At 38.0% G+C, this 61,691-nt stretch overlaps 6 protein-coding genes across 6 annotated transcripts; 2 read left to right on the top strand and 4 right to left on the bottom strand.

Moving 5' to 3' along the window:
- Positions 1-14,248: 14,248 nt before the first annotated feature.
- On the bottom strand, positions 14,249-16,408 carry LOC125587016 (NAC domain-containing protein 12-like). Its single transcript, XM_048757085.1, has 3 exons — positions 16,041-16,408; positions 15,682-15,947; positions 14,249-15,058 (listed from the first exon to the last, which is right to left on the bottom strand). Exons 1-3 carry the CDS (start codon positions 16,246-16,248, stop codon positions 14,417-14,419), a joined length of 1,116 nt encoding a protein of 371 aa, XP_048613042.1. The 5' UTR covers positions 16,249-16,408; the 3' UTR covers positions 14,249-14,416.
- Positions 16,409-16,636: 228 nt separating this feature from the next.
- On the bottom strand, positions 16,637-17,704 carry LOC125587165. The gene is made up of 2 exons (XM_048757342.1): positions 16,912-17,704; positions 16,637-16,800 (listed from the first exon to the last, which is right to left on the bottom strand). Exons 1-2 carry the CDS (start codon positions 17,702-17,704, stop codon positions 16,637-16,639), a joined length of 957 nt encoding a protein of 318 aa, XP_048613299.1.
- A 13,678-nt stretch (positions 17,705-31,382) lies between these two features.
- LOC111203683 lies at positions 31,383-32,396 on the top strand. Its single transcript, XM_022697649.1, has one exon. It carries the CDS (start codon positions 31,383-31,385, stop codon positions 32,394-32,396), a length of 1,014 nt encoding a protein of 337 aa, XP_022553370.1.
- A 221-nt stretch (positions 32,397-32,617) lies between these two features.
- On the top strand, positions 32,618-43,662 carry LOC106426419. Its single transcript, XM_048757343.1, has 6 exons — positions 32,618-32,999; positions 33,632-33,813; positions 33,856-34,146; positions 34,332-34,958; positions 35,297-37,078; positions 43,405-43,662. The coding sequence occupies exons 1-6, from the start codon at positions 32,618-32,620 to the stop codon at positions 43,660-43,662; spliced, it is 3,522 nt and encodes a 1,173-aa protein (XP_048613300.1).
- Positions 43,663-50,227: 6,565 nt separating this feature from the next.
- On the bottom strand, positions 50,228-53,198 carry LOC106426434 (alcohol dehydrogenase-like 3). The gene is made up of 10 exons (XM_013867157.3): positions 52,854-53,198; positions 52,645-52,781; positions 52,503-52,552; positions 52,057-52,409; positions 51,565-51,647; positions 51,377-51,452; positions 51,165-51,226; positions 50,968-51,063; positions 50,695-50,856; positions 50,228-50,597 (listed from the first exon to the last, which is right to left on the bottom strand). The coding sequence occupies exons 1-10, from the start codon at positions 52,888-52,890 to the stop codon at positions 50,469-50,471; spliced, it is 1,185 nt and encodes a 394-aa protein (XP_013722611.2). The 5' UTR covers positions 52,891-53,198; the 3' UTR covers positions 50,228-50,468.
- Positions 53,199-55,130: 1,932 nt separating this feature from the next.
- Positions 55,131-57,257, bottom strand: LOC106426459 (polyadenylate-binding protein-interacting protein 11). The gene is given in 10 exon segments (XM_048757086.1): positions 55,131-55,453; positions 55,536-55,618; positions 55,621-55,764; positions 55,835-55,882; positions 55,964-56,023; positions 56,095-56,207; positions 56,284-56,356; positions 56,433-56,477; positions 56,559-56,666; positions 56,750-57,257. Coding segments are annotated over 10 exon segments (1,074 nt in total). The 5' UTR covers positions 57,092-57,257; the 3' UTR covers positions 55,131-55,395.
- Between the last annotated feature and the right edge of the window lie 4,434 nt (positions 57,258-61,691).

The raw sequence follows: 61,691 nt of genomic DNA on the forward strand, positions 1-61,691 counted from the left end.
ACCAAGCATTGCTGTATTAAAATCCATGAGATCCTTAAAACTCAAACCACCATTATCTTTGGTTTCACACAATTTATCCCATGATTTCCAATGCATACCTTTTGAACTCCCTCCTGGACTCCACCAAAACTGAGCTACTGCGCTCGTTAACTTTTTAACTGCAGCCTTCGGTAACCGATAAACAGACATGACATGGTTTGGCAGGGCCGTAACCACCGATTTTATAATTAACTCTTTTCCTCCTTTTGTAAAAAATCTAAAAGTCCATCCATTAACCCTATTATTCAACTGTTTCTGTACAAAGCCAAAAACTTGTACCTTTGATCCACCAAGGCTTTCTGGTAAACCTAAGTAGGATCCCATACCGCTTATGTTATGTATTCCCAGAACATCCCTCAGCTCTTGACGATTAACTTCCTCAATCTTATGTCCAAATTGAATTGAAGATTTCTGGAAATTAATTTGTTGTCCCGAGACATTCTCATATTCCTTTAAAACCCTAAGAATGGTTTGACATTCTTCCTTATTTGCCTTACAAAAGAAAAGACTATCATCTGCAAATAACAAATGAGAAATTGCTGGACACGCTCTTGCCACCTTTAAACCAGTAAGTTGTTTCATTCTCTCCGCCTTCTTAATATTCGCGATTAATGCCTCAGTGCACATAATAAATAAATACGGAGACAGAGGATCCCCTTGCCGCAGGCCCCTTTGAGGGATAATAAGACCTTGTGGCTGACCATTGATAAGTACCCTATATTGAACCGAAGAAATACATTCCAGTATCAAGTCAATCCAACGAGGATCAAAACCCATTTTGTGAAGAAGAGCCACAATAAAGTTCCACTCGATCCTATCATATGCCTTACTCATATCCGTTTTGATCGCCATAAATTTATTCTGGCAGGACTTATTAGTCCTCAGTCCATGAAACATTTCCTGTGCTATAAGGATATTATCCGATATTAACCTTCCCGCCACAAAAGCCGATTGTGTCTCCGAAATTAGCCTTGGTAAACAAATTTTCAATATTTGACACAAAACCTTCGAAATAATCTTGTACCCAACATTACAAAGACTTATTGGCCGTAATTCCGTCATCTTTGTGGGTCTCTCTACTTTCGGAATCATACATATATTAGTAACATTTAACCGTGTATCCATATTTCCCGTAAGAAGGAAATTGTTCACCATCTCAACCACATCCCTCTTAATTATATGCCAGGAATGCTGGAAAAAAAGAGCTGTCATCCCATATGGTCCTGGCGCTTTTTCCGGGTGCATCATGAATAGAGCTTGTCGTACCTCTTCCTCCGTTGCCACTCGCAGTAATATCTGATTCATTTGGGGAGAAATAGATGGTACTATCCCGTCCAAAAAACTATCAAATTCCGTTGGATCCGTGGTCGTGAACAAACCCTCAAAATAATCAACTGCCACTTTCTCAACTCCTTTCTCATCCGTTATCCAATTACCTGTTTCATCATGGAGTCCCACTATATTATTACGAACCCTACGTTGCTTTGTCAACGCATGATAAAATTTAGTATTCAGATCTCCAGATGAATGCCACATATTCCTACTTTTCTGATGCTAATAAAATTTTGAGGATATGAAAATAAAATTTATGTGACATGCGGATATGAAAATAAAATTTTATATCTCATTTGAATAAAGTATTTTTACTATATATAAACTGAAGCTCTTCCGTAGATTCAGAATAAAATTTCAGCAAAACACCATAAATCAATATAAAATCTAAGGTATTCATTAAATATGTACTTATGCTCTCTCTGTCTCTCTATCTCTCTCCTTTTTAATAGAAAGCACCAATTTAAGAAAGTTTTCTTACGTATTGGCAAAATAATTTACATTTATCAGTTAAATAGTTAAATAGTTATTTGCTTGTTTCATCATTTCGTGAAATATTGGCGATATTCCTAAGGGCTCATATACATTTTTTCTGAAGCTCATATACATTTTTCTTATCAATATAAGAAAATAGTTCCTATATATATAATTTATAAGCTCTAATAAACAGTTTTATAAACTCTTCTAAATCATTTAGTTTTTATACGGGACTGTACAACTTCTTATACATTATTTATAAAATCTTAATTATAAATTTTAAACAATTATAGAAATATTAAGTTATATATAATATGGATTTATAAGATTTCTAAATTATTTATATAAATTGTTTGTAACTAGATAGAGAAATTTAGGGTTTTGGGAACCATTTTTCGAAAAAGACGAAACCGTATAGTTTATCAGACCAGCGGCAAGTGTAAGAAAAGATAGAGTAAGGTATGTAAGAGTAAAGGAGAAACAGAGTATGAGAATAAATGGACAGTGAGGAACAAAGTAAACAGAGAGAGTATGAGAGTAAAGAGTAATCCAGAGAAAAGAGAATGGTGAAGAAGAAATGGGAATTCCCCACTTTTAGCTTAGATTAAACTTGATTACAATGATGGTTTTTTATAGTCAATACACATACTAAACAAATGAGAGGAAGAAGACAAAGAGAAGATAGATCTGGATTCAAAATGAATGGTTCGGATGTGAGAATTTGAATTGAATGGCTCTATTTCAAACTCTCTTTGCCTCTGACTTCCATCTTGACTTTTGGAGGTTCCAGACAGTAATATTAGACCTTTCCCACGTGCTCAAAACTTCTCCAATCAGTTTGCCCAACACAAGAATGTACTGACAAAAGCTGTTGATAGGTTTCTGTGGATAGGTTTTTCAGAGCATCCAATGACTCTTTTTCTTTGGCCATCATTCCAACAACTCAACCACTGCTTCTTCCTTCTTCCAACACTCCCCCTCAAGCTTGACCAAAAGAGATCCTTGGACAAGCTTGGAACCATGAAAAAGATCCCTCATTAAAAACCTTACAAGGAAAACCTCATGGGATAAAACCTTGCAAGAGAAAAAGAGTGGAGTTTAACACAACCTAGGGATTGGCCAGTGAGTCTAAGGAACTCAGATAACTAATGGTGGAGTCCTTAGACTCTGGATCATGGCTTAACTTGTGTTGCAAGTGTGAACTCCACAACTTGCACACACCAACATCTCAGACTCTTCTTTAGGCCGGTTGTGTCTCCCCCTCTCTTCTGACTATTCGCCATCTTCAAAGGGGTTTATGGACCACCAGCTTCTACTACAGAGAGCTCCAAGTACTTTGAAATCTCTATTGTAGCATCTCGTGAAGCTTCATAAATCATGTACAAGCACACATGCTATGGGCTGATTCATAGCTTCCCAACTGAAGGTAATTGTTCTAACTCCATGTAGAAGATGATCCATAGCTTCCCAACCAGAAAGTAACTATTCTAACTCCATGCCTTGGGCTGATCCATAGCTTCCCCACTGAAGGTAACTGTTCTAACTCCATGTAGAAGCTGATCCATAGCTTCCCAACCAGAATGTAACTGTTCTAACACCAAGTTGTTGATGTTCTTGTTGAATTCTTCTTGCAATGACTTTGGATGAAACTGATGCAATGGACGACTTGGACCTACAGGATAGCTCACCATTACCCCTCTTCAAGCTTGATCCGGAGAAAATGAGTGAAGGACCAAGCTTGGAAGAGAACAACACTGAGTTTTGAAACCAGGAGCGCATCACCCCTACAGCTGCGCTTAAGTCAACCGGTTCCTCCCTTGATCTCTTCTTCACTGCCCGTTGTGTGTCTTTTAAACCAGAAGCTCAACAACCAAACGGTCTGCGCTTAATTCAACCGATTCTTGCAATACATGAGAAGCACCAGGTTGGTGTGTGTGGCTGATCAAACACTGGTCTGCATCTCCATCAATACTCCTTCCTGAATTATCTTCAAAGCCCAACCATATTTTATTTCTGCCCCCACTTACTACCATCTGGTCTCCTCACCGACAATCTCTCTATGGTCAGGAATATATATCATGTGTAGGCTCTATATCAAAGAGGAATATACATCATGTGTAGGCTTTGAACAGCATGGGCAAAGCCTTCTTCTTTGTCTTGATTTGATGATGGACAGAGACAACACTTGTGTACCTGAAACATCACTCAAACTCCAGCAAGAATCAGACCACACACACTAGGATCAGACATTGATAACTCACCAATTCTGATCCCAATGGTTAAGAAAAATGCAATGGACATAATCTAAACAACTCATTCGGTTCAAAACAATGCAACCAACTCACTAAATGTTCAAGAATGATAACTCATCAATTACAAGACATTTAGGTTAATTTTATGATTATTTAAACAATGACATGCTTAAATGAAAAAACCAGAGACTAGACAACTCATCTAATCACCTTAACAACCCATGAATGCAATCGCAAGAGTAGACAACTCATCTATCACCCTAATACACATTCAAGCATGACATATATCATCAATTCATAACACAAGAATCTTAAGCATCCTAAAATAGAAACTAGGTTCAACAACTCTAGCAATTTAGACAATTCTTAGGACACTTTAATACACACTTCAACACAACCAGAACCATTATCTCAAGCTCATATCAAGAAGTAGAGGTTTAATTAACAACCAAGGAACCTGAGCTGGTTCCTTGAACCTCCAATATACATGGGTCATGACAGTTTGTTGGATCTGAGATGTTGAGTTGAACTACAACTCCTTCTCTTGAAGTACATGACCTCCTTCTTGTATCCATCACACCAAAGACTCCTCCTTTCTTCATGTTTGAGAGGCGCCACCTTCTGGGAAGCTCTCTTTTTGGATAGAGAAAGAGAACCACTTGGACAAGGCAGTTTTGGAGCTTTGCTACGCAAACTAATCACTCAGATTATCCTAAGGAGTGAATTACTCTCTCAAATAAGAGGTTCAGATGTAGTACTTAGGGATCGAATCCACAGACACTCTAGGATTACACAATAGATTTATAGTATTCGAATTGAAGTTAGATTAATAGGTTTTAAAGTAGTAAATGAATTAGTGAGCACGGCAGTTGCTCGATTGGTTTGATTTGAGGTTGTTAACAGTTGGGATTTTAGCTAGATTCAGGTATATTCTCGGGTATGATAAATAAATTACTTAATTTGGGTTTTTAGGGGTTTATTAATATTAATTATTCTCGAACTCAAACTTAGGTATAATCAATTAGATTATCTAATATGGATCTCGGATTTGAACTCTCGTAAGATAATCGCGAGAAAGTGTCGATCAATGATTCATAAAGAACATCGATCGATACACCTTTCAAAATATCGATCGACAAAACTATCGTTGCGTCTATCTACACTTCTTCCAAAAAGCTTTAAGAACGGGTTTGATTAGTGTTCTCTAACTTACTAGACCAACTCTCATGTGTATCTAGCCAATTAGATCATGCTAGTTATTTTCAGGTATTGAGTCAAGCAATGGCTTGATCTCAATTAATCCTAGGATCTAATTTTAAAGAGTGATCAATCCTAAACTTAGCTCTAAGAACAACTAGATGAAGAACTATATTTTTAAACACCCTAGCAACAGTTTAAGTCATTAATACATTTATCAACCTATTGAGAAACCTAAATCTAACAGTAAGACTACTCAGACATATTCATAAAGCACATGGTTATGATAGTCTGAAGCACATGGTTATTATAGTCTGAATAATACTTAAATAAATGAATAATAAAGAGTAAGCAGTAGAGTAAATGAAAGCAAGGGAGTTCAAGATCTTCTATGTTTTGTAGTTCAGATCTATCTCTCCAATCCTAAGCTTCCTCTCCCTCCAATGGTGGTTTGTTGCTTCTCTCCAAACTGGTCTAAAAGATCTCTAGGCAAGTATGCCTCTAAAATAATACAAAACCCTAATAATATAGCCTAACAGGCGGCCATGGACTTAAAATGTAATTATTGAAACTTTTGTGAAACTTGCAATCTTCTAATTTATCATTAACTCTCGGGTGGCTTAACCGTCGATCAATGATACGAGTCTTTCATCGTTCAATTGTGCTTGGTAATCTTCGGTCGATATTCTGACAAATAATCGACTCTCTCTGTTTCCAGCAAACCTCTCAAAAAGTCTCCAAATTGCCCAAAATACATCATTTTCCTCAAGTAAGTACTTAAACCTGTAATTACTCTAAATAGACTCTATATCGTAATAAATATTCCTTAAAACACCTATATATCATGGCTAATAATGGGTAAAATCCATGGTCTATCAACTACTCCGTAAACTTTTGCTTTCAAGTGGTTTCTTCACCATATTAGATAGGAGAAAAGAGATTGGACAGTTTTGAAGAACTATGGACCATTGGATAATAAAGTGTTCTCAAGAATCTTCAAAGAAAATTAGTGGTAGACTGAATTGAAATAGATTTGCGGGAGCTTTTGTGAGGTTCGGGAGCTTAATGCTCTGATACCATGTAAGAAAAGATAGATTAAGGTATGTGAGAGTAAATGGACAGTGAGGAACAGAGTAAACAGAGAGTATGAGAGTAAAGAGTAATCAAGAGAAAAGAGAATGGTGGAGAAGAAAGGGGAACTCCCCACTTTTAGCTTATATTAAACTTGATTACAATAGTCAATATACATACTAAACAAATGAGAGGAAGAAGACAAAGAGAAGATAGATCTGGATTCAAAATGAATGGTTCGGATATGAGAATTTGAATTGAAGGGTTGAGATTCTTTCTCTCTCTAAATATTGGATAATAGAGTGCATCTTTTCCCAACATCTCTATTTCAAACTCTCTTTGCCTCTGAGTCCTATCTTGACTTTTGGAGGTTCTAGACAGTCATATTAGACATTTCCCACGTGCTCAAGACTTCTCCAATCAGTTTACCTAACACAAGAATCTATAGATAAAAGTTGTGGATAGGTTTCTGTGGATAGGTTTTCGGAACATCCAATGACTCTTTTCTTTTGGCCATCATTCCAACAAGTCAACCACTGCTTCTTCCTTCTTCATTCCAACAGCAAGAACCCAGGGTAGAACAGACAGTAGAGAATCCCGAGAGTGTGCACAAAGCGAGTGACGTGACAGAGGGAACAGAAAGGAGACCAGAATAATCATGTATAACCTTTTGCGATCTTTTGTACATTTATTGAATGTGTATTGATGAGATCGGAGGCATAACCAATACATAATGCTACTGTAGAAGCAGAGAGTAGAGTGAACAATAATGACCCGTCGACATCTGATGAAATCATATTTAGCTCATGGTGTAATTTAAAATAATTTTTGAGAGTATTAGCTGGTTATTCTCTTGCTGATAAGCTTTCTTGACCTTCTACTCATCATAGATGGGAAACACTACATCGATCATTATTGAATAAATAGGTTAAACTTGGTAACACTATTAATATTTTTATTTCAGGAGGATGAAACGGAACCAAGACAACAAATGTGGATCCTGAAATTCGTCAATCTAATAGAGTATAAGAATCAAATCAATGGCAATAAATTGCATCGGCGGTAATTGTCGACAGATTCCCAATGAAGTAAACATTTTTCTCGAGGATTACTACGTTTAATTGACGAATATATATAAATTCCTTGGGATTTCATCAAAATAATATATCGACGAAAAATTTCTTAGATAATTTTATCGGTAATTACCGACGAATACAGATTTGTTGGAAATTTATCGGTAACTACGATGAAATCCCGACAAAAGATTATTTATAAGTTCTTTACAGTATTTCTTTTAACGTTGAGTAACACATTATATCATCATATAATCTCTAACTCTATTACATATGATGATCAACTACCTGCAACATATGCGATATTGATAGCTCCACGGATAAGGATTCCACAATGAAACTCTCCCCGAAACACTTGGATTGACGGACGGTTCTGTGTTGGGATCAAAATCGGTCATGACGGAATCAACGACCGAAAGGCCCCAAAAAATGTGTCTCGTAACAAGGAGTTTCGTATAAATCTTCGAAAAAAGAAATTACACGACAAGTTCTCAAATTAAGAAATTCAATTGGTTTGTCTCGGCCCGCTCGCCACAAGACTAGCGCGGTCCGTCTGGCCCGCTCGCCATATGGAGAGCGCGGTCCATCCCGTCCCGCTCGCCATATGTCGAGTGTGATACATCCAGCCCGCTCGCTATGCGGCGACACGGTCCACACCGGACAGATCGTAATATCAATATCATACACTCTCATCTCATCACCGTAGCTCTCTCCATCAAACCAAGACCTCACTGTCCCTTGTTTCATCTCAATTGGAGTTACCGTTAAAAATTTTCGATAAAAACCACGAAAGTTGGTTTCTCGTATAAGTTTGAATCGATCGAGTAAAACGGCAACAGTTAACTTAAAACACCAATTGCCTCGGCTATACTATTTATTTCAATTCTTTTATAAAACATGCATCGTATCGAAGGTGATTTCTCAAAGATATCGTAAAAATGCTCAAAATCAAGAAACGGCCCAAAGAAGTCTAAAACACGGGTAAGCCCACTTGCGATTTTATTCACATGAAAGGATAAATTTCAAGTTTCCAAAGATAATCACGAAAAAATGGGATATTTTTGTTTTACGATAAACTCGACCCAAGAGCAGAAAAGGAAGGGGAAAACCGACTTAGAGGGAGTATATAAGGGAGTCTAAGGCGAGAGGCACAAGGAAACTCGCCGACAGCTCTTGTGGCCAAGGCTCTTACTTCTTGTACTCGCGCTTACGCAAATTCGGAATAAGACATCTTTGGCTCTCTTTTCATTTTTATCAATTTTATATTTAGTTTGTATTTCGTATTCTGATCAACGCAGATCCAACGCTCCTATCGCCATAGAACATCTGCGGCAACCAACTGAACTACGAGATGGCTTGATCCTCGAAAGGGCGTAGGCAGCTTGTCGAAAGACGAGTTCAGCTACCCCCCTCTCTAAAAAAAGGAGGGTAGAGTGGGTACGTATACGCATACTCGTATACTCCCACAAATTTAAAATATCCAAACTTGTACTCGATATTTTTGAAACTTTTTTAAATATGGAAGCGCCAGAAGGCTTTCACATCAAGTTCGCAAATCTCTTATCCTACTAATCTCACAACTTACTTACGACAGCAATAGCAATCCGAGATTCACTCAAAAACACCTAATTGAAAACAAAAAATACTTTCGCACAAACTACCTATCAAATCCTGGCCATAGTCAAGACTTATGACCGAGTCACGATTTCAAACTCTATCAAACGTTTTCTTCACAAAGAAGACCACGATCAAAAACATATTTTCGGAAGAAGCGAGACGTCGTGGCTTTTCGAAAATATTATTCCCCACTTACAAACAGTCCGTATGCGACTATAAACGAACAAAACATCCGTCAATTGGCCCCAACAGATGAATCAAAAACTTTCTCTAAATGAACTCGCAGTCGAACCTTTCGTAAAAAATAAGGTCCTCTTACATCCGACAGGGATAACATAGCGCGTTATACAAGAAATCCAAAATTTTGGTCAGCCCCTCAAGACAGTCTCTGGAAGTAGCTCGATTCTTACCACACAAGTTGTATAAGCCGATAATAATTTGCAGATTTTAATCGGTACGAATCAGGTTAAAATCGCAAACAGGCAAAACGACAGCCGATTAGTCATCGCAAAGCCTTAACTAAGAGTAAACCTAGGTCTTGCCCTAAACTCAGCCACACTGGTCTCTATAATCTCTAGACATGATATCAAATATGATACGAGATCCTAAAGCATGTCTCTTCGTTCATATCTAAACGCTCACGAAACTTCGAAAAATTTCTTAACTTTTCGAATAACCTCGTCTTAAAAGGCGCAAAAAAACTGGATGACCAGCTAAGAGTTAGATATGAAGGGATTACTCATATCCTTCCTTCTACACTTGACGAAAGTATAAATCAAAGCTCTTAAAACGCTAAAAAATATTCGATTTATATAAAAAAAAGAGCCGCAGAAAAGGCAGGGATTCGAAGCCACCAATGGCCAGTCTCGACAAGGTTAAAATAGGCCTCACACGGCCAAAATACACTCAAACATAGAATGGCCACACTTGGCCTAAACACACGAAATCATAAGACATAAATGGAACACATTCCCACCGCTCTTCAGGATCGAGCTCGAAATCTCCTGACATGGAAGCCCCAAACGTCTTTGCAGGCTGGTCCACCTCTCCATCCTTGCCAATGATATCGATCACGGCCTTCTCCGTGTCGGGAGAGACAGAAATAGGGTCCCAAAGCCTTTGGATTCTCCCCTCGTTCGGAGAAACCATAGAGTCGGCATGAGCATAATCTCCCATCGCGCCCATCATCTCCTCCCACTCAGAACGAAAGGAGTATTCGGCATCTTGTGTTTTCCACAAGGTACCAACGGAGCCCCAACATTCACGCAAGTCACCCACGAGATCTTGAGCTTGCTGCTTCCTAGATTCATCCGCAAATTGGGAAGCACGACTCCCAACCGCAGCGACGATTTCTCGCTTAACTTTTGTTTCCGCGCGACGAATGGCCTGGGCATGTTCCTTGGCCAACTGTCGGTCCCGCTCAGAGTTTTCGGTCTGCAAACGGATGAGCCGCTTCTCCGCATGCTCGGCCTTGAAACGATAAAGTCGTGCTTCCCTGTAACTCACCTCAAGGGCTGAGTTAAACATTTGCATACCCTACAAAGACCTCAAAGTGTTAAGAGTAAACTCGCCACCTAAAATCAACAAAGTCTAGGAAGCCAACCTCGTTAATCATTTGGGAGCCCTTCGCGACTACTTGCGTCCTCGACGGCTCGTCCATGGCTGGCAGAACATCAAAACCCGGAGGAAGTTCAGCAAAGAAATCATCAAAACCACAATCAAGGAGAGAAATTTCGCTGGTACCATTCCCATCTCCCGGAATGAAACCAGGATCCCATCCGGGCAACGCAAACTCATCCGAAGGGAAGTCATCATCACCAAGCGTGATCCCTTTATTCTTCGGTGACCTGTTCCTCTCCCTTTTAATCTCCCTTTTAACAGGAACAACGTGGGGAGAAGGTTCATCCATGTCTGAGTCGGTCTCTACCTCGACAAACGACTGAGGGTAGGCTCGAGATCGATGAAGCGCTACCGCTTTCCGAACTATTTTCAGGTTGAACGAAGTCCAATAGAACGGGCCGTTGCGGAGGAGGTCCCTCTTGGCAATCACGTCCCCCGGAAACGGAGGAAGAGTATTGGTACCTGTAAAACGAATACGCAAAATACGATATCATACATCACGAACAGCGAGAAGGAGTAGATATCCGACAGTGATACCATGAAGGAATTTCACTCGCTACAAAACATAGAGATGCAGCTTTCTTGGAAGGATGTACCGTTTATGCGAACAAAGAAAAAACATTTGTTCCATGCATGCCCGTTGGAAATCGTCCCCTTAATTATCGACATATAATTGCGAGGGACCATGCGGAAAATGAAGGGAGATGACGTCTCTTGCAGCCTCAATACAGCTTCAAAGTGGGAGGCGTTAAGAACCATCCCGTGTTCATATCTCCGAATCAAGATACCGATAAGGTGTTGCAGACTATTAAGGTTCAACTGGGTTATCGACAACTCAAAACGGTTCAAGGCTTGGATCATGGCCTCAGGGATCAGAAAACACAAACGACAGCGTACAAGATACGCCTCGTAGCATGTAAAGTAACCTTCCGGAGGATTGTCGGCACGCTCCCCCCGCTCTGGAATTCGGAATTCCACCTCGTCTGGCACTCGACAAAATTCTCGAATGGTGCTTAAAAGCGAATACGAACTCTTGCTCGATAAGCCCCAATCTATTTTATCTTTAAGCCTGGCGGGATACGCCGCTCCTTCGGAGGAGTTATCATGTTACATAGAGCAACCCAGTAAGCCTCGGCCTCTTCAGGATCGACATAATCTTGGACGAACTCCCCCTTCGGGATGACCACGTTTTCATCATCCCAAACAACCTCGGGAGTAGATTGGCGAGGCACAACCTGCTTGGAAGATCTCTTTTTTGTAGACATGATTCTTTTTAAAAAAAAAATCAAGAGAAGAGATAAAAGGAAGAGAGATTTCTACCTTAGGAGAAATTTCTTGAAGAAGTTAATGAGTAAAGGACTTGAAACTTACTCCACTTTCTTATAGTTATGAAAATTTACTATTTACCTTCGGACTATCGGTTACCATTCCCGCCTAATTTGCCTAACTTGCCTAACTCGTGCAACCACCCGCTAGAACCTCACGCTCGATGACCACAGTTCTAGCTGGCTGAGGTGGGGGGGGGGGAGGGGGGTAACTGTTGGGGTCAAAATTGGTCACGACGGAATCAACGACCAAAAGGCCCAGGAAAATGTCTCTCGTAACAAGGAGTTTCGTATAAATCTTCGAAAAATAAATTACATGACAAGTTCTCAAATTGAGAAATCCAATCCCTTCGATAAACAGCCTTGGGAAAACAAACGACGAAATGAGAAGAGGGGCTTATCAACGTCCTGACAATCCGTTATCTTCCGAAGGAAGCCGAGATTTGATCCGGCCCGACCAGCTCGGCGAGCGCGGTCCGTCCCATCCCGCATATGGCGAACGCGGTTCATCCCGGCCCGCTCACCATATAGCGAGTGCGGTTCGTCCTGTCCTGCTCGCCATATGGTGAATGCGGTTCGTTCCGGCCCGCTCGCCATAGGGCGAGTGCGGTTTATCCTGGCTCGCTCGCCATATGCCAAGTGCGGTTCGTCCCGGCCCGTTTGCCATATGGTGAGCGCGGTCCGTCCCGTCCCCCTCGCCATATGCCGAGTGCGATATGTCCAGCCCGCTCGCTATGCGGCGAGCATGGTCTGCCCCAGACAGTTTGTAATATCAATAGCATGCACTCTCATCTCATCACCGTAGCTCTCTCCATCGAACTCATGACTTCACTGTCCCTTGTTTCATCTTAATCGGAGTTTCCGTTGAAACTTTAGGATAAAAACTGTGAAAACTTGTTTTCTAGTATAAGTTCGAGTCGATCATCTAAAACAACAACGGTTAATTTAAAACACCAATTTCCTCGGCTATACGATCGATTTGAACTCTTTTATAAAACCATTGTCGTATCGAAGGTGATTTCTCGAAGAAATCGTAAAAATGGCCCAAAAAGGTCCAAAACGCGGCAAAAGGAAGGGGTAAACCGACTTAGAAGGATTATATAAGGGAGTCTAAGGCGAGAGGCGCATGAGAACTTTCTTACATCCAGAGCAAACTTATAGCAATAGGCAACTTTCCGTTTCTATCGAGCTGCGACTCAATTAGGTTTTTGCAAGTGTTAGGTTACTAGAACTAGGGAACCCGCCGAAAGCTCCTGTGGCCAAGGCTCTTACTTCTTGTACTCGCACTTCAAATTCGGAATAAGACATCTTTGGCACTTTTTTCATTTTATCAGTTTTATATTTAGTCTGTATTTCGTATTCTAATCACTTGATGTTTGGCTCAGCAGAAATTTTGGACCTCTGAGAAAGTTAGGTCCGCTTGGCTTTTCTAATTTAACGGAAATCGACGGTGTGAATTTCGGTTCCCACATTCTGCATGTATGACATCCTCGATGGACATGCTCTCTCCGCAGCAGACAACCACAACGAACGGCTCTGCCTACAATACTCTGGAACCTCCGATAAACTTCGTATCATATGATTTGCAAGAAATTGCATAATCTGGGATTCGAACATGGACGTGGGTGTAAGAACCTTTAAATCTTAACCAATAGGCTAAGGTGCTTCCTTAATTCTTCAGTATTTCTTCGACATTTCTTCAGTATTTTTTTTGGCGATTCTTCGGTTATTTCCAAAATATTATATTTTATTAGCATTTCTTTAGAAAATGTCTTTTTTGTAGTGAAATAAGAAACAACTAAGAGTTACGTTTACGTAATAAGATGTGGTAAATCGATAACTAGGACGCGTTGGTTCAAGTGGTAATGGGTCCCGGCTAGAACTACCCCCACATGGTTCAACTTGCACTAACCACCTAGGCACGTCTTTGACAATAGGATAAGGCGTATCGGAATGCAAGGCCTAGTGGAATTAGTCTTTAGATTTAGAGAGATTTTGCAATCCCCACGGTTGCGTGACAAAAAAAAATGTGGTAAATAGATTGTCGTATTTGCACGAAGAATAAGACATGAGGAATCTCCAACGAAAACCAAAAGGTAACGTAGTCGGACCAAAAGTCGAATTAATTATAACGAAGCGAGAATCATATTACTCGTCATTATTTGATACACTTATTGTTATCGAAGTCAGAACAAATATCACTTCATTGATTAAACATGTCAATCGTCAAAAACGACAATGATACTTTCTCAGTATTCTTAGTCATTTAATAAAACACATTTTATCAACGCCAAAATCTAGACGTTATACACTGTATGTGAGACACTGTTAACAAACTTAATTTGTTTATTTATGCAGAAATACAAGTATATATTTTATGTACTATATATATGTACGTTACGTGAATAAACAATCATACAGATAAATGGAGAAGAGGATCTAAAGACGAAGGGGATGAAGAAGATTCAGTGAAACTACTCCAAAGATCGACATGATCATCATTACTCCAGTGAAGATCCCATCGCTGCATCATGGTATCACCATCTTCCTCTTCTTCATCAAAACTCGCACGATCACACTTATGATGACCGTTGTTCAACTGCCACGCCACTAGTCGGTCAAGACTAGCCCAATTACTGCAAACCGGTCTGCCGTTTTTCTTCTCTTGAACCAGAGAGGAATCGAGCTGGTTTGGAATATTTAAACTTTGGTCGACCAGGTCCTCGGATTTGGGTGTCTCAAGACTTGGGAGTTGCATGAATAAAATATCGTCTTGATTATGTTGACGTTGGATCGTGGTTTGGAGCTCGGGCATGCAGATGTTGGGACAGGAACGGTCCATGTATAGAAGAACGTGGTCCAAGACGTTGCCGTTTTGAGTGTTGTGGGAGGTGGTGGACCTTTTCTTTTCCTCCGTGTCACCAGGTGAAGAAGATAGAGTGATTTTAGGAGAGTCGTCGATCTTTTGATAGTTCTTCTTCCTGAACACTCGACATACCACCCAACCTTCTTCGTTGTAGCTCATTGGATCTTCACTTACAACATCTGAATATTCCTGATAATGGATGTAACAAACCGGTTTCAGAAATTAAAACGCAATAAGAGATTTATGAAGACTTTGACGCCTTAATTAAATACAACCTGTTCAAGTTACTGGGTGCATAATAAACAGAAAACAATGAAAGATCCATGCCATGCCTACAAGTAAATTCATAAACATTTGGCACGTCTTACTTTCCAAGCGATGAAACAGGAATATTTAAATTTTGTAGCTTTTGGGAACCATTTCTATTGTAGAAGCTTAATCAAAAAAGTTTTTTTTTCACATATCCTAACAAACCCTTATTTGGTTTATTTATGTGTTAGGAAATAGCAAGTGATTAATGATAAAATGAAAATTCGAAGCAATCTTAAAAGTAAGATATTTTGAAGAAAAAAATACAAAACATTGTTTATATATATGCGGATATTTTCTTTTAAACCGCGTTGGACCCTTATTCATCTATAGGCACGGGTATGAAATGAGCCAAAACTTCTTTTTCTTTTTTTATGAGCCAAAACTTTTTTTTAAACATATATCATCCTCGTCTTAGTGAAACGAATACAATGCCTACCCTGGACTATCTGTTTGTAACAACCTACAATGAAATAATGAATATTGATAATAGCTATACTTACATTAGTTGTTGGAGTCTCGTCGAGGCGATACTCATGCATGATCCAATCAGATTTCTGACCATGGGGAGCTCTTCCTTTGTAGAACACGAGCGTCTTTCTCAATCCAATCCTCCTGACACAACTGTAGATGATCTTGTCACGTCCAGTCGCCTTCCAGAATCCGGAAACTGTTGCCCGGTTTGTCCTGGTCCCCGTTGGATATTTTTTGTCCTTGTGACTGAAGAAGTACCAGTCGTTCTGCGGCGTCGAACCGATTCTACATTCTTCTGCATTTGCTTACTAAAATGGTTCAATAACTGAACCTCATAGAAATGAAAATTTTATATATTTTCATATTAATTCGGGTTTATTGTTAGAACCTTGAATATCCCAAGGCTCCAGCTTGTTGAGATCAACTTCACGAATGACATCAAGATCTATCTTTTGAGAGTGAACTTTCTTGCGAAGATAGTAATGGAGAAGCTCTTCTTCTGTTGGATGGAATCTGAAACCTGGTGGCACTTTTGATTGTCCATTGATCGACAGGTTTACCTTACTCTCCGCCATTGATGATGGTAACGATATCATTTTTTTTTTTGCTCTACCAGAGTAGCGAAGTTGTATGGTTACAAGTAGATGAGAAAGCAGGCGATGAGATCATTTATAATGATGGTGGGAGTCTATGACACATAGCTCCGCAAAAGGGAGAAATTATTATTTAAATGTTATATGTAGAAAATTATCATGCATTAAAGTGTCTTTATGGAGTTAAATAATTTAGTACGTATGTTCAATCTTTAAATCGAAGTTGATCATGTGTACTTGTGTAGGTTCTGACGTAAGTTCATGTTTCTTTTGACGTGTTATGTCATGTGTATGTCAGTGTATGTCAGTATGTATAAAGGGGGGGAATACTAACGTAGGTAAACAGATTTAGTGGGGGAATTTTTTTTTTTTTGTCGACAACATTACAGACTCATATAGACTCTGTAAACCACCCTGGGAGACATTGATCCATGTGGATGACGAAAGACGGCTGTTTTCTCACGCTGCGTGCTAGACTATCCGCCTTTGTATTTTGCATCCTTGGTACATGTACAATCTCTGATCGTGTAAAACTCTCCTTCAAGTTCTTGATATCTTCCAAATAACTTGCAAAAGCTGGCCATTCTTCTGGTTCCGAAACTATCTTCACCAATTGAGAACAATCCGTTGCAAACGTAACCTGAACTTGTCTTAAATTCCTCATACATTCCATTGCCCATAGTAAGGCTTCGACCTCTGCATGTAGAGGCGAGAGGGAAGCTCTTACATTCCTTGCTCCCATCAGACCTTCAAAACCAGCTAGAGTACTGAACCAGCCCTGGCCAGAGTACCTATCTCCCTCTTTCCACGATCCATCTGTAAAGCACCACCTACCGGGAATTGACGGGAGAGGCGTAACCTGAGTCTTTGTCCCCCTCTTCTGATCTTTTAGTAACTGTGCATCAGCCCAGAGTGTCGATTCCGTCTCAGCCAATTTAAGAGTTTCCCTCGGATCTATATCCAAGTTACTAAAAACCTTATTATTCCTTCCTTTCCAAATGTACCAAAGTATCCAAGCAAATTGATGATCCTCCATCAGTGGAACACCTCTCCAGAATAGGTGATCCATATTTGTAAATATAGAACCTGTCGGGAAAGTAGCTTGATTTGTTGGAATCTTTGACAGTGCCCACACCTGAATAGCCGGAGGACACTCAAAGAAAACATGATTAATCGATTCCTCTTCCGCTCCACATCTTGCACAGCATATATCCCCATGCATCCCTCGGGCCTGCAAATTCTTCTTTACTGCTACACATCCTGAAATCAATTGCCACAGAAAATGTTTGATTTTTGGTGGACACCGTATTTTCCAGCAAAAAGCCTTTAGAGCATCAACAGAAGGACCAATTAATAGCGGTAATCGATCCCTATCCGGATAGATCCTCTCCACTTGATATCCTGATTTAACTGTGAATTTACCATTATTCGTGAAGTGCCATCCATTCCTATCCACCATCTGATATCTACTCAAGGGTATACTTTCTATAATTTTCACATCCTGTGGATCTACCAAAGTCCGAAGAACCTGCGAATTCCATCTTCGCGATGTGGAGTCAATAAGGGCATCCACTGTAAGGTCAGGAAACAAATTATGTTGATTTTTATTGGCTGGTCTCGGGCGAGTGGTTGGGAGCCAGGGATCGTTCCATACTGATATAGACGTTCCTGTTCCCACCCTTTTGATTAGTCCTTTGCTTACCAGAGATCTAGCAGAGACAATACTCCTCCAGCCATATGATGGAGAGTATGATCGAACCGGGTCAAGGGGTGAGGCATTCCTAAAATACCTACCCTTAAAAACCCGTGAAAATAACGTATTTGGCTTTTCTATTAGCCTCCATAACTGCTTTCCAAGCATTGCTGTATTGAAATCAGTTATATCCTTAAAACCCAAGCCGCCTTCTTCCTTGCTGACACATACCTTATCCCAGGATTTCCAATGTAGTCCTCTTGTACTACCTCCAGGACTCCACCAAAATTGAGCTACTGCACTCGTTAGTTTTTTTGCAGTGGCCTTAGGTAACCGGTAACAAGACATCGTATGATTCGGCAAAGCCGTAATCACAGATTTAATGATCACCTCCTTTCCGCCTTTTGTAAAAAATTTAAAAGTCCATCCATTGACCCTATTATTTAAGCGATCCTGAACAAAACCAAAAACTTGAATCTTGGAACCTCCAAGATTTTCTGGCAATCCTAAGTAGGATCCCATGCCTCCCAAATTATGTATACCCAAAATATCTCTTAACTCTTGTCTCATAGACTCTTCAATCTTGTGTCCAAATTGAATTGAAGACTTTTCAAAATTGATCAACTGACCAGAGGCCACTTCATATTCCTTTAAAATCCGGAGAATAGTAAGACATTCTTCTCTTTGAGCTTTACAGAAAAACAAACTATCATCCGCAAAAGTAGATGTGAAATCGATGGACATGCCCTGGCAACCTTTATTCCTGTTAACTTCTTCTCCCTCTCCGCCTTCCGAATATTTGCAATCAGTGCCTCAGTACATAAAATAAATAGATAAGGAGATAACGGATCTCCCTGCCGTAGTCCTCTGTGTGGCACAATGAGCCCTTTGGGATGGCCATTAAGAAGAACTCTATATTGGACCGACGAAATACACTCCATCATTAATTTGATCCAATGTTGGTGAAAGCCCATCTTCTGCAATAATGCCCGAATGAACTCTTAGTGGGGGAATATTCTTTTTGTTTTTTGCAACTACTTATTACGACCTTTGAATTTCATGATTTGAAAGACGAAGAGTCTACATATCGATATTAATGCAAAAGAAATGCAATAATATTAACTCTTGGTCGGTAATTCTTCAAATATTTAAGAAGTTAGTTCTAAAGTCGTTGAATTGTCATCTCCTCATTCGTATTTTTTTTTTGCCAAAAAGTCGTTGAATTGTCATCTCCTAATTCGTATTTTTTTTCTTTCCAAAAGTCGTTGAATTGTCATCCCCTTATTAGAACCATTTATCAATTTTTTAAAAAAATTGTGAAAACTGATGTTTAAAGTAACTAAATTAAATATGTACATTTTAATTTTCAATAAAGTTATAATATGAATATAATTTTAAAACTAAAGGTTTATCTGTGATAAATTCTACAATTCTAAAACTTATAAAATATAAAAATTTATCTTTATGAAATGCATGAAATATAAAAATAAATGTTCAAAATCGGAAAATCACTTATAGTTCAAACAATTTTCTTAAACTCCAATTTAAGCGGTTCAAATCGTTTTAAATCATCCAAAATCGGTTTAAATCGCCCTTAAATCGGTCTAAGTTGGCCTAGATCGATCGAAACTATTGTGAATTGAGTAGATTAAGTAACAAGGTTAGTAGAAGTCCATAAATATATCTTATTTTGTTTTTATATATCAATTTTTAATTCATCAAATAATTTTATAATTAAATCTAAATATTTAAATATCTAATAGATAATAAATAAGCAAATAATTCGTTAATGTTTAATCCACATATATATCCCGAATAATTGCATAGTTGCGGACTATCAATTTATTAAACAATGATTAAAATAGCAGATATCTACTATCTTCTATTAACATCTATAAGAAATACTCCCTCCGTTCCTAAAAGATAGACTTTTTAGTATTTTCACACATATTAAGAAAATACATAAATGTATCATTTTCTGTAATTTTCAATTTTCAATAACTTTTAACCAATAGTAATTCAATAAAGTCAATTAATTTTATTGAAGTTTACAATTTTTTCATAGAAAACACAAAAAATACATCTTTCTGAAACAAACGTTTTTTCTAAAAAGTCTTATCATTAAGGAACGGAGAGAGTAATAAGCAAAAAACATCATGATTTCAATAACAAATTATACAATGAAAACTTGGATATCATTTATCTGATTATTCAAAGTTCATTTTTCTGGAGGATGATATTTTTAAGATAATTAAATCTTCAAAACAAAAACCAAAGTTAATAAAAATAGATAGAAAATTCTTAACTTTAGTAAACAAATCATAAACTGAAGAAATTGTTACACATAAACGGTTTATTTGTAACAAAATCAAATAAAACTTTGTAATAAATCAAAAGTGTATAAATAAAAATAGATGATAATCATATCTAAATGATAACAATAGGGTTAATTTTCTCAATTGCAATAGTGAGACATAAATTAAGAATCTAAGCATGGTAACAGTGTAAGAATAAATAAACAAATTTTAGACAAAGATTTCCGTATGAAGAAAACATTGAGAATAATACAGTATAGTATATTAAAAACATATAATGTACGTTTAACCATATGCAAAACTCAATTATTTTATATTTTTGATTTTATAATTGGCACAAAGTTAATGTTGATTAACTAATAAATAAAAATCTACACTATTATTATTATTATGGTAATATAATTAATGATGTGATGTATTGTTAAGGTAATATAATTAATAAAATTGTTAAACTTAGTGAAATATAGAAAGAACATTAATGTAATTATATTAATGAAATTACTAGAAAGACACTATACTTCATTTTTATACGCATATCCATATTTTCAAACAATTCTCATTTATATTGTTATCCATGTTTCCAAACAGTACCAAAAGGTATTTCAGTTTTAATAATATAAACTAGAATTATTTTTGTTTATAAAATTATTAACACGCATGTTAGTTAATAACAGAAAAAAAAATATTTGTTCAATCCGTTGTCATTTGATATTTTACATAAATCTTACAATTACCATTTTTCCAGGCAGGTTTTTAGAATATAAAAAATATTTTGTATATTCTAAAAACCTACCTGGAAAAATGGTAATTGTAAGATTTATGTAAAATTATAGTTTTGTAACTGCATATATTTAGAATATTTATGTAATATCAATTTAGAAAGAATTAAATTTAATTTAAAAAATATCAGATAAAACTTATTCTAGTATTATTTATTATTTCAAATTTTATAATATTATCTAAATTTTTGAAAATTTTGAACCGTATTAACTTATTTTATATATATTAAAAACGAATTTTGACCTGTATATATCAAAAATGAACATGTAAATAATGAAAAAGTATATATTATTTGGTAATGTATATTTCATAAATTTTTATTAGAATTTAATTATATAGATAATATTCGTAATACACGTATCATTAACGGAAAAAAGAAACAAAAAACGTATCATTTATGTTATGTAACATAAATGGTCAGAATAAGTTTGATAACATTTTGGAATATTCCCTAAATAGATTTATTTGCTGGCTGATTTTAATTAATAATATTTTTTTAAATTAATGAGTGGCATGACTTTGTTAATAAATAAAAAAATAAAAATATGATCTTATAAGATATTTTGATTTAATAGTATAGATATTTTGATTTGCTATCATCTACCCTTATAAAATAATGGGTATTAGCAAAATATATTTCCATGTTAAAATTTATTGTATCTTCGCGTGTATTTAAGTGATCAAAATTTGATAAAAGTGATTGGTGAGCAAGAGAATAAGAAGGAACATTCAATTCCTTATGGTTCCCATAAAAATACACCATTCATAAGGAATTAAGTTTTTTTCTATTTTTTATCATTTTTTATTTTAGAGAATAACAAAACAAAATTATTTCTTATTATTTTTAAGGAGGAACAATTATTTTCACTCATTTCTTTAATTTTATTCATTTTTTTATATTCATTCACAGTGTTACTCAAATGGTCAAATGGTCACCGGTCACGAGGGATCAGAGCAGTGAACATGCTTTTTCACAAGTGTGACACTCCACTTTCATTACATCATAGTCATCTCTGCTCAGTCCCCAATGCATGTCCGTTTCCTGCTATTCACCAAAAAATCAGAAATAATTAAAACACTTCAGACAATCAAGACTGATCAGTTTAAATTTAATCGATCAATGTTGAAACAACAATGGCAACAACTGTTTGGCTTTAAACCAGAATCCATCACACAAATTCTGACACATTCTCTAATAAATTCGTCGATATAAATTAGAAAATATAAGTTTATAGAATAATTGAAAACATAATAAAAACGTGGAAAAGATAGAAGAACACAAAAAATTGTTTACCCAAAATTCACATAAAATGCTATCTCTGAGTCTTGCAAGAGACAATTCACTATAACCTTAATCATAAAGATATAGATCATCTCTCTCTCACAACCAAAGTTTAGAAACCAAGCTCGGTATTTTCTTGGACAAAAGAGAAGAGTATACACGAGCTCCTTTTATATATTAGGAATCAATTACATTAACCTAGTTGGATTAAGGCATTCACCCATTTCCATAAAATCTATTAGAAATATTTCCAAAATACTTTCAACTTCCATAAACTATGAAAATAATATTTCCAGGATCCTATCAACTTTCATAACTCCATAAAAGTGATATTTCTCTTTCCTAATATGACGTCATTGTCTTGGTTTAAGTTATGCAATCTTGTTTGATTTTCATCACCAAATCCTGACGAAGTCCCTAACGGATTCCTTGAAGCAGTCTATGTCGCAGTCCTTGATGAATCCAAACAAAATCCACCTTGATGACATCAAACATGATTTACTACTTAGGTTAAGCAATCTCTTGCTTTGCCAGGCAATGTCTGGATGCCGAATGCTCCTCAGTGTTCGGACATCCCAAGGAAGACCATCGTTTCCTCAAACTTCTTTACCGGAACCACATTGGCTAATATATCAGTAGGATTCTTAGAAGTACATATTCTCTTCATATTAACATCACCTTGAGCAATAATATCCCTGATGAAGTGCATCTTTCTGCTGATGTGCTTAGTCCTCTCATGATACACATTGTTCTTTGCTAGACACAATACACTTTGAGAGTCACACGATATCTCCACTGTGTCTTGCTTGAATCCAAGCTCCTCCACTAAACCCCTTAACCATATTCTTTCTTTGAGCGCTTCAACCAGCGCCATATATCCGCTTCAGTCGTTGACAGAGCCACTACACTTTGTAGACTTGATCTCCAGCTGATTGTATTCATACCATCCATGAAAACATAACCTGATATATGTGGGAACCGAAATTCGCACTGTCGATTTCCGTTGATTTTAGGAAAGATAGGAAAACCCTAATTTCCCAGAGGTCCCAGGTATTTGCTAAACCACACGTCAAGCAATCAGAAGAGTATAAACGAAAGTAAGTATATGAATAGAAAAGAGAGCAAAAAAATTTTTTATTCTGAATCTGTGTTGAGCGTTACAACAAGGGAAGGGCCTTGGCTACGAGAGCTGTCGGCGAGATTCCTAGTTCTAGCACCTAAGACTGCAGAAACCTACTTGAGTCACAGCTCGAATAACAAAAACGGAAAGTTGCCTAAATTGCTCTAAGTATTGCTCTGAGAAATAAATTTGCGTCCTCTTGCCCCTTCAGCTTTGATCCTCTTATATACTCCTTCTAGGGTGGTTTTCCTTTTCCCTTTCTGCCCTCGGTCGAGTTTATCGCTTCGCGGAAATATTCCATTTTTCTTCGATCTATGTGTTTATCTTCGGAAACCTGACATTTATCCTCCGAACTTGACATTTATCTTCTTCTGGGTAACAAATGATAAACCGTCGTAAAGACTGGGCTTGATTTCATAAAATCGTAAGTGGGCTCTTTGCCTCGTTCTAGGCCCTTTCGGGCCGTTTTCCGATTTAAGCGTTTTTACGATTTTATAAAAAGAGCACTTTCGAAACGACATCGAAGTACATTCAAATTCCTCGTATATCGTAGGACATCCTAGGTGTTCAGCTAACCGTTGCCGTTTTATACGATCAATCCGAATGTTATTCGAGAAAACGAGTTCTTGCGGTTTTTAAATCATAAAGTTCCAACGATACCTCCGATCGAGACGAAACAAGAGCGAGTTTGATACAATCTCGGGAGAGGAGTTACGAGGACGAGGTGAAGATGGATTCTGGTCGATCCAATTCGGCCCTTCGCCGAACTGGACTGGTCCAGCTCGGCGAACGGTCGAGCTGAATCATGTGGAACGGCCGAGCTGGACTGGTCCAGCTCAACGAACGGCCGAGCTGAATCCCGTGGTTGATCCAGCTCGGCCGTTCGTCGAACTGGACTGGTCCAGCTCGGCGAACGGCCGAGCTGACTCCCGCGGTCGATCCTGCTCGGCCGTTCGCCAAAATGGACTGGTCCAGCTCGGCCGTTGGCCGAGCTGAATCATGCGGTCGATCCAGCTCGTCCGTTCGACGAGCTGACCATTAGAACTTTGGTAGTTTTTTCTGTTCTTTTTCGACTTCTTTCTCATTTTATGGAAGAGAAGATTTTCTCGGGAATTTTTCTGGCGTTGATTTCGTCGTAACCAATTTTGACCCCTACAATATCGACCTTCTTTTCTCCAGATCCGAAGCAAAATCAGAATCACAGAAACCTTCAACCCTAAACACCTCATTCTTCTTGAAGCATAGTTTCAGATCTTTTTTTCCTTTCAGGTACCTTAATACCCACTTAACCACATGTTAATGAACTATCCCAGGCTTACTCATAAACTTGCTACCCAACCCCAACGCATACGCCAGATCACACCTCGTACCTATTGATCTCACTCAAATTACCCAAATTACCCTAAGGAGTGAATTACTCTCTCAAATAAGAGGTTCAATTGTAGTACTTAGGGATCAAATCCACAAGGAACTAGGTTGATTATGATTAAATGTAAATAGCATGTTGTGAGTAAGGTAGTTACTCGATTGGTTTGATTGGGGTTTTGACACTTAAATGAAATAGCTAGACTTAGGGTTTCTATTCAGGTAATCCAGATTATAATCCTACAGATACTTACCACGTGTATGCATGATATTATAGAGCTCAATCGCTTATGAACAAACCGATCGGCGTTTGCTTTCTAGGTTTGTCTATTGACCAAATATAAGTGTCAATCGATGATTCTAGAGGAATATCGATCGATGCACCTTTTGCCCCGTCGATCGATTATTCTATAGGAATATCGATCGACACGCTCTTAGTCAAGCTTTACGCGTGAGTTGAATAATTCTCACTAGGCTTACTAGATCAGCTTTCGCCTTACTCTAAAAATCCTAGCTCAATTAGGACGGATTCAGTGTGAGATTCAAGTGTTAACTTGTGCCTACAACTCCTATGTCAAGGTTCTAGGTAGCTAAACTAGAAACATGCATTAATGACAATCCTAATGATGAATATCACAAGTATTAATATATATAGTTGGGGCTAATCCCTCATAACCTATTTGAACCCTAAATCTAACAGTAGAACCCTAAATAAGCAATTCATAACAACAATAAGGTATAAAAACTGCATAGATATATAATAGATAAATAATGGAGTTTCAATCACAAATCTCTTTGGATCGTCTCTTTAACTCTACTAAAATCCTAGAAAACCTTTTTATTGTAAAAACTAGAAAACAAGAAAGCACCCTTTGCCTAAAACACTTTAGCAAACTATAAATATTAGGTTAAAAACTCGTCAGGGGCAATCTTGTAATTTGGTGAAGTCTTGGGCTCTAAGTCGGCTGGAACCAAACGGGATTTTGCGCGCTTCACTATCGATCGATGTAACAAGGTGTGCATCGATTGATTATTTTCTCTAAATTTCGACCATTGGTTTTGCTCGATGGTCAGCTCGGATGTCCTCTCCTTTTATCTCCAAAAGTGCTCCAAAACAATCACTTTCTTCCAAATCACTCCTGAACCTATAAATATACTAAATAGACTCTAAAGTATAGTAATTAGTTATTAAAACTCTTATAAACCATGGCTAAAAGTGGGTAAAATCCATGGCATATCACCTATCATAGCATACATTATGCTTCCAATAGCATTTGCATATGTAATATCATCCATACTTGTCTCTGATTCATCATCAACTATGGCAGACAATTTGAAATGTGCACCAACAGGTGTTGACACACTCTTTGACTCATCCATGTCGAATACCCTGAGAATCTTCATGGTATAACCAGATTGAGATAGTGTCAGAATCCCTTTTTCACGATCTTTCTCAATATCTATTCCCAAAATCCGTCTTGCTGGACTCAAGTTTTTCATCTCAAATATGCTGCTGAGTAGTTGCTTTACCTTCTTGATATCTACTGCATCCCTTGACGCAACCAACATATCATCCGCATATAACAATAGATAGATGTGTGTACCCTTGGTTACCTCCTTGATGTAAACACAATGATCATATTCACTTTTCACAAATCCATGACTAACCACAAACTGATCAAAACACTTGTTCCATTGTCTTGGCGCTTGCTTTAATCCATAAAGAGCCTTCTGAAGTAGACAAACGTTATCCTCCTTTCCTTTAACCTGAAACCCCTCGGGTTGCTCCATGTAAATCTCTTCTTAAAGTGTACCATGAACAAACACAGTCTTTACATCAAATTTCTCAAGCTCCAAATCCAGATTCACTTTAATTGACAATAAGAACCTTATGGATACACGTTTCAAGACGGGTGAAAACACATCTTGATAATCAATACCCTCTCTCTGAGAGTAACCATTTGCAACTAACTGAGCCTTGAATCTAGGCTTCTCAACACCAGGTATACCAGACTTCAGTTTAAACACCCACTTGCAGCCTATCACCTTAGGCTTAGTAGGCCTTCTCACAAACTTCCATGTTTGGTTCTTTTCCAATGAAGTCATCTCTTCACCACATGCTTCATCCCACTGCCCTCTCTCTTTGTTGTTCATCGCTCCATGATAGTCTTGAGGTTCTTCAGTACATACGTCATCAGCTACATATAGCGCAAACGCTGCTATATCTTCCGAGTCAAAGTACCGTGCAGGTGGCACTATTCTTCTCTGAACTCTATCCCTTGCTAGCTGATATCCTTCAAGACTTTCACCTTCTTCATCTACGTCAACAGCTGACTCAGAAGTTTCCTCAACAGGTCCACCTGAATTCTCAACTTCCTGCTGGATCATCCAACACAGTTTGATTTTTTAACTCTTTTTTGTCATATGTTTTCACTTCCCAGACATTCAAGTCCTTGTAGACCTTCTTTTTTGTAAATATCACATTCCTGCTTATAAGACACTTCTTCTCTTCAAGAAGCCAAACTTTGTATCCTTTCACACCTGATGGATAACTGAGGAAGATTCCCTTTTTAGCTCTTTCCTTGAGCTTTCCTTGATCTGCATGGATGTAAACCACTGATCCAAATCTTCTCAGGTGCAGATAATCGGGTTTCTTTCCCAACCAAAGTTCCTCTGGAATGTTCCCATCTATGGCAGAAGATTGACTCATGTGTATCACATACGCTGACGTAGACACCGCTTCAGCCCATAATTGTTTCACATACGCTAACGTAGACCCGAGTCAACCAGAAAGCATATCACCTTCTCATCATAGTCATGTTCATACGTTCAGCTACACCGTTCTGCTGTGGTGTATATGCACAAGTCATGTGTCTCTTGATTCCATGGTGCTTGCAGAAGTTGTCACACTCTCCATTACAGAATTTAAGTTCATTGTCTGTTCTAAGACAACTCACCTTCTTCTTAACTTGATTCTCTACCAACTTCTTCTATTCACAGAATTTGCTAAATGCTTCTCCTTTAGCAGCTAAGAAATATACCCAGACCTTCCTTGCATAATCATCGATAATAAACAGGAAGTATTGCTTTCCTGAAAGACTTGGAGTCACATTTGGAGATCCCCATAAATCAGCATGTACATACTTCAGAGCTTCACTTGTATCATGTTTCCTGATGTGGAAGCTTACTCTCTTCTACTTTCCCATCACATATCTCTTACAAAACTCCAAAATACCAATCCTCCTCTTATCGATCACCCCTTTACGGACCAGAATCTATAGATTCTTCATACTTGTTAGGGTATTTTTGTGTACAAGCGATTTGTGCTCAGCTCTACGGAATGATAGGAAGAAGGAGATGGGTTGTCGTAGTGCTTTCTCCTGATTAGATTGTCGATAAACCAGGAGATCCTGCTCTCAGGATACAGTCATATGGGTATGGGCTAGTGGCTAGTATATGTCGTCAGTGCCTTAGTAGCAGCCGGAGAGATTGGTCGTTAGGCAGGAACTGCCTATCTATGGTGAAGGTCGCAGGGTCTTCCAGATCTATAGTTGATGGTTCCTGCTTCTAAGGGTGTCTTCCAGGTTCTAAGTCGTGGAACGATGGAAGGAGTTGGGATTTATAGCTGCATCCTTCAGTGGGGATTGCCTACGTACCCTTCAGTGAGGGATTAAGCCGTCTGTAGTTCATGTTATTGGAGGCGCGTAGCCTAGATGGGCATGTAGCCTAGATGGGCATGTGGCCTAGTGGGCACGTAGCTCTGTAGTTGATAGGAGTCATCTGTTCTAGAGGACACATGGCGGGTACAGATGGTAAACATGTCGTATGCTGCAGTGAGTATGAAGCGTCGATGTGCTTCAGTGAGCATGGAGGGACCCTGCTGATGAGCTGGAGATCGTGGACTGAGCCATGGAGGAGAGTTGTAGACGTGCTGCAGTTAGCATATATCATCATCTGGTTAATAATAATCGCCGGAATCAGCCTATCATAGGCATGTTGAAGAAGAAGGTCTTCTACTTGTGAAATATCGCCTTGGCAGCTGTGTAATTGGTGAGCTCTCATCATGGCCATCCCGGACCTCTCCTCTTTAGGTTTAGAAACCTTCTTCTTATAGTAGAAGTTGTGCCTCTCTCTTAAGATTTGGAAATATTCATTTTATCTTTAGATAATAGAATATTTCCATTTTTCTTAAGGACATCCATGTATATTGGAATACTTCCTCTTTCTCTTGGGTTTAGAAAGATTTCTTCTTGTCTAAGCTGGTTACCTTATATTAAGGAAGATTTCCATTTATCCTTAGGCAGAAGAAATCACTTGACCTGGAAGCCGGAAGCCGGAGGCAGGACCCTGACCCGGGGGCAGGACCCTGGAAGTCGGAGGCAGGACCCTGACCCGGGGGAAGGACCCTGGAAATCGGAGGCAGGACCCTGATCTGAGGGCAGAACCCTGGAGGTCGGAGGCAGGAACCTGGAAGCTGGAGTAATCTCTTCATGGAATATTTTTCCCCAACAATACTCATGTGCCCAAGACGTCTATGCCACAAGACTGTCTCATCTTTAAATGGTTTCTTCATGACACTGCTGTTTACTTCACCTGACCCAGACAAGGTTCCCTGAAGAGCTAGTTTACCATTCTTGTAAAACCTAGTCTTTCCATGTCCACCACTGTGCTCAAAGCCAAAAATATCAAGTTCCTTCTTAATTCTGGAAAATATCTGACATTCGTGAGTGTCTTCATAGAACCACCATAAGCTTTGATGTTGATTGTAACTGTCCATTGCACTCCAACCATGCAATCATTACCAAGAAGAACTTGTCTCGAAGTCAGCTTTTGGAACATGTGAAACCAATCCCTCCTACACGTCACGTAGTAGGAACATTCAGAATCAATCACCCACTTATCATGATGCCACTTATCTGAAACCGACAGTGCATCATCCTCTGAATAAGGATTTATCACAACAGTTGCCTCAGCTTCATCTTCTCCTCTGCCATACTTCTTCTTGTATGCATAACATTCCCTCTTGGTGTCTCCCTGCTTCTTGCAGATCCAGCAAGTTATCCTAGACCTTAGGCTCGATCTAGACTTGCCCTTATCATTCGTCACAAGAACTTTCTTCTCAGTCCTTCCCCTAACATAATATCCTTCACCATTATCATGTGAAGCCGGAGAGGTCTTGAGATCCTGATCTTTAGACCTTGCTGCACTTGTCACCTCTTCCAACGATAATGTATCCTTATCGTACTTAAGCGTTTCCTTGAGAGAGTTGAACCATGAAGAAAGCGAATTTGGGAGCAGAATCGCTTGTACCTCCTCTGACACAATTACATTCACGCTTGACATGTAAGAGACAATATTCAAGAATTCATCAATATTCTCATCCATACTCCGAGTATCGACCATTTTGAAGGTATAGAATTTGTGTTGCAAGTGAATTCAATTCGGTACAGTCTTCGAAAGATATAACCTCTCCAATGTAGACTATGTAGAAGCAGCCTACGTACACAACTCGATCTTCCTTAACACGTGATCTTGAACACTGAGAATGATCAGATTCATCGCCTTCTTCTCTGATCTTTCAACCTTTCAGCTTCCTCTTTCACCAACCGCTCCTTGTAAACATCTTCGTCTTCATCCTTCCAAATCGCTGATACAGAAGGTGACGTAGATTCTTCTAATACATCCTTTAAACCAAGGACAGACAGATGCAGTAGCATCCTCTTCTTCCACAATGAGAAGTCTCCCTTCCCATCAAACCACTCCACTTCAATTCTTGCATTCGCCATTAACAACCACCAACCTGGCTTTGATACCACTTGTTGAAACCACAATGGCAATAACTGTTTGACGCTAAACCAGAATCAAACATACAAACTCCGACACACTCTCTGACAAACTCGCCAACGTAAGTTAGAAAGTATAAGTTTGTAGAATACTGGAGAACAGAAGAAGAACGCGAAAAAGATAGAAGAATGACACAAGAAATTGTTTACCAAGAGTTCACCTAGAATGACTACGTCTCTGGGGCCAAGCTCAGTCTTTTCTTGGACAAAAGAAAAGAGTACACACGAGCTCCTCTTATATAGTAGGAGTCAAAAGGCGGCTCTAGGGTTTTCGACGATCGTAATGGCGATTCCTAGATCTGCCTGATCTCGCTGCCGTGGCCTTTTCGCTCTGTCTCCGCCTGCTTTCTCCTGGCCACAAGGGAGACTACCGTACACTCCTTGTAGGCGCCTCCATTTCGTAGTGCTGGTGACGTAATTCCGGTGGAGTACCTCCCAAGCATTAGCCTTTGTCTTGATCTTTGGAATAGCGATCCCTCTGATTATACGCTCGTTGACGTATACGCATCAGAAGGTCTCGACCGGTTGACGACCCTGATCAAGGGTTCTCGATCGTTTTGTCCGTCTCGTACAAGGCAATCTCGCTTGTTTGTCTGTCTCGATCAAGCCCTCGTATACATCCGTTGGTGATACACGCTGATCTGAGTCTGGTTTGTAGTGAGATACTGGTCTGATCTGAAACGGTTCAAATCTCCGTTTCTACTTTTGTTTACGCTTCTGTGTGATCTCATATCTTTGTATGGGGTCGTTGAATCGTCTGAGATCCGCTCATCAGGCGGATATCAAGGGTAAAGGGATCCTCTATGAGGATGATGATGCACCCATTAAGCTGGTGGATCGCGATGATTCTTTTGTAATCAAGGAGTTTGGTTTGGCTCTCATTGGCAAGATTCTTAATCCAAAGAAGCAGAATGTTGAGAAGCTGTTGCAAACAATGCCTTCTCAATGGGGTTTGTCTGAGAGAATTACCGCAAGTGATCTAGGGAATGGGAAGTTTTTATTAAACTTCATGACTGAGGAGGACCTGAACTCGGTGCTGAGACGAGGCCCATTCCACTATAACTTCTGTATGTTCGTTCTGGTGCGTTGGGAACCCATTGTACACGATGATTATCCATGGATTATTCCTTTTTGGGTACAGCTCATTGGCTTCCCCCTTCACCTTTGGACTGATGCGAATCTAAGAAACATAGGAGGGAGAATTGGCCATGTCGATACTCTGGAGCTAACTGAAGGCCGCATGCTTATCGATGTTGATTCACGCCGTCCGCTGAAATTCTCTAGAAAAGTGGAATACGAGGGTGACGAGGTCACGATTGAAATAAAGTATGATAAGTTATTCAAACACTGCACCACATGTGGCCTGTTATCTCATGAGAAGGGATATTGTCCCAATGTTGACGTTCGATCAAGGCTACAACATGTGGAAAGACCTGTGTTCTCGCGACTGCAGCAGAATCAAGATGTGTCTCGTCAAAACTGGGGGAGGGACGCTCTGGCAAATACTAGAGCTACTCAGCAATCTTCGTTGCAGAGTAGAGGTATTCAATCCTCGCAGTACTATACGTCCAAACCCTTAAGGTCTGATGACATGAGTACTTTGGGACAGGCAGCTCGATATTGGGAGGATGATAGCAGCCGTGGACGTCATTCTGATAGGATTATCCGTAGCAGAGATGATCACTCAAGGAGAAGTAGATATGGTGGGGCACGGGGTGCAGGTCCTTATGCGCGCCCAAGTGAGAAGATATAGAGACGACACCGAAGTTGCATGACAGGCTGGGAAGGAATCAGATTGAAGGTGATTCTGCAACCAATGCGGGCTCAACATCCCGTGAGATTGTTCCTTATGAACGATCTCCAACGACAACATCGCCTACCAATGCGGGCTTAGCTGAAACGAGGAGCGGTGAGAGATTAACCTACAGGAAGCTAGCAAGCACCATTGTGACTCCAGTGCGCGCAGAGCAACCCATGGAGAATAATGTTACGTTGCGTGGTAAGGGTGAAGCACGAACGATCGTGTTCTCCCCTTCGGGAAGCGCGGAGACAAGTCACCCTGATGATCTTATCATTGGGGCGCTGAGCGATATGGAGCTAATGGATCAGTCGGAGGGAGCACTAGCGGCTGATGGAGCTGATGGTGACGATGGTGATGACCTGCTAGAGCTTGATCTTATGGTTTTGGAGGAGAGTAAATCCCAGCCGAGGCCTATCGAAGACTCGGGACGTAGCTCCTTGAGGGCTACAAGAAGTAAGAAGCCAGGCGTAAGGAGCAATACCCCTTTGGGTATCAAAAATAGGAAGTTTGAGGTCCTTCGTAGGGGATCTCCAAGTAAGCATTCGATGGCTACAGGTTCACATGTTGCAGGGGGCGGTGGAAAATTAAGACGGCATCATGGCTCAAACAAGGCGAAAGACAAAGCATTAAAACTTGATGGTTTGATGAGTTCCAAATACTCATCGAGACATGATCAATGAAGACAGTCAGTTGGAACTGTCGAGGGATTGGGAACGACCTCACAGTTCGACGCCTCACGGAGATGTGTCAGAAGCATCGCCCAGGACTTGTGTTCCTTTCTGAAACAAAGAACAGGAAGCCGCTGTTGCAGAACATTCAGGCCGACTTAGGTTTTGATCATTTGTTTACTGTTGAGCCACTTGGTCTCAGCGGAGGTTTAGCTTTATTTTTTATGGATGATTTTCAAATTAATGTTTTATTTTCGAATAACCGTATGATTGACATTGAGGCAGTCATAGATGGAATTAAAGTCTATATGACGTTTGTTTATGGGGATCTTGTATTAGACAGACGAGATCAGGTTTGGGAACGTCTTACGCGTTTTTCAACGACAAGAACTGGACCTTGGTTTATGATAGGTGACTTTAATGAAATTACGTGTCATGAGGAAAAAGTAGGGGGAAGGCAGTGACCTGCTAGTTCTTTCCTGGCTTTTAAACAGATGCTTAATGATTGTGGAATGTTAGAGTTCCCTTTCACGGGTGACATGCTCTCATGGGTAGGCAAGCGAGCAGGAGGGTCTACAGTTAGATGTCGCTTGGACAGGGCGGTAGGAAATGCGGATTGGCATGAGAAGTTTCCCCATTCGAGTATAAAGTATATGAGGCTGTGGGGATCGGACCATCGTCCGATTCTTGCAGATATACTGGTAAAGCCAATGATGAGATAAAAAAAGTTCAAGTTTGATAAGAGATGGCTAGATAACGAGGAGCTCAGGCAAGTCATCCTGAAGGGATGGAAATCGCCTGATCTCCCTCCAGATGCGTCTATTATGGAACATATTTCAAGCTGTCGAAAGGCTCTGGGAGAATGGAGGAGACAACATAATATTAATTCTGCGAAATTAGTGGAGGAGCTTAAAGAAAAAGTGGAGGCCATGTATGCGGATAACAATGCCACAACTGAGGAAATTGCAGCGGCTTTGAAGGAACTCTCTGAGGCTCTTAAGGCCGAGGAGATGTTCTGGAAGCAGAAGAGTCGGGTGTTCTGGCTGAGAGAGGGGGATAGAAATACAAAAAAATTTCATGCCTTAACGAAGCAGAGGAGAGCAAGGAATAAAATTACGCAGCTCCAAGATGGAAATGGGAATATAGTTGAGGATGAAGAAGGATTAGTAGCCATTGCTACTAGCTATTTTAGACAGATCTTTGAATCGTCTAATCTGAGGACATTGGAGAGGCACTAACTCAAGTTCCTACGACAATCACTGGGGCAATGAATGAAAGCCTTACAGCTCCGGTAACGGAATGGGAGGTCAAATTAGCACTTTTTGCTATGCACCCAGAAAAGGCCCCAGGCCCAGATGGGATGACTGCGCTATTCTATCAGAAATTTTGGGATATTGTAAAGGAGGATTTGACTCTTATGGTCAATAAATTCCTTGTCGAGGGAACAGTGGTGAATGGATTAAATGATACGAATATATGTCTCATCCCGAAAACGACCAAGCCTAATGATATGGCTCAGTTCCGACCCATAAGTCTGTGTAATGTCAGCTATAAGATAATCTCGAAGGTCTTATGCCAGAGATTAAAGAAAGTGCTACCAGGATTGATTTCGGAAAGCCAGTCGGCCTTTGTTGCTGGGAGGCATATCTCAGACAACATTATGATTGCTCAAGAAATGTTTCACGCATTGAGAACCAAGCCAAGTGGACGCAGTAAAAGGATGGCCATTAAGACGGACATGAGCAAAGCGTATGATAGAATGGAATGGTCGTTTATTGAAGCTGTCATGCGTAAAATGGGCTTCTCAGAGATTTGGATAACCTGGATAATGAGATGCATTACGTCGGTAAAATACAAGGTGCTTATAAATGGCCAGCCAAGAGGAAATATTGTGCCTGGTAGGGGCCTAAGACAAGGAGATCCTTTGTCTCCTTTCATTTTTATTCTATGCACGGAAGCGCTCGCTAGCCTTCTCAATCATGCAGAGAATCAAGGGAAGATAACGGGGATGCGTGTCACACGTGCGTGCCCCTCGGTATCCCACCTTCTCTTTGCTGATGATAGCCTTTTCTTTTGTAAGTCGAGCCCCGTGAATGTGAAGAAGTAATGAAAGTAGTTAGGATATATGGTAAAGCATCTGGCCAGTGTATCAACTTTGATAAATCGTCCTTACTCTTTGGTAAGCGAGTTAATGCAACTACCAGACAAGAGGTCAAAGATGCACTGGGAATACAAAATGAAGGAGGGATGGGAACCTACTTGGGTATTCCAGAAGACATAAGCGGCTCCAAGTGCAAATTGTTTGCTTTCCTTAAGGATAAGTTAATGCACAGGGTAAATGGATGGACGGGTAGGTGGCTTTCAAAAGGAGGAAAGGAAGTATTGATAAAATCGATTTTGTTAGCTCTCCCGACTTATGTAATGTCTACTTTCCTGCTCCCTTTGGAAATATGTGAAAACTTAGCTAGTGCCATTGCACGCTTCTGGTGGAGCTCGAATCCCCCAAAGAGAGGAATACACTGGGCGAAATGGGAAAAGGTGTGTGCACCAAGAGAGGAAGGTGGGATTGGGTTTCTTATGATCCATGAGTTTAATCTGGCATTGTTGGCAAAACAATTATGGAGGTTGGTTCAGTTCCCAGATTCATTGGTTGCCCGGGTCTTGAGGGGAAGATACTACAGATTAAGTTCTCCGCTGAGAGTAAACTCTACCAATAACCCATCGTATGTGTGGAATAGCATCTCTGCTGCAAGGAAGTTGCTACTACTAGGAATCAGACTGAAGATTCACTCAGGATATGATGTTAAGGTGTGGGAGGATCCGTGGATCCCAACGATCCCATCAAGACCGGCGGCTCCTGTTGCGCCTGTTATGCACCCCAACATGAGAGTTAGCGAGCTCATTAATCAGACATCGAAGGAATGGGATGTTCGGCTTTTGGAGAGCTATGTCAACATGGACGATATACAGCTTATAAGGAGTTTAGCCATAAGCTCATCTCATCGCCGCGACTCCTTCTGTTGGAGCTACACAAGAAACGGACAATACACAGTTAAATCTGGATATTGGGTGGCGCGGAACTTATTAAAGGTGGAGGAGGAACAGGAGGTTTTGGAGCCAAGTATCACCAATCTTCAAGCTTTTGCTTGGAAGCTGAAGGCGCCTACGAAGATACGTCATCTTATATGGCAGTTGTTGACTGGGCACGTGGCAGTAACAAGGAATTTAGCAAGACGCAATATGAGATGTGATAATTACTGCCCGAGGTGTGGAGAATTAGAAGAATCTGTAACTCATGCCATCTTTGAATGCCCGCCAGCGCTACAAGTTTGGAGCCTATCAGCAACCCCAACAGGCCCAGAGGTATTTCCAGTATCAAGCATCTACACGAACATGGATTATCTATTTTGGAGGAAAAACTCTATTATTGAGCCGGAACAAGACAGGGATCCTTATCCCTGGATAATTTGGTATATATGGAAGGCTAGGAATGAAAAACTATTCAGGGGGATAGATAGAGATCCTTTGGAGTTAGTTCGATATGCAGAGAGTGAATGTCGAGCCTGGTTTGAGGCGAATGAAGTGATACAACCAGTGCCACAAGGAAACAATATGGTGATCCCCCAAGTCATAAGCTTGGGCAACATATGCCTGTTAGATGGATCTTGGATAGCATCGGCCAACTTTAGTGGATGTGGATGGGTGTGGATGGACAGTAGGGGGAAGGCTCAGCTTATGGGGTTAAAAAATATTACTCGACGTGAATCAGCCTTGCACTCGGAAGTTGAAACACTACAGTGGGCAATGGAGAATATGCTTCAGCAATCAACATGTCAGAGCTTTGGGACGGATTGTAAGGACCTGATTGCTATGCTAGAGGAACCTCATGCTTGGCCAAGCTTTGCGACAGAATTGGAGAAGATCGAGACGCTACGGATATGCTTCCCGGAGTTCAGCATTACTCATGTCCCACGAACGCAGAATCAATTTTCAGATTTTTTAGCTAAGACTGCTAGATCCTCCAATAGGGAGTTACTTTTCATTGGTTGTTCTATTCCGGTCTGGTTACCCAGACCACCTCAAGCCTGAGTAATAGAATGGCCGTTTGACGTTAAAAAAAAAAATATATATATATATATATATATAGTAGGAGTCAATTACATTAACCTAGTTGGATTAGGGCATTCGCCCCTTCCCATAAAACCTATAAAGAATATTTCCAAAATACTTCCAACTTCCATAAACAATGAAAGTAATATTTCAAAGATTCTATCAACTTCCATAACTCCATAAAAGTGATATTTCCCTTTCCTAATATGACGTCCTTATCTTAGTTTAAATTATGCGATCTTTTTTTATTTCCGTCACCAAATTCTGACGAATTTCCTGACGGATTCTTTGACGCAGTCTCTGTCGCAGTCTCTGTCGCAGTCTTAATGAATCCCAACAATCAATATTAAAACATAAGATCCTCTTCCAATTGATGTTCAAAACAAGGATTAAAATGCCAGGAGTGAAGGGAGTGATCATTGCAAAACAAGGATTAAAATCCTTGCAGTTCAGTAATAGCTGGTCGTTTTATTTTAAAAGTATGCTATAACGACCAGCTATCACTGAACCGCCGATGAAGTTAAAGTTAAATGCAGAAAATTAATAAACAAAATATAAATTTTTCTTTTCAAATTGACTAGAATAATAAAATAAATACACTAATTGCTAACACATATAACATATGCGCAATCCTCATGAAATACCATCTTTGTTCTTACAAAATATTTTTAAGATAATTCAATTCAAAGCTAAAATTCACCCTCGAGTCTAAACTTCAATTTATCATGATCACCTAACCACGAGTTAAACTCTCGTTGTCTCTAGACTTCTGATATACCATAGACTTTACCATTTTTAGCCGTGGTATATAGGTGTTTAAGAACTATTTATTATATATTGGAGTCTTTTTAGCACATTTACAGGTTCATGAGTGTTTTGGAAGAAACTCGTAGCTGACCATCGAACATATCTTAAAGTCAACGATTAGAGACAAACATCGATCGACGCACACCCTGTGCCGTCGATCGACAGCGAAGCGCGCAAAACCCATCTAGGTTTTCAGCCGGCTTAAAACCCAAGTCAAGACATATCTTAAATATTCTATGCAGTTTTATTTATATCTTGTTATGAATTGCTTTGCTATGTCTGAGTAGTTCAACTTATTAGGTTTAGGGTTCAAATAGGATTATGAAGGATTAGCCCCAAATATAGAATTTCTGAGTTGTTAGTGATATCCATCAATTGAGTTGATCTTATTGCTTGTGTACTAAAGTAGTTAACTAGAACCCTGATACTAGGATAATTAGGCGTAAGCGAAAGCTTGGTATTTCACCAGAACTGATTGATATTGTGCTAGGATTGCTAGAAATAAACACAAGTGGATTTAGGAAACCTAGTGAACATAATTCAAACCCGCTCGCTAAAGCTTGCTGCAAAGTACATTGATCGACAACCCTATCGGCGTTCTGAAAGGTGTATCGATCGACTATCCATAGATGGTATCGATCGACACTTTCTCAAGATCAACAAACGATAGTTGAGATCTAGACAATAGACACTCTAAACAAACAGAAGTTGATAGATTATTATTTAGTTTGAGTTCTAGAATATCCAATGTACAACCCTAGCTTTTATACTATTATAATCATCATTACCTGAATAGAAAATCTAAGTCTAATGCTTTCTCATATTGTTTACAAACCTCAAAACCAACCAACTGAACAAATGCCTTGTTCACCCTGCCATTTATTATTTACATTATTTACCTATCTTAATCATAAACAATTTAGATCTATTGTGTGCCCTAACTCCTTGTGGATTCGATCCCTAAGTACTACAACTCTTATTTGAGAGAGTAAATCACTCCTTAGGGTAATTTGAGTGATATCAACTTCAATCTTCTAAATCTCAAGAAATACGTCAACAACTACGTAAGCACCTAACGAAGAGAAGTGTCACCAAAAGGTTAATCACAGAAACAACAAACAAAGATATCTCAATTTTCTTTTTTTCTGCAAAGACACCTTTATTTCATGAGGCGAGTCCTCTTTGTATAGCAAACCTAAACTTACTCCACAAGTTCTTTCAAGAAACTTTAAATAACTTTTCTTTTTCTTTAATGAAAAACTTACTATTTAAGTAAACTCTCTTTTGCTTAATAGAAAACATCTATTTATGTTCAATAACATATCTTCTTTCCTTTTCCAAGCTTAGCAAGCCGAACCACATCACAAAACACGAACTCCTATATAGCTCCTTCTTCATGACACTGTCATCTACTACCTCCTATAGTACTTCGTGAACTGATACAAACACTACATACATATACATCTTCAATTTTCTGTTTTTGACTATGTATGTGAACTCATCACCTCTAGATAGAAATCCTCATCTTCAATCTTCCCCCTATGATACACATTATGGTCAAAAACTAATAGAAGATTGCCACCCTTCAAACTGAAGATTGCCACCCTCCTATAGTACTTCGTGAACTTATACAAACACTACATATATATGCATCTTCAATTTTCCTGTTTTTGACTATGTATGTGAACTCATCACCTCTAGATAGAAATCCTCATCTTCAATCTTCCCCCTATGATACACATTATGGTCAAAAACTAATAGAAGATTGCCACCCTTCAAACTGAAGATTGCCACCCTCCTATAGTACTTCGTGAACTTATACAAACACTACATATATATGCATCTTCAATTTTCCTGTTTTTGACTATTTATGTGAACTCATCACCTCTAGATAGAAATCCTCATCTTCAATCTTCCCCCTATGATACACATTATGGTCAAAAACTAATAGAAGATTGCCACCCTTCAAACTGATGATGAAATCCCATTGAACCATTTCCATAGTGATCAATCTCCTATACCATGTATTCTTGAACCTAATCCCTCCATGATTAGCTCTTTGAAAAAACTTGAAACAATCACATCGAACATGTCTTTGAACTCCACAAGAATAACATATTGGACTTTGAAACATCATATGATAAGACTGCTCCATCTAATTCTTCTCCCTAAACATTTTGAAATATCTTGGTCTAATATGCCAACAAACTTCACAACGATGAAAAATAGGTCAAAACTTTCTTGAGATGCGCTCTTACGGTCAGAAAATTTACCCGAAGCAGTCGATGTAGAATTACTTGTAGTAGTCGCAGTTTTCTAATCAGTCACAGTTTTCTCATCAGTCTTTTGTGTGATGCTTTCCCTGCATATATCTTAACCACTCGCTTTGTAGTAGATGATACTACAACCTCAATTTTTCCTGCTGATACGAAAACACCTTCAGCTTTATAAGATTCCCTTGAAATCCAAGACTACATCGATCACCTTTCCCAATGCTTAGAAGATAATCAAGTTGCTTCGTCCCATTATTCAGCATCCTCAAACTCTTATGTGTTTATGAAAGTTAAGTACTAACCTTTCGTGCCTTTTTATTTTATTTCTAAAGCACATTTAAGTGCTTCAAAAACCTTAAATTCTAGCTTGACTTTCTCCTTAACCGGCATTGAATTCGCCTCAATCATCTTTAGCTAATTCTCATACAATCTTTCATAGTTCTCAGCAAGCTCTACATAATCCATACTTCCATCAACACCATCACCATCACTTTCAGATGCACATTCTAACGCTCACGCAGATCATGAAACAAATTTTGTTAGAGAGCTTGACTTCAAGGTTGGGAACGCCACAAAATTCTTAAGCTGCTAACCATCATCGTAATCACTTCCAGAGTCATTCTTGGCGTCTCTCTTCTTCTTTTGCTTCTGTAAATCTACACATTCAGAGCGAACACGTCCAAATACCTTGCACTCAAAAGCATTATATCTTAGATGATGACTTTCCCAAGTCACCTCTTCTTCCATTCTCCTTCATGCCTTGCTTTTGCTTCTGATACTTAGCAAAAACATTTTGACAGCACGCCGTAGGAACTTCAGAAAATGAACCTTTAGAACAATTCCATATGGATTTTCTTCTTTCTTATCTTCATCTCTATATGACTTGCTTAACTAAAAAGTTTGAAGAATTCCAACAAACTCATCAACAGACGACTCATCCAGATTATAAGCTTCATCAACAACAAAAATCTTTGACTCAAACTTTGACAGCAACGATTTCTTCAGATTCTTCACCAACTTCTTGTCTTTGTATTTTTTTCTAAGCGCAAAACATTCATTAAATATGTCACACAACTTAACACTAAACTGAGCCAAAGTTTCCTCTTCATCAATCTTTAGATTCTCAAATCTAGATGTTAAGATATCTAGCTTAGTTTGTTTGACACTTGTAGTACCTTCAAACATATTCTCTATTGTCTTCCACGCCTTTTGAGTTAATGTGCGTTGAGAAATAAACTTGAAGTAGCTTGCATCAATCACATTATAAAATGTAGTCTTGGCATTATAATTGCAACTTGAAACTCTCTTCATTGATCTCTTGGCTTAAGAATTTCAACCTTATCATCACCGGATGGATGGCTCCAACCAGCTTCAATAGAACTCCAACAGTCCTCATCAAGACCACTGATAAAGACTTGCATAATAACGTTCCAATACATGTAATGGATGAATCAAGACATTGTGGTCTTGTCATATACGTTCCCTCTTGATATGCCTCCATCAATTTTGATTCAAAAACCGTGTCCTTCTTCATGAACCAGTTTATGTCATCACCCTTTAGGATCTCACCAATGACTTAGGTGACCCGCTATGATACCAATTGAAAGTGTGAATGATACGGTCAGAGTAAAGTGCAGAAAATAAACAAGACATAAGTTTCTTTTTTCGAATTCACTATAACAAGAAAGCGAATACACTAACTCGCTACGCATACAACATGCACAACCCTACTGAAGTACTGCCATTTTCCATTACAATGATTCTTTAAGATAACAAAAGTCAAAGCTAAAACTCACCGTAGAGGACTTCAATTTATTAGGATCACCTAATCCTGAGATAAACTCCCTCTGGGTCTAGACTTCAATCTTCCAAATATCTGGAAATACGTCAACAACTAAGTCATCACCTCACGCATAGCAGTAACACAAAAAGCTTGATCACACAAGCAACAAACAAAGATCTCTCAATTTTCTTTTTCTGCAGAGACATATTTACTTCATGAGGCATGTCTTCTTTATATAGCAAATCTAAACTTACTCCTCAAGTTCTTCCAAGCTTTTGTAACCAAATTTTTTAATGGAAAACTTACTCTTCAAAAATATTTTGGTTGATAGAAAACATCCATTTGTCTTCAAGAATATATCTTCTTTTCTTTTCCCATATTAATCCATCTTTCTAGGACACATATATGCTACCTAATGTATTGCTTCACGAACTGATAGACAACACTACAAAAATATACATCTTCAGTTATGTCCATAATCATCATTGTTGAAGTGTGAGTTTGGGTATATGATTAAGAGGTGATTAAGATGATTAAGGGACAAAAGTAGGTCAAAAATCTCATTTGTATTAGAAAAAACTCGAAGTGCAAGAGGAGATTACAAACGTGAGGCGAGGTCGATATTTGAATCCAGCTCGCTCCTACAAAATTCTCTCGGTAAAAAATGTATGTCCTCCGCTCGATTAGCAAAGGTCTTCTTTTATTGACGAAAGTGCGCTCCGAATATGGCAAAAGATAGTTCGTCCTTTGAGATGAGGTCATATATTCAGTTCATGTCAGAGTGATGTCACATATTCTATGCGACGCAGGTTCAGCTCGCCTCTTCCCTAGGTATTTAATGTGAATCATTGACTAGTTAGTATGCCTTTGACCAGTTGGCACACTTGCTGGCAGTATGGGTTGTGAGCTCGCCAAGTCTCTTTCATCTCCCATACCCTTTTTAGTGAGCTAGGCTGATCTCGTTTCTTGGGCCTAGGTTAAGAGTGGGATTTTCCCAGAACCAGGCCGGACATTCATAGGGGTGCGCAGCTCACCTCCAACAATGAGTCTCCCCCAAATTGTTGGAGAGATTCGAATCCGAAAAATAGTTTTGGATGTTTTGTGTGGTTCTGGGAATCGAGGTCATTGCTATTATTTATTTGATTGTTACTTTATATATTATGGGGAAGGAACGTCTTTTCGTGTCAGAGATATGCGAATCTTCGCTTTCTTGCTTTGGATATAAGTACCATGATTCCTCACTTTGGTCTCGTAGGTCTTTATTTGAGTTCGGTTGCTATTTGTCGATCTATTTGCTTTTTGGTGAGGTGATGTCTAAGACAAGGGTTGAATCCGAAACATCTTACGGTTTGTCTAGTAGCTCGTCGGGATCCTCCGAGTCTGACCTTTCTCGCACTCCTACTCCGTCTCCTACTATGTCTGTGCTGATCAAAGGCTTGGTAGACGCCTCTGTGCTTTACTCCGATGATGCTCGGGGAAGAGGTTGTGGGGGTCGTTCGGGGCAAAAACTTGTTACTCTAGCTCCCCAGGTTACGAACGCGTTTGGTCCTTCCTCATTTGATGAAACTTCTCTTTGAGCTCTCCACGAACTCCGGGTGTTCCTTGTAATGTCGAGATAAGGATAACTACCTCAGATGAGCATCCATGGGATCCTCCTGCTAGGTTCATATATATGTATGAATTGTTTTTCAAGTTTGGCATGTGGTTTCCTATTCTAAGGTTGCTGGTGGCTCGATGCGAGGAGCCCGACATAGCTTTTACCCAACTCACGGGTCCATCGATGAAGACGTGCGTGGCAGTTGTTTCGAGCTTGTTTTTTTGGTGGACCCTCGGTTGTTTCGGAAGTTTACTAAAATTAGTAGAAACAGATTTTTCCTCGTAACGCTATACCTTAGTTTTATGGCTAGTAAGAAGCTGATTTACGTCGGAAAGGAGACGAAGGTCGATCGTGGTGGATGTGCTATTTTTTTATAGAATTAGTTAGGCGTCTGTTCCAGATGTGAGTCGGTGCTACTGTGGATCTTGGAATCTCGACAGAGGTGAGTGGACCTCTGGTTGTATTTTATACTCCTCCCCCCCCCCCCTCCCCCCGTTTTTGTTTAAATGGGCTCGATGAGTATTTTTTTTTTAGGCAGATCGTGATTCGTGTATTTATCCATGGTCACCGCGGTTTGATGGTGACATTTGTGCCCTATTGTACATATGTTGCCAAAATTGGGCCTACTTGCTATATGTTCATCTTTATTTGAAGCAAGGTAGCCTCTCTTTCTTCTCCCCCCTTTAAAAAAAATGGATTTCTATTGACGTAACATATTGATTTAAAGTCGTAGTCTCTGATCGATCCTATGTTGTAAGGAGTCTGCCTGCTCAGAGAGGTAGGAAGAGAAAAATGAGGTCTCCCGGTGGCGATATGAGAGCTGTCGACGATCATGTTCGGATCGTTCCGCATCTTGGTTATGTTATTCGTGCTGATGCGCCCGCTACATATTTGCCTAAAATCCCTGCTGTTGGTCAGGCGCTTCCCAACGCTTCCAAATCGGGAAATCTCATGCTGGACCGATGATAGCCGTTCGGGTATCTCCGGTTTCCCCTGATCGCTCTGATCTTTCTTTTCGTCATCCGCCGGTGCTTAGTGGGTCTTCGCCTGCATGCTTGCTTAGTTGATTCTTTGGTTACTCGCTGGGCTTCATTTTTAGGTATAATGGCAAGGATGGCTTTATTTCTGATCGAGAGGCGTGTGATCGCTTATGTCATAGATTATTGACGTCTGTAGGTGCCTCCGAGAAATCTTCGTTTATTTTCAAGAATTTATATGGCGATCTCGTGATGGCAACTTTTCGTGTAAGCTCCTTGTTTTCATAGGCTATTTTATGAAGCATTGATGTCCTGGTTTCTTACTATTTTTCCCCTCCTCCCCCTCCTTTTCTTAGTTAGAGGGTCGGAAGATTCAGCTTATGACCGGCAAGGATAAGAGAGTGAAGAACTTGGATCGATCGTTGGAACGTATGACGGAAGAGGCCGAGCAGGATCGATTGGATGCATGGTTTTCGCAATCGAAGGCTGATCCTCTCAAGGCTTGCATTGTCGATATGACTCAAGCTCTTGAGAACTGAGAGATGAAGCTTTGTGCAGTGGAGAGCTCTCGGCATGACAGTGTTAATCGTAATCAAGCCGCTGAAGTGGAGTTTCAAGGGATTCGGGCCGAGGTAGTTTGATTGCGCTCCGAGATTGATCTGGCGAAGGCCGCTAATAAGGTCCTCGAGGAAGAGAGCGAGGTTTAATTCACGAAGCTGTAGGAGTCAAATAATCGTTGCATTGCGGTTGAGCGCTCAGTTGCACGGAAGTTTGTGAAATCAGTTTATGATCCTTGCTTTGGATGGGTTCGGCGATATGCCGCCGATCAGGAACAGGTTTGGGTGGCACATGTTGAATTTCACCGTATGTTCGGTTCTCTTGGCTACCTTGGTGTTGTCAAGAATGAGCATGTTTTGCCGGTCCCTTCAGATTTTGTGGCGGGTCTTGTAATCAATGAGAGCTCGTATCAGGCGAAGGTGGAGTCAATGGATGAGCCCACCCTTGACGTTGAGGATTTAGAAGTTTCTCACGACGCGGTGCTCGGATCATCTAGCGATGTGCCATCAGTTTCTTCGCATTCTTGAGTGTATTGTATGTGTTGTCTCTTTTTTGTATCATTCTTTTTTATATAAATTGTTCATTATTTTATGTTTCGTTCATTCTTCATAGCTTTTTTTGTGTGGATGTGCGCTTTGTAAGCGACTCTTTTCTTTTGTAAGCAATTTTCGCTTTGAGGTTCATTTACGACTCTGCCTCGGCCAAAATAAATCGAGCGGGTGATCAGTCCGCTATGCTCATATGGAGCGTGATTTCGCGGATTAAATTGGGACACTGTCTATGTGTTCGTTCAACGTTGACAATTAATTTTTATTCTTGTGACAGTTCTCGTTTATGGGGATCTATCCCTCTTTCCTCGAGGAACTTCAGCGTAAGGGAGGCGTTCCTGATTTAGACGAGTTTTCTTAAAATTGAAAACAAATTAAATGAAGTTGATTAAGAGGGCTTGAAGCACAAATCAAAAGTGAAAAGAACTTAGATAGGTTAATCAAACTGAAAATACCGTTAATAAACAATTCGTCGACGGACTTCTACGGCCACCTCGGGCTTCTACGACTTGGGCTTTTTTGGGTGGTGTCTAAGCTTCTCTGTGGAAATCGTAACAGTTTGGGCTCATGCATGCCCTGCTGCGACCATGGTGTGTTCTTGCATTCGTGGTTTGGTAGTCGGGCTGCCTTGCCTCGTGGTTGGTAGTGTAGGCTCCACGGTACTCGTTGTAGAGGAGTTTCTGAAGTATCCTGTAGTTTTTGGTGGATTGTCCGACTGCGCGGTGATATTCGCAGAACTGATTTCTCTCTTCGGTGTCGCCGGCTTGTTATCGATAGGTCTGATCATCTTTGTTCGCAATTTTGCGTCTGTATCTTGTGCTGTCGCACTCTTCGCGACCCACATATCTGACCTTTCGCTTGTCGTATCCAAATTTTCTTTCCGCTTTTGTTATCTCGGTTTTGGCAAAGATTTCCGTTCTCTACAGCGCCTCTTCCATGGTTCGTGATTTGTCGAAGATGAGCTCGTCTAGGATGTTCGAGTCGCTCGATAGGGCTTTCTGAAGGGTAGTCAGGATGATTGCGTCGGACATACGATGTATTGTCGCGAACTCGCTTATTCTCTCGGCTACGTATCCTATTTGGAGTTTGGTTTCGAATCTCAACTAAAGTTGAGTTTCGCGAGGAGGTTAGAAACCGCGTCTCAGGGATTGTCTGCTCTTTCTTGGAATTTTTTTGTTTCTCGTGTTGTCATACGAAAATGGTTGCCAAGTGGTCGAAATTCTGAATCGCTTATAGCTCGATGCAGACAAACCAGCCGAAGGCACCCCCTCGGGGTGTTTTACCAACAGTTGGCAGTAGAATGCGTTATGCTCCTCCAGATGGAATTGTGTTCGCTCAAGTGTGTGGATGAAAGCGGAAAGTTAGTGCTTCGGGTCGGTTTTCCCATCGTAAGTCGGGATTTCTGCACGTGGGTTGTGGATGAGGTATTTTCGAATTTTTTGGAGAATGGGATGTTCCTCGTTCCCCTAAGGATGTCAGGGTTTCTAACCGGAGGGTAGAGGATATCGACCTTGTAGATTACGCAGTGTTCGTCTTGCTGGACTTCGATGAAGGGTTCTTCGGGGCGGTCTGGATACCCTCGCTCGTTGGTTTGAGATAGTTCGTCGTGAAGATTTTCCCCGGCGAATAGTAAATGTAGAATCGAAGTGACGCTGTTTTGCTCTCGGACGGGGGATGCGGTTTCCTTGCATGGAATATTTCCCTTGCTGTCATGTGATATCGCGAGGGCGTGGTTGGTTGGTTTGCTATCGCTCTTTGTCTCAAAGTCATTGTCTGGATCGTCTAGTTTTCCTCCGAATGGTTTGTGACCGGGGGTTACGGGGCGTTCTGTGGCAGCGACCGCGACACCGTTTCCCGAATGGTCTTTAGAGTTTTTGCGTTTTGCCATCTTAATTTCTGGATCCGCATATGTAGTTTCCATCTTTTCGAAATGTTTCTTTGAGTTGAGAGATTCCTGATTTTTCCTCACAGACGGCGCCAAATGTTGAAGTGTGAGTTCGTGTATATGATTAAGAGGTGATTAAGATTATTAAGGGACAAAATTCGGAAATCTAGTTTCTATTTGAAGAATATTGAAGTACAAGAGGAGATTACAAACGTGAGGCGAGGTAGATATTTGAATCGAGCTCGCTCTTACAAAGTATTGAGATAGTTAAGTAATTAAATTCTATATGAGTTCGCTCAGGAAAAAAAGTCTGTCATCTGATCGATTAGGAAAGATCTTCTTTTATAGGCGAAAGTGCGCTCCGAATCCGATAAAAGATAGCTGATCGTCCTTTGCGATGAGATCATATATTCGGTCCATATCAGAGTGATGTCACATATTCTATGCGGCGCGGATTCAGTTCACCTCGTCCCTAAGCATTTAATACAAATCACTGACTCATTCGTACGCCTTTGACCAGTTGGCACGCCTGCTAGCAGTATGGGTTGCATACTCGTCAAGTCACTTTCATCGCACATGCCTTTTTAACGAGCTGGACCGATCTTTCTTCTTGGACCTAGATTAACAGTGGGGTTTTCCCAGAACCAGACCGGACATTGATAGAGGTGCGCTGTCCACCACCTCTGATTATCCTTATTATTTTTAAAAAATATTTAATCCATTTCGTTCCGTGGTGCGTATTTGAACACCAATAATGCATTTAGACGTTGAAATAGCTAAAATGAAAAAAACGAAAATAGAGATAGGAAAGTGGGAGTGACAGGTTGGAATATCCTCTCCCAAGTAAAAAGGCGATGGTTGGATTATATATGCATCCACATATTTGAATTAGCAACAACTATGTACGCAAATATAAGTAAGTATGTGTTCAACACTAATTAGCAAAAGAAAATGCATATGATCAAGAAATAAAATGATAAAGGCTGGGGATTTTATGTTAAAGTTGTTACCCTACAAGCACTGTTCTTATGATTTGTCTGTTGATGGGATCTTTGTGTTTCAACATTAATAATGATGTTTCATTTCTCTAAATTCTATGCTTAATCATGCTTTTGGGTAGAAAAATTGATGGATTAACTAATATCACATAATGATTAAACACAATTGACTTCTCGATCCTTCACTTTTTCATTTCTATTTACTAATTTTAGTTGAGTTGAATGTGAAGTTTCACCTCGTAATTTGTTCCCATACTAATATTGACCGGTTATTTGGTCATTCTTTTTAGTTAATTTTTCTTTTTGGCGTAAACTTTTTAGTTAAATCACTTTCCATGTTCATATGTATGTCATTAGTTGCAAATCCCAATCTCATATATATTAAAAGAGTCACTTAATGCTTTTATACTACATTGACACGTGTTAGTCTCATATTGATTTCAATTTGAGTATGCTGACGTGTCGGCCTCACAATCATTTAACAATTAATGCGTTCACGTACTAATTTTTTAATTCTATCGCAGACAATTTAATGTGTTCACACTAATTTTTTTAATCAAAATGGGTATCCGAACTCAAATCTGAACTGAACCCGCAATGATTCGAACCAAATCCAAATCAAAATTTGTAAATATACGAATGCGATTTAAATTTCTAATCCTAAAATCCAAAATCCGAATATATTAACTGAATCCGAATGGGTATATGAATGCTCATTCCCAAAAAAAACTATACAGCAAATCCATTAGTACAACATACAATAAATAATCTAATAAACTATTTCACTCTGCGCGCAGCGACAAAATTAAATATTCAAGATAATACTAGAGATTTACCTTAATAGTTTTTTTTTTTGCAACAAACAGCTATTTTATTACTCAAACTTAAGGTGATCTAGGTAACCAGACCGGAATAGAAAAATCAATAAAGCTTCTATTAAGGTTTACCTTAATTGTTACAATGTATAAGAAAATGAAGTTATATATTGTTGGTTTTAGTTCTCTGGTTACCATGTTTGGTTCAAGTGGTCGTATTGGTCTGAGATTGGAAGAGAATAAGTGTCCCTGCCCGTCAAACAAAAAAGTTCACAAATGCCAAAATGATTTTAATCATGTACGATCATTTATATTTGTATATCTTATATATCAAGAATAATCGGCTCTTCCATCATCAATCGCACCAATCAAGTTAATTGATACATTTGAATGCGATGATCTTATGGTTATAGTTGCATCTGGTGTGAGTGGTGAGGCAAAAAGTAAGTTGTAAACTATTCCATTAAATAAAAGGTTTTATGATGAATAACTTAATTAATTAAACATAGGCAATAGTTTTTTTTTTTTGAAAAATAAACATTGGCAATAGTTAATAAGTGAACTGCAATGGTTGGGTTGGTGAAGCAGAGTGAAGTTTGCATGTCAAGCAACTATGCTCACACTGACGTAATTATCCACTTTCTGATTTATTTGATATACGTAGTTATTCGAATGGTTTCAAAAACATAGCAATATAGCATGCACACTACAAGCCACAAGTAACAATTGCATTTTTGACACAAATCAGTTATACGACAAAATAAGACTATTGATTGTGCGTTTTCTATTTCAATAGAAAGAGACATCCACATGTAGTTGCAACGTATGACATAATCGACTGAATAATAAGAACTTATATGACATCACAAGATCATTTGAGTCTTAAACAATCCCTGAGCACAAATAATGGTTGATCATCGCACTACTGATGATATACATATAATTTATAATAGAAGTGTTTGCTGGGTAAATAATAGAGTAATAAAACTTTGGAAATGTGTAGAATTATTTCTTGAGAAACTTAGCGATTTGGAGAAGACAACGAAGAGATTTTCCATCGCGAAGCAGCTGAAACGCATCGTTTATCTTCTCAAATGGAAGCTCATTGGTGATAAAAGGTTCCAATTTCACAACCTACAAAATAAAAAATCCAATCAATCTCCACCAAAACGCAAAACTAAGTCGAGTTAAAGAAGTTTGTGTATAGAATCTAGAGGAAAAAAACTCAGACCCCTTTCATGCATTGTTGAGCAAAACTTGGTAGCTGAGATTTGGGCTTGAACCCGCCAAATACAGAACCAGTGATTTTGCGGCCGTCGAAAAGCTCCATCGGATGAAGAGGCAATGTTCTTGGTGTCGCATATATTCCTACTAGAACCGTCGATCCCCAACCCTATCATTCAATTTATTTAAACAGTTACTTGTTGCTCAAGTTACTAAATTAACTTGTTTGTCAAGTAAACTTAACAACTCGTTGATCACATTAGTCAGAGTCAGGACTTACGGCGTGAGTGGATAAAAAGGCTTCGCGAAGAACATCGACGTTTCCTGTGCATTCAAAACTATAGTCCACGCCTCCTCTGGTCAGCTCTCGTATCCTCTATTTTTTTGGTATATTGATCAATCAATGGTTAAAGTTAATTAATGCTAAGTTGATTTAATAATTATTGATGATTTGTTGTGTTATAAAGTTGACAGTACCTCATGTACTGGCTTTGTTAAGTCTTTAGGGTTTATGAAATCTGTTACTCCCATCACTTTACCTGCAATAATGGTTTGGAGTATGTTAAGCATGTTGAGAACTTCAGATTGCGAATATATGGAAATCTTATTGCAGTGGCTGTTAAGCATCCGCTTCACTTAGTAAGCCGAAATCAAATTAAATTAAAAAAATTTGGAAGAGAAAGTAATACCTTTCTCAAATTTGGAAGCATTGGCATCAACACCAATGATCCTAGAAGCTCCTCTTGCTCGTGCACCTTCAGCAACCTTCAGTTCCCATTCATAAAATATGTATAGAGATATTATTATGAGTTACTATATAAATTAAAACTTAACTTATAATGAGGGGTGTATGGAAAAATAATACTAATAATCTTACAGCGAGTCCAACCGAACCCAATCCAAAGACAGCAGTGGTTGTACCTTCTTTCACTTTGGCAGTGTTCCAAGCTGCTCCCACACCTATTTTTTTTTCTCGGAACGACGACATAACTTTTAATAGGGATACACATACACTTCATGTGACTATTGATTTAAAAATTTGAATATGTATCAGTTTGTACAGCTGTAGATTTCTACAACCATTGATTGGTATCATCAAGTGAATTAACTGCGTTTGGTATAAGAGAAATAAATGGTGTTTCAGAAACCAAGGTCCTATCTCCTCCTTTGTTCCTTAGCTACTCCCAAATCTCACTATATTTGCTCCAAAAAAGGAGATAATAATAACATCCTAATCTATATTCAAAAATCCCAACAAGAAAACAAAAAATTCCGCATTGTTAAAGAATCTATGGACCCAAATTAATGATTCTGTTTTTTCAATAAATCCATAATACGAATTGCTATATAAATAGATCTAATAACTAACCCGTGGAGACCCCACAGCTCAAGAGGCTCATTTGCTTGAGAGGAGCATTAGGATCGATTTTGACAACGCAAGCCGAGTCCAAGACCGTGTATTCGGTGAACGTGGAGGTGTTAAGGAAGTGATAAATGCGTTGGCTCTGGCTCAAACCGCCGTCCTTGTTTGTGGTTGTTGAGAATCTTGTTCCTCCGTCATTAACCATCAGTCTTTTCATTGGATCCACTTTATATCTCTCACATAGATTACTTACCTCTTTCTTACAAACTCTGCATTCACCACATTCTCCATTGAATGCCGGAATCACATAGTCTCCTTCTTTCACATCTTTAACTCCTTCTCCTACACTTTCTACCACTCTGTTCATATCCAGAAGATGAAAAAAAGATGTTTTATTAGCGTCACATGTAGGTTTAAATAGTAGATATATCCCAATGTGAATTGGCATATACCCGACAGCTTCGTGCCCAAGAATCCTCGGAAATGCTCGTTCAGCTTCGTTCTTTTTTATACAAAGATGGGATCAGAATTATATTGTAATGTTAATCAAGAAGCATGATTTTCTAATGATTTGAAGATAGGTGTGTTTATTACCACGCCGGTCCAAGTTCCGAGATCGGTATGGCAAATGGAGGTGTAAAGGATTTTAACCCGGACTTCCATTTCCTGAGGAGGATCGACGCATATTTCTTGTATTACAAGCGGCTCTTTTGGACCCCATGCAACGGCAGCTACATACATGTATCATTATATATTAGCATGATCATGAAAATGATATAACAATCACATTGTGAGCTACTTACCTCTGCAAGTGATGACCTTTCCTTGAGTCTCTGCCATGTTCTTGCTGTTCTTTTCGTTGTTGTTATATTAAAATTGTCTTTCTAGGAGTGTAGCTCTATATATATATCCAGAATTTGGGATCTATATGTCTAATTATAGTGAGCATGTTGAGTCACATGTATAGTATCCAAACTGAGTCAATAATTCCGAAGGAGTTGGGTTCGATAAGAATGATATCACCGGTCAATCTCTTTACTACCGTCATAATGATAATCTCATACCCACCCAATCTCTCCGGGTAATTAAGAACCAAGTTAGCCGATGATGTCTTATTTTTCTGTGTTCCAACTAACTTTCATGTATTATGCACAACATTTAGAGAGCCATTTCTCAAAAAAAAAAAAAAAAAAAAAAATCATGCACAACATCTCAAACGATTTTATCTTCACAATAGATTTGTGAACTCGTTTTTCTTCCTTTGCAATATCAGTGTTACATCCTAATATTGAATACCTAATTGGTACGTCACTTAAATAATCAGCCTCGCGTCGAACAAATTTTATGGTTCTTATAAATTGTGTGCTTCATACTTAAAACGAAAAACTGTACTTCCTCCGTTTTTTTTAATATAAGTCGTTTTAAAATTGTGTACGTAGATTAAGAAATCATTAATTTTTTATATTTTCTAAACAAAAACATCATTAATTATTTACCTAACAACAAATCAACCAATAATAAAATAGAAGGTATATTATTATTAGTTATATAACATTAAGTGCTAATAAATTTTACATAGAAAACCGAAAACGTCATATAATTTGGAACATAAAAATTCATCTAAAATGACTTATATAAAAAAAAACGGAAGGAGTATATATATATTTATAAGAAATAAAACGTGAAATTGAGGGTAATGTATCGTGGGGAAAATAAGTGGTATACCATGGGACTGCACACTTGATATTAAATGGTTTTAATGGCATATCATGAAACTCTCATCTGAAAACAATTTAAAAAGCTTATTTGATAAATTTCTTTTATACTATAATTTGCTTTCTGAAACCTAGAAATAAATGACCGACGGTGCTTTAATCTCTGTTGTTTTCAAATCATGTATCAACCATTGTACCTCCAAAGTTTAATAAGTTAATGGAAGTATGTATTCTACACAAAAAAAAACCAAAAAAATAAATAAATGAAAATAGGGAGAGTTCAAAATTAAAAAGAAGAGGTCTATGAGTGGAACAACGCATTTGTCGTGGTGATTCTAGCTAACTATGAGAGTAACGAAAGTAATACTCCCTTTGTTCCCGAAAGTAAGATATTTTAAATTTTTTACTTGTACTACAAAGATAGATTTTTTATATGTTTAAGGTACTTTTTTATATTTTTAAGAAACATTAAATGAAAATATTTGAATTGATTAAATTTCATTGGTGAAAAGTTATTGAAAAGTGTATAATAAAGTAAAAGAAAAATTAAAGTATAAACATTTATTGAATTCTTAATAAGCTTGAATACTTTAAAAAATCTTATTTTCAGAAACTGATGGAGTATAAGCTTCCGTTAATGATCATATCTAACTCATTTCTATAATATATTCCTTCTGTTAAATAATAAATTTCTCTTATAGAGGTGGATTAGAAATGGTGTAAGAAGGTTGAATCATTAATTAAGAAAAAATATATTCAATTTATAATTTTTAGTGTGGACGATAGAAAACATTAGAGAAAACTAAACTTCAATTTTGACTTATAACTATGACCGGGTTATTATTTTTGTAATTGACCGGTTGATTTAATATTTGATTCCGTGAATACATAAGAAAACATTAGGGAAATATGAACAAAATAGTGAAAATTGGATTTTCGATATTGATTTGGACCTGAGTAGGTGGTTCAGAGTCGCATCACAACTTTAAAACACGTTGTATCTGTGTATCAATAATATTTGGATGGATGCTTGAAATAAATAAAAATTGAAAAGAAAATCACAGTAGTCTTGAAAATGTACAAAACATTGAGAAACCTTTGAACCTAGACTGCATTACATTTGGTATCTTCTCGACGTCACCAAACTTTTTATTTAATTTACTATTTCTTGGAATTTCCTAAAGTTGACTTTTAGAGAAAAACCCAGTTAAGCTAACCGGTTTGGTCTCCATTATAATTCAGCTCAACAACCGCTCATGTTCAAACAAAAGAACACCAAAATTTTACCCCCCCCAAAAAAAAAGAGAACACCACCAAACTTGTGCCATAAATCATTTTCTTTACTTTATCGAAATAGTTAGACGGTAAGAAAAGTAAGAGTTCTCTTTGATATGGTTCAAAGCTCTTTGACATTAAAAGAGTGACATCGAAAACTCTCAAGGCAAGACAAAAGGTAAAAGGAAGAAGCATCACCAGATCCCAGAGTTACATTCCCAAAACAAAGAGATGCAAACAAACATCTTTACACGTCTGTATACTGTTTCGCAAGAGAGAGCGAGACACACACATATATATATATATATATAGAGAGAGAGAGAGACATATGTGGAGAAAACGTGTAACGCTAAGATCAATGCATTGGATGCCTGGGTGATCTGGGACGAACAGGTGTCTTTGAAGGACTCACCCTGAGAAAAGAAAACAAACCATCACCAACAACGAAAACAAAAAGTCTAGAGATAAGAGATTGGCTCTGTCGTTTTCTCTAACCTTATCGGTAAAGAGCCTAGAACAACTCCACTGCAGTTGAGAGCTGCTATCGCGCTTTCTGCCTGTTGTAAAGAAACAAAGGTATAATACTCATTTTGTGCACTAAGCGCTCATCAAGAAAGTCTACAGAGAGAGTAGGAAGCATAAATAATGTGCTTACCATCACGAACTCTACAAAAGCAATACGAGTCGAGTGTTGATAATCGCCAAGGAGCCTCAGACGGAGAACCTGTGAAAAACATCTAATTAGTTATTTTCCCTGTTAAGAGCAAACAAAAGCAAGCTCAAGAGTTGTTCACCTCTCCACAGAAGGATTCGAAGAAGATCTTCACGTCTGATTGAGTAACCTGTAGCAACAAGCACAGGTGAGAAAGGGAGACACTTTCACTTCCATGAGTAAAGCAATATAAACAATTCGAGGGAGTCACCTTCTTGTCAATGTTAGTGCAATAGATAGTTCTAGCACACATCTCTCGCTCATCTTCAGTCTGCAACAACAAAACAAATCGTCTTCTGAGCCTCAAGACTTTTTGCATAGTAAAAAAAAGAAAAGCTTTACCCTGGGCAAGAAAGTCGGGTTAACGGGTGCAATAGCTGTTTTAGAGGGCAGGACTTTCACAGGATAGAATCCCAACATAGTCCCAGAGAGATTCAGAGCAGTCATCGCTCCCTCTATATAACAAACCAATACCAGATAACTTAAAACCAGATCGACTACTCGAAAAAGAATATCAAAGAAATGAAATACCTTCATCAGTGAATTCAATGAAAGCAAAACGAAGAACTGAGTTTGGGTCACCACATATGCGGCAATCAACAACCTGCTTATAAACCAAACACAGAGTTCAAACCCAATGATTGAGTTTTTTTTTTTAAAAAAGAAAAAAGAAGATAAACCTGTCCACAGCTAACAAACAAACCAGCAAGCTGCTCTTCAGTGACCTAACAACATCCACACACACACAAGAAAAAGATGAGAAAAGTCTTTGAGAGGACAAGCATAGAAAAGTGTTTTCCAAAAACCTGTTGATCGAGATCAGAGACGTAGACGGTTCTTCGGATGACATCATCTCGCTGAGCCATGCTTGTGCGAGCATTCATCCTCCGTTTCCCTTGACCAAAGCTCTTCTTCTACACAGAGTCAAAACGAATCCGATCGGAAACAAAAAAGGATAAAAAAAACGAAACAGCTAAGACGATTTGGTGTCCCTTACCAGTCGGAAACCGCCGTTGTCGTTACCGTAGGCGTTGACTTCAAGGGGGACATTTCCGGCGCCAGGGAAAAAGGAGCCAGCGTTGGCTTGTTTGGAGAGGGAGGGAGGAACAAACTCAGCAGCCATGGGATTGAGCTTCGAGAAAAGCTCCTGGAGCTCCCTCATCTCACGCTTGTAGCTCTCCCCACCATCTGACCCCTCGGGATGGGATCCGATCTTGCTGTACAGGCCCTCCTCATCCCCAAGCTCGATCCTTGACTTCTGATCATCGGAATCTTGACTTGTGGGCGAAGACGTCGGCTGGACCACGGCTCCTGAATCTCCACTCTCAACAACCGCCATGATCGACGTATACCCAGAAATCTAAATCTGGAATTTTGGAGGATGGATGGGTTCACGATTTGAGCAAGACAAGGAGAGGAATCAGCATAAGGTGCTCTCTCCAACGAGGGGGAGAAAGAGAGAGAGAAAGATAGATTTATTACCGGAGTTAATAAATGTGTTTGATTGATCATAGTGATTTAAGTTGGGATTTGTTGAGTTACTTGTAACTTTTTTCTACTCACTTGTTTCTTTCTTTCCTTTTTTTTTGTTACCGCAGTCACAAAGCGTACCGGAGTGAGAGCGATCACTCTCATTATGTCTCCTCTTTTTCCCAGTCAATTTTTGGACCGAAGCTAGATTGTAGGGACCTATTTTTATGTTTCAGCATAAATTCTTGAAATTGTGTTTTTTCCTTTTGACTTTAGTAAAGAAGCGATTTAATTTGATCACCCAAAGCTATTAAAACAGAGTTTGAGGACTAGAAAAGTATAACAATAGCCTAATCGGTGATTAATAGTGCTGAGGATGGGACCTGCATTCCCATCGAGCTGATCCACACCCTAAAACAAGCACGATTCGTTATATGTCATGTTCCGAACTCTACAAAGCGTTATTGACTTAGGCCTAGCTATTTAATTAAAAAGCACAGGGTATTTCGGGATTTTTAATAGTATTTAACTATTGTTCCTTTTGTTTCATTATGCAAGGCAGACCAAAGAGAAGCAGAAACATAAAGCCACGCACGCAATTCAATCTTCATTTAACCATTCGCCTTTTAATATACAGAACAAAAAAAAAAATACTAAAAAACTAAATGAATTACTTGCAAATCATAAATTTTTTATGTATTAAAAACTGGACTGTAGGGAAGGGAAAAAAAAACGTCAGGGTAAAACACAGATGTTCAATGGACTATTTTTTTTATTATTCTTTTCTTCTGCCTATAAATAGTATACTATACACAACTTTATTTTTTTCTTTATTAATTGTATAGATTATATCATTAAATTCATTCACTTTTAAACCAAACATAATTCACTTTAAAAATATGATTTAATATTTTCATTTCTCATACATCTATAACAATTTATTGTTAGATGAATTTATTTATAGAAATAATATGTAAAATATATTTTTTCTTATATATATTATCTTCTATATCATATTTATAGAAGATAGAATATATTTAGTTTGTATATTCATATTATTTTTATACTTGTTATATGTTAGATAAATTTATTTATTGTTATACATGTTATTTTTGTATATACTGTCATATTTGATAATTCATATTTTAACTGTATATTGTTATAAATGTTAAAGGTTATTTATAATTACTTAATATCAATAGAATATCAAACATTATTTTTTGTTCTTGCATATACATGTATGCATTTTAAATTTTTAAAATTTTAAATGAAGATTTTCTTGATACAATAACATATATAAAACCGAAAATATCAATTATGTAGTTAAGCCAAATGGTAAGGAAAAAAAAACAATATCGAATAAAAATACAAAAATAAGAGCAAAACAAAAATACTATGTATAATTATTGTAGTTTGTGATAAAGTTTCATATAATTTACAATTTCACTATATTTATTAAAATGATGATATTATTGTTATTTTTCTCAACATGATATTTATTATTTATTTATAATAAGTTGTATTTGTTTAAATATTCATTAAAAACCAATATTTATTTTAGTACAATAATTTATTAAATTAGCCCGATCTGCATGATCTACATTTGTTCTGTTTGATCTGCGTTTTTGTTTGATCTGCATTTTTTTATCTGCATCACTCATTCGAAGCAAATGTTGTCTATTTTTTTTGCAAGCGAATTAAAAAAATAATTAAATTTTCTCTTTTATCCCTATTTAATATCCATGTTCTAAATATCGGCCGCCTAGCCGCCTAGGCACTACGCGTCACTCTTCCGTCCCGATTTATGTCAAATCGTTTTAAAAAATCGGATATCCGATTTTTTTCGCCTAGACCGCCTAACTGACCGCCTAGCCGCTTAGGCGGCCGCCTAATCTATTTTTTTATTATTTTTTTATTATTTTTATTATTTTTTTATTTTTTTTTTATTTTAAATAATATTTTTATTTGTTTATTTGATCTAAAATTTTATAAATATCATTTATATTCATAATTTTGATGAAAATTACACTATATTAAGTTTATATATTCTATTTGTGTGTTTTATACAATTTTAAACATGAAAATGTATTAATGTTATACACAATTAAAGATTAACATGTTTTATAACATAGTAAACCATCTAAAAATTCCGTCCCGCATAATTTTCGATTAATCCCCGATTTTCTCTTTAGGCGCTAGGCCCAACCCAACCGCCCGACTAGCGCCTAGCACGTTCCCGAACAGGGTTTAATATATTAATTTGTTTGAATTTGTCAACTAGTGAGTTAGAAAATAAGGTAAAAGTGGAAAAATATTTAATATTTATCTTGACAATGTAAAACAACACTTGTAACAATATAAATTTTAAAAGTTATTAAGACACTTAATATAAAACGGAATGAGTATTATGTAGCTACATATTAAATATGTTGTTAAGTTATATTATCGAAACATAGTAGGGTGATCTCCGGTTTATGTAATAGTTACTGCATTCCCAGTTTGAATCCCTATGCAAAGCAGTGCCGGTCCGGTATCAAATGGTGCTTTAGGCGCATTTGAAAAATAATGACCCTTTGGTACAATTTTGTTTTTTTTTTTGCATTTTAAAATTTAATTTGGTTTTTAAATAAATCATATAAATATCAATACAAATTCTTCTGATATTGTAAAATTGTTCATCAAATTTGAATATTCAACTGTTTTTTTACATCAAACGATTATTTTATTACTCAAATTTGAGGTGGTCTGACGAACCGGACCAGAACAGACGAACCAGTATAAAACATGTATCTATGAAAGGATCTTGTTTTCTTAACTAATGAATAATCAACTATTTTATATTGTTTATAATCTATTAATATTACCAATTTTTATATTTGCACCTAGATAATTCTTCTTGAACATTGATTTCGGAAAACCAACGACAAATGAAATTTATTACTAATGTGTGAAAATAAGTGTTTGGATAATAACTGTCTATTTCTACTAGAAACTAGACTCTAACCCGTGCATCCGCACAGATGTTTTTTTTGTTATAAAATTCAATTTTTAGATAATTTTGTTTCGTTTGGGTTTCAGTTTTTTGATAATTTTGGATAATTTAGCTGAAACTACAGATCCAAGTTTTAGTTTTGGACAAAATTTTGAGTAATTCAGATAAATTCTAATATTTTAGATAAAAAAATTCATCAAATTCGATTCTTTTTGGATAATTCAGATAAATTTAAATTATTTAGATAAAATATTGAATATGACTTTATGATTTAAATTTTCTAAAAAATCGAATTACTTGAATAATATGGTAACAAAATATAAGTTAATATTATTTAATTAATTTTTTTAAATGTATCCTTAAAAACTTGAATAATAGTTAAAGTTTTTTAAAAAATAATGTTGTTAACAAAATTTCGGATTCTAAAATTTTTTTTGCAAATATTTTATTTTAATATCATTTGAAAGTATGTTTAATATGAGGTTGTATATGTTTACTAAATTACTATACATACATACGTTTAAATAGATAGTGGTTGTATATTATTTCACCATAGGCTAATCTGACATATAGTATGACCATACTAATTAATATTAGTGATATATGTTTAGGTTTCTTTGCATATTGTAGTAAAGATGACTATTTTCTTGATTTGAGATATGGTCAGATGACAATAGCTGATTAACGTACCTGCATTGTAGTATGATAAATCTTATTCATTAAAATAGTTTTAATCTTAGTAACAGAAAAAGTAATATCTTATTTTTTTTTTCTATGACAAAAAAAGGGTAGTTTTCTAAAAGTACATAAATAAATAAGAGCATTATAAACAATGAAACAAATCATAAGAGCATTACTTATATTATTCTAAATATATTTTACTGCATCTTAAGATCAAAATCATAGAGATTGCGTACAAATTTTAGTGATGCATATAAATAGGAACTAAATCATTTTAAAAAAAATTACTCGATAAGATCAAACAAAACATGAGCATATATATAGGAAAAAAATTAGTAACAAATTTAACATATCAAAATTTTAATTAATCTGCAAAACATACATTTATTAAATATTCTAAAGAATGGTTTAACTAAAAAAATGACACATGAAAAAAGTCATAACTTTGTTTTAATAGTATAGTGCATATGTTCAGTGTATACATGAAGAAAAAAATATATAATTTATTCAAATCAAGTTTAAATTGTGTTATAACACTTTATTGATTTTTCTGAGTACTTCAAAGAGCATAATACCATTTATTACAATTTTGTGTTTATTCAAAAAAAAATTAAACATATTATAACAATAACAAAAAAAGGATATATAAAATAAGATTTACATAGATGATTGGAGAAGCAGCATTTCTAGTAATACTCAGGTGATGATTGTTTGTTTGGTTTCTAGTAGGGATGGGCACAAAACCAGAATCCGAACCGAACCTGATCCGATAAAATAGTGTCGAACCCGAACCGAA

The sequence above is a fragment of the Brassica napus genome, chromosome C5 (assembly GCF_020379485.1).
Source record: "Brassica napus cultivar Da-Ae chromosome C5, Da-Ae, whole genome shotgun sequence".
NCBI lineage: Eukaryota > Viridiplantae > Streptophyta > Magnoliopsida > Brassicales > Brassicaceae > Brassica > Brassica napus.

Coding starts and splice junctions, on each gene's coding strand:
- LOC111203683 (XM_022697649.1), top strand. CDS start 31,383: ATGGGGTCGTTGAATCGTCTGAGATCCGCTCATCAGGCGGATATCAAG.
- LOC106426419 (XM_048757343.1), top strand. CDS start 32,618: ATGGAGAATAATGTTACGTTGCGTGGTAAGGGTGAAGCACGAACGATC. Junction 34,959..35,296: donor TAATGAGATGCATTACGTCG/GTAAAATACAAG, acceptor CTCTTTGGTAAG/CGAGTTAATGCAACTACCAG. Junction 37,079..43,404: donor CGGAGTTCAGCATTACTCAT/GTCCCACGAACG, acceptor GTGATGTCTAAG/ACAAGGGTTGAATCCGAAAC.
- LOC106426434 (XM_013867157.3), bottom strand. CDS start 52,890: ATGGCAGAGACTCAAGGAAAGGTCATCACTTGCAGAG. Junction 52,782..52,853: donor AAAGGTCATCACTTGCAGAG/GTAAGTAGCTCA, acceptor ACATGTATGTAG/CTGCCGTTGCATGGGGTCCA. Junction 51,648..52,056: donor GAGCTGTGGGGTCTCCACGG/GTTAGTTATTAG, acceptor AAAAAAAAATAG/GTGTGGGAGCAGCTTGGAAC.
- LOC125587165 (XM_048757342.1), bottom strand. CDS start 17,704: ATGGTGGATAGGAATGGATGGCACTTCACGAATAATGGTAAATTCACA. Junction 16,801..16,911: donor CTTACTATGGGCAATGGAAT/GTATGAGGAATT, acceptor GTTATTTGGAAG/ATATCAAGAACTTGAAGGAG.
- LOC125587016 (XM_048757085.1), bottom strand. CDS start 16,248: ATGATATCGTTACCATCATCAATGGCGGAGAGTAAGGTAAACCTGTCG. Junction 15,948..16,040: donor GGAGCCTTGGGATATTCAAG/GTTCTAACAATA, acceptor AAGCAAATGCAG/AAGAATGTAGAATCGGTTCG. Junction 15,059..15,681: donor ACGAGACTCCAACAACTAAT/GTAAGTATAGCT, acceptor ATCCATTATCAG/GAATATTCAGATGTTGTAAG.